Here is a 68,950-nt window from a genome sequence, read left to right on the forward strand (position 1 = left end):
TTGTTAAACGAGCAGGGTGTGGGTAGGACAAGGCATGTTTTGCTTTATTCCCATGCTGGCAGCTGCAATGCCAGGTTGGTTGGGTTGGTGAGAAACAGCCTGGGGTGCCCCAGCTCACAGGGCTCAGCATGGAGCTGTCCCCCTGCAGCCAGGAGGGGACAGGGTGGTTTGGAGGGCTGGGGTGTGACACAGCAGTGTGTGCCAGCTCCCTCTGTCCCTGCTCACTCTCCTGCTCCCACTGCCCTCCTGGGAAGTGCTGGAGGGGAGTGAGTGCATGGAAATGGGCTGTGTGCAGGGTCCAGGGAACTGAGCCCTGCTTTTGGTCCCTTTGTGACCCAGAAGGACACAGACAGGTGCACAGCAGGGCGTGGGGCCCCCTCCTGTGCCCACCATGGGAGCTCCAGCCTGGACTGGCAGCTGAGCTTCCCAAGGGCCAGGTTTGGGTGTGACATATTTGGGAAATTTTCACATGCCAGTCAATAAAGTTTCCCTGTGTCCCCTGTGTAAAGATTTTCTTTTTGCATTACATGCTCCTTGCACACACCTTGATTTACTGTTGCTTTATCCAGCTAAATTCTGGCAAGTGCTCAGCTGTGCATCCTGGATTATTTTAGAAGCTGCTCACTTGCAGAGATGCTCTGACTCTTGTTTTGCACGTTATAAATTAATGCATTATAAAAACCTCTTGTCTTAACTGCATTACTTCACTTTAAACACTTAGTGTCACCCTTAAAGCTTAGAACTTAGTGAGTTAACAGAATGAAACTAGAGAGGAATTTGGCCTTGTTCCTTCAGAAAATATGAATTGCTGCTATTAAAATTATGGTTACAGATCCCTTGGCAAAGCAATTGGTGGTTTCAAAGGCCCCCAGTACAATCAGTCTAATAAATGTATTTATTGAGACTGCTTGTAGGGCTCCAGTATGCTGTAGCCCCATGGTTAGGAAGAGTCCAATCAAAGAGCCACAACAAATGGGGATTTAGCCTGTTAATTCCCAGGCTGCTGATTAGCTGTGCTCACCAGTGCAGCAAATCATGTTTCAGCCTGCAGAAGAGAGACGAGCTTGGGAAAGCATCATGATTTGTATGTTAGCTTAACTTTAATTTCCTGTCAACCCCATCCCTGTGACACACGCCTGGGGAGTCTGGAGGTCACATGTGATGCATGGTGAAGATGGAGATTGTCAGAGCCCTGGATCCTGGTGATCTCAGCAGACTGCTGGTGTTTGTTTGGGGAACAGGTCCACATCTCCAGTGCCAAGTGCACAGAATCAGCTTTCAAGGAAAAGTTTGAAAACACAACCACAGTCATACTAGTTTTTACTACAAAAAAGAAAACATATTTTGATGATTCTTCTTGTCTTCTACACAGCTTTCCACTGCTTGGTGCTCTCTGCTGTAACCTGTGCTGCATCTGTTGGATTTAATTTTGTAAATAGCCACAGTAGCCCATATTGTTGCCTTGCCAGCACTCCTGCATATCCAAACAGTTTATCAGAACTCTGTTACTGACTGGCAGCTGCCTGCTGAGGGGAAGCCAGGTTTAATGCCTGAGCCACAGAGATCACTGATATCACTTCTGATATCAGAATATCAAATTATCATACTCACTTGGTGATAGAAGACCAGGATGGACGGGTCTTTCACCTTCTAGTGGAAGGTGTCCTGCTCATGGCAGAGGGCTTGGAACAAGATGAGCTCCATGGTCCCCTCCAACCCAACCCACTCTAGGATAGTACAAGGCCACGGTCTGGGTTTATCCCACCACAGCCCAAGGACTCAGCTCACTTGTCCTTTGTCCAGTGGGAAGAGCATGACCCCCAGGAGGTGATTCAGGCCTGAGTGGCTGCAAGGGACACGAGGGCAATGCTGGTGAATCAGGAGCCTTAATTACACAGCACAGCTCCTGGCCTAGAAACGTGCTTTTAAATGCTCTCTACGTGAGACTCCCTAGTTTAATGACTGTTTGTGCCAAGCACAAGGAAATAGGTGGCACAACTGAGCACTGTCCTTTACTCTGCCCCCAAGAAACTTATTTCTCAGCAGTAATCCTGAGTTGTAAATAAAGCTCTCAAGGGTGGATTTACCTGAAAGAGGAGGAGGAGGCAGTGAGGCGTCAGTACATCTGGTCCTGTGCTTGATGCTGAGGGTGCAGGACACAGCTGCACAGCCCTCCTTCCTCTGCATCCTCATTCAGATCTCATCTAAATCTGGCCCTGTGCCCTAAAAGCAACACTTTTGGGTGTGCAGGTTAATAAAAACACATGAGCATGAATCCAGGGTTTGCTCATTTCACCTCTTCTTGCGTATGTGCTTGTGAGAATAAACCACGTAAACTTGTTTCTAGGAAAAACACTTGAATGCTTCCCAAGAAATTGCCACATCCAGTTGAGTAAGTGCTGTCCTCCGGCCTGGGCCCACTTCCTTCTGCTGTAGAGTGCCTGGAATGGGTTTGTTTGTCCCACTTAACTCCTGATGTTGGCAGGTCCCATCCATCCTGTCCCTTGTTCTTAGAGGAGCAGCCTTGGCAGCAACTCACTCCATGCCAAATGGAAAGCAGGACGAGCACCCTGTGGGTCTGCCAGAGGGACTGAGCACCTCTGCAGAGCCACATCTGAACTGTGTCTGAGAAGCACAGGTTGCTCTGCCCTTCTCTGCTTCCCTCTGGCACAGCTCTGGTTGCCAGGGCATAGTGGAGCAATAATGAAGCACCACCAGAGTTTCTGATCTTACATGAGGTGCACAAAGATCTGGGTGGTGTAGTTGCTGAGATTCCAGAGGGTGCTCGTCTAATTCTGCATTTAGGCTGAGCCTGGATCTCTGCCCAGAGAACATTTCCACCTCACCCCGCTGTGGCTGACCAACAGCTGAAGAGCTTGTGCGTGCCCTGACCAGCTCTCGGCCTGGCATCTCAAGGGATCTTGTGCTAGGGTTAAAAAGATTGTATGCTCAACAAAAAGGCTTATGTACATAGTTAATGTGTGTTTATTTTATTGCTGATCTTGTTGCACTTTCTGAGCAAGCCTCCTAAAAGTAGATTATTTATTATATTAAAGAAGATACATTATAGGTCATGGCATTTCGTGTTCAAGTATAACATAGAAAATACTATCCTCTCTGTTCCAGACAGCTCCACTAACCATGATGTGTACAGCATATTGAGATTACTGACTAGTTCTGTCCTTCTGTCTTAAAATAGTCCAACCCTCCTGAACTGAGAGCAGACCTGCTTGTGTCCCTGTGCCACCAGGGAGCCTCCCGGCGCCCTCCTGGCACAGCTCCCCCTGCTGTGGCACTGCCCCTGCTCCCAGGCTGTGCAGAACAGCTCCCGTGTGTAATGAATGTTACTCTGCCTGTCTTTCCTCTTGCTTTGTCTGCAGGCGAGCTGATGCCGACGGCTCCTCCCGTCCGGACAGCCCTCCACTCTTGCTTGATCTATGATTTGTCCCGCCTTGCCGGCCGTTTGCTTTACTGCTGTCTCTTTACTTTTCCAGGACGGTCTAAACCATGACTTCTTTTTTGTAAGAAGCAAACGCTTAATTTCTTTCTGATTTTTTTTTTTTTTGCTCTGTATGTTAATGCCCTACTTCATGTGAGCCAAAACATCTGCCTTTGGTTTCGTAATCTGTAAATGGTTCCTGGTGTTGACCTTTGAGCACAGCGAGTGGATTCCCGAAACTGTGGTCATCACTGAGCATCACATACACCTGCTGTAAAAATGTTATGCTGCATTTCTGAACCTGAAATAAACTGTCATTCTTGATGGGCTTTTATTATTACTCTCTGGATGTGTGTGAGTGGTGTCTTCTGTCTCTTGCACCATCATCTCAGCATTCCACACTGCCTCGGTGGGGACTGCAGGGAGGATTTATTGGAGGTGCTGCTGTGCTGAGATCACTGGAGATGTCATTAAAGGGGAGGTGGAACCCGTTGGGAAGCATTCAGCCTGCTCCCCTGCAAGGGGCTTGGAGTGCTGCAGAGATATTTTGCTGGGAAATGGATGAATGTTTTACAAGCAGTACCTGGGGTTCACTTCATTGCTGGGGAAAGCACGTTCAGAGGAGTTTCAGAGCTGAGCAGAAGGCCAGACTCAGTCCTCCAAAGCAGGAGCTGGAGTTAAAATATGCCTGAAAGGGATTTCCCCCTAAAGATTGTGTACAAATGTGCAGATGTCCTGATTACTCAGTTCCTCCTGCAGATCAGGATGAGCCAAGTAGCTGCAATCAGTGCTTGGAGATGGTCTGCAGGGCACAAAGAGCACAGCAGCTTCCTGTGGGAGCCCCACAGTGGCTAAGTGGGTCCTTAGGTTCTGGGAAAAGAGGGAGCAAAGGTGGGATGAGCACAGCAGGAACATCCCTGCTGTATCCTGTAACATTTGGAGATTTCTTTATTGGTCTTTAAGGCCGTGGCTGAGGCAGTTTGTGCACTCCCCCTGAGGGGACAGCAGTGTCCCACGTGTCCCCTCTGAGTGGAGCCCGTCAGGTCCCCCTGGATGAGCCTGGTGCCAGGAATGTTGGTCAGGGGGAGCTCAGTGCTGGGTACCAGCAGGAGCAGCTGCTCTGTGCACGGGGCCCTCACTGCCTGGGGCTCTCCAGCTTCGTTCTGTCCTTTCCCAGCCATGTCCCCTCCTGACACCCCAGTCCAGCCCACGGGCCATCCTGTTTGATCATTCCTCATTTCATCACAGCCTCACAGAAGTTCTGCTCAAGAACAGTGTTTGAAGCTGATAGTGGTGAGAATTTGAAGGCTGCCTGGGGAAAAGCTCCTGCAGAGGGTATAATTTGCTGCAAGAAAATTAGAAAGCCTGTGACCAGTGACCTCCACACCTGGGCTGGGATTGTTCTGGTTCTCTGGCACTGGCAAGTCAGAAGGGAGGCGGTGAGGATGAAAGCCAGGCTGTGCTGAGAGCCAGCTGATTCTAATCTTGCTCTTGCTCTTTTCCTTAATATGCATGTTCTGTGCCTTTTGCTCTTAACCCATTTTATTAAGATAATTTTGTATATGAGTCATTTTATTGTATCTTGGCCTTTTGTTTTAAATCTCCCCCTCTCTCTGTGATTTTTGGGTTATTTTTTGGTTTTTTCCTAGGCGACCTCCACCAGCTGTTCCAGGAAGATCATCCTAACACACACATTTCTTTTGTGTTACATGCAATGTCTTTTTTTTTTTAATCCAGAATTACCTTTAATTTGCACTAGCCTATTTGTAAATTAAAGATTTTATTTTCAGATGTCAATGGTAAGCCTGGATGTAAAAAATAAAATTCTGACTACAAAAGGAGTGTGTTTTCTATTGAAGGGTCTACTCACTCTTTCTCACATGGGGACATTCTTACCCTGTGGGAGAAATTACCTGGGCTCTGTGGAGGCTCCCACCCTCCAAGGTTGTGGAGGGAGGGATGGACATTCTGCTGGAGTTCCAGCACTTGGAATGCATCCAGCACCAGGATTGCTCCATATCAATGGCTGTGGCTTAGCACTAGCAGGAAGAACAGCCAGCAGAGTTCCCAAACATGTCCAGTGCACCAGCAGCAGCACCTGGCTGAGCGGAAACTCGAAGGAGAAGATTGCAGCAGTCTCTAGACAGTCTCTAGACTGATTAATCTGCACAATTATAAATAAATTGCAGCTGTTCTGACCATTTTCTTCAAGCAAATCCTCTGAATTCCTTGCAAGCCGACCCCAGTGGAGCATCTGAGCTCAAGCAGCTGTAGGGAGCTACCTCTGGGATTCCAAATGTGTCTATCCCTGTGGGAAAGAGAAAATCTGGGATTTAGATGATGTGCTTGTTTTGGGTGCCAAAGAAGTCTATGAAGGATCAGTCTGAAAAGGGGAAACTGATGGGTTTAACTGGCTGGTGTTCCTCACAGGACAGCCAAGGGGGTATCCCAAACCACGCAGTAAGCCAGGAGGCACCGTGGGCACTGACTCCAGCTTGGTGTCCAAAGCTCCTGGGCAGTAGGGAGGTAGTGGTGAGAGGGAGCTGCAGGAGGGGATGGGATCACCTTGTGTGTGCAGAAGGGGCCAGGTGACAGCCAGCCTGAGCTTGTTTTCCAGCCTGGTCTGACACAGCTTTGCTGAATTTGGGCAGTTCCACTTGTTGCAGCTGATTTAGGTCCTCTAAAATATCCAGGGAGCTGCTGAACCACCTGCATGAGCTGGTAAATACCAGACACTGAGTTTGCTCAAAATAGAAGGGGATGTAAACCCAGAAAGCTGTAGACATTTTTCCTTCTTCTCACTTAAACTTGGTCTTTTGGTAGAGTAGAAGAGAGAAACTGCAACGGTGTGGTAAAAAGTGGGGGAAAACCCCAAACCCTGCTCAGCACCTTTGAACTGCATGTGCTAAACTGGGAATTGCTGAGAGTGGGCCAGGTGCTAAACTGGGAATTGCTGAGACTGGGCCAGGTGCTTCCCAGCACCCTGAGACAGGGAGCAAGGGAAAGCTACAGTTGCAGGAAAACAACTGGAAAACAACTGGATCTACAGTTCCAGGAGAACAACTGTCCCAAGAGTGGAGTAGCTGAGGGTGGCTGCAGCTTCCACCTGTGGAACTCAGCAGGTGCTGAGGCAGAAACCCCTGAGCAGAGTTCAGGAATTGTGCACCTTCAGGACTACTGCAGAAGCAGCAGTGTTTGTACCTGCTGAGCTCCTGAGGAGGTTCTGCCCATGCCTCAGGTAAAAGGGAAGGGGGATAGACTGAACTTTACAAGCTGCTTTTCTTCCAGGCTGTTCAAAAATCTGTTCTGCACTGGGGGCAGCTCTCCCTGCAATCCCTCTGAGCTACAGCACGGTACCAGCAGCAGATAAAAGGTGGATGATATTTTAGCTCATGGCCCGGCCACAGCACCCAGCCAGGAGCTGCCAGCTGCCTGATGGCTTCCACACACTAGGCTGGAAGGCACAAACTGGTTTCTTGGGGCATTTTCTGGTGGTAAATCCTCCACACAAATCTTTACCTTCTTATTAAATACTTGGTAAAAAATATTGTTGAAAATAGGACTCCAGATTCCATGGGTTTGTGGCAGGCATTTCTAATATCTCTTCAGCAGACAGGCACAGGAGCTGATGTGCTGGGAAACCCTGGCACATTCTTCAGCATCAGCTCACAGGGTGGCTTTCTGAAGAAGCTGTTTCACCTCGTCTGTGCTGTCTGCAGCCTGCCCTGGTGGTGTGGCCAGGGGCAGGACAAGGGTGCTGCTGCACCAGTGACATTTCAAGGCAGTGGGTGGGTTAGGACCAAAATCCTGTTTTGGTTTCCTGATCAAAGAGCCAAGCTTTGTTCTTCACAGGCTCCCCAGATCCAGGCCCCCACGTGGGGAGGGACGTGGCCCCCTGAGAGCACGGTGTGGGTGGCTGACACTGGCCTTTCCCTGCAGCAAAGCTGGAGATGGAGATTCCAGCTGCCACGTGTCAGCAGCTCCCCCAGGAGCAAGGCTGATCCCCAGCCACTTCACAGCTACTCACATTTGGCCAGCTTCAAATCAAAAGAAAAAGTCCCATGGAAGGACTGATCTCAGTGGACTGAACCTTAAGGGAAAGAAACTTGGAATGCAAAAGAACATTTAACCCCTTAGGGTTGGTTGAAGTGTTTGTTGCATCAACAGCCAAGGACCCATTTCTTGGGTCTCAGTGGGGGTTGTTCAGGGAGCAAATACCCAAAGGGCACCCAGCTTTACTGGCTAAGTGTAGAGTTATGGCCAAATCCTGCTCTGTAGAGGATATTCTGACCTCAGGCATGCAGACATACCAATAATGGCCGTTTATACAGCAGCTTAAATAGCAGCAGCACTGCAGAGCAGTGTCCTCAGGAGAAGGTCAGGGAAGTCCCAGGGAAACCCAGCCTGCCCTTTGTGTCTCCTCTCTCCTCTCCCTGGCTCTCTTCTGCATTCCTCCTTCCTTCAGGTCCCTTTGTGCATCCAGGCTGTGGATTTGGTTTTCATTTCCCAGGTTAGAGTGGGCAGGGTGTCTCTGTGGGCAGCTGAGGGGAGCTGAGCTTTCCCCAGGGGTCTCCAGGCAAGGACTGAGGCTGTTGTGATCTAATCCTAGAATTGTGTGGCTCGTTCTAAGGAGATGAAGGATGGGGCAGAGCAGAGAGGGCTGTGAGCAGCGGGCAGGGCTGGGTGGGACACAGGCTGCATCCCCTGGAGCTGGGCCATGGAGCTGCTGTGAGTCCCCAGATCTGCACAGGTCCCTGCTCGGGCTGAGGGCAAGGCGGCAGCCTGCGCCCATCTCCACCACCTGAAATGTTTGAGTGGTCAGTGCTTGCAGTTTTCCCAACCCATGGCTGCTTTTGACAGTGTGACTTTGGGAAAGGTATTTCTGTGGGGAAGTATTTCCCCCTGGAGGAGTGGGTGCAACAAAAACTCTGCTTTCCTGCAGCCTCTGCTGTGATAGCCAAGGGCCAAGCAGACGAGATTTGGTTTATTTTTGATTTACATTCCAGCCTTGCCCCTCTACCAACAGGCTCTGTGAATCTGTTTGGGATGGCAGCGTTACACTGGCATTAGTCCAGGGTCAGATGGGACACTGGGGTCACCGAGCAGCTTTCTGGGAAACCCTCCTGTGAAAAGAGAGTCTCCTTTCTGCAGAGCTAAAAAATGTCATCTTGACTCTGAGCATCTGGCTATGCTGTGCTCCCTGCGAGACCTGAGCACGGGCTCCAGACTTCTGCAGGTTTTAATTAAAAGCAAAATGAGATGTAGTTGTTGCCACGACGACAGCAGCAACATTTTACACTTGGCAGGAGCAGTAACAAAGCACTGGAGGTGTTGGGGACTCCGCCGGGGGTTGCTCATTTCCGAGAAAGCCCAAGGAGCGCGTGAAAAGCTGCCGGGATGGGAAAACGGAGCAGAACGCTGCACTCGTGCAGCTTTTCCCGAAGAGAAATTCCATAAACACCGGGGCGGTGCCGAATGCAGCCCTGGGAGATGGGGCTGGGGCAGGTGTGGGCATCCCTTCGCTCCGTGGTGCCCCTCCGGGGGGCTCCGCTCGCCGGAGCAGGGCTGGGCTCACCGAGGGACGGGGACAGGGACAGGGACAGGGCAGGTCCCGGCACCGGGGCTGCGGTCCCGCCAGGCCTCCAGCGGGACTCGTTTGCCGGGAGCGCCCTCTGTTGTGGTGGGAGCGCTGCCGGACAGGCGGACACCGGACAGACGGACACCGGACAGGCGGGCTCGGCCTCACGGCTCACGGGCCCTGGCATCCCCCACGGGGGCTGTGCCGAGCTCCATCCCTCTGCCGCGGGGTCTGGCCCTGCAGCAAGGCCAGGCCTGCCTCTGCGAGGGGGCTGGAGATGAGAGGAAGGCGTGATGCGCTCCCAGCCCCGTCTCCTAAGGGATTGAGGTGGTGGTGTCTGGCGGTGGTGGGAGGCTATTCTGGCACCCCAAGGGCACGGTGCAGGTGAGGAGGCTCTGCTTGTGCTCGGCCCTGAGCTCCACCAGCGCCCCTGCCCCAGCGAGCTGGCCGGGCCCTGCCCTCCAGCCCTCCCCGGGCAGTGCCCAGCACCCCCTGAGGGTCCGGGGCTGACGCTCCGTGGGACACATCCCCTGCTCCCGGGTCTGGGGCTGCACGGCCAGAGCCGAACCCTCCCCGCCTGCACCCTGCAGGGCTCAGCTCCTTCCTTCACCACACCCTCGCAAGTCCGGGCTGGAAGCAGATCCTGGGGGAACACAAGAGTGGTCCTTGTTGCCGTGTGAGAGACTTTATTGGCTCAGGTGTCCTCTGTCCCCAGCCAGGACCTTTCACTGCTCACAGCAGAGTCCCCCTGGGCCAGGCCTACATGAGGAACCTGGAGAGGTCCTCCTTGATTTCAGCCTCGTCCCACGGGCCGTGGATGTTGTCCTTGAGCAGCTGGAGGCGGATGAGGCAGTAGGGGCAGAGGCAGGAGATGGCGAGCAGCAGCGAGGCGAAGAGCACGGCGCCCACGCTGGACACCGTGGCCAGCCCCGCCAGCGCGGCCAGCGCAAAGAGCACCGTCACCGCCACGTAGCAGCGCGGCGTGCGCGCCTTCAGCTTCTTCTGCAGCATGGGCCACAGGGCGAAGATCTGCATGGCGAAGGTCACCATGACGAAGGCGTGCAGGGAGCGGGGCAGGCGCGAGGCCAGGCACACCGAGGCGAAGATGGCCATGTTGAGGGACAGCGTGCTGGACACAATGGCGGCGTTGGCGCCGTAGTCGAAGAAGATGAGGTGCCCCAGGAGCATGAGGGCCGACATGGCGTAGATGGTGTCCGTGCTGATGGACTCGGTCAGCGTCTTCAGCACCGGCGAGAAGCCGTAGGTGAAGGCGGCGAACACCAGCGTGCTCTTGAGGTCAGCCCAGCGCGTCCGCCCGCTCGCCCAGCGCCCGGCCCCGCCGTCCACGGCGTCGAACAGCACGTAGCCGAGCAGGGAGGACACCAGCGCCGCTCCGAAAAGGCCCTGCGGGCTCAGCACCCCGGCGTCCATGTACCACCAGGTGAGCACGAAGACGCAGACGCTGCACAGCTGCTGCACCACCGCTCCCGACTGGAACACCACGGCCTGGTACCGGTACTGCCGGGCGTGCACGTTCTTCCGCAGCTCCTCCAGGAACCGCTGGTCCACGTAGTTATCGGGGAAAGGCTGGCGCTCGTACAGCACCTTCTGCCACCGCCGCACGGGCACCGGCTCCATGGCCCGGCACGGGGGGCTCCGCGGCCCCGCCGCCGCCGCCGCCGGAGGTGGCGCAAGGGACGCCGGGGAGCTCGCGGCCGCCACCTCCCGGCCGGAGCGCCGGGACAGGGCCGGAACCGGGACAGGGCCGGAACCGGGACAAGGCCGGAACCGGGACACGGGCCGGAACCGCGGGCGAAACCGGGAGCCGGGGCCGGGTCGCAGGGCCGGGCACCGCCACGCCTCAGAGGGGTCACTCCGCCCCGGGCTGCGCTCCCCGCTCCGTGTGGGCTTCAGCAGCTTCTGGGGGAAGGTTCAGGGCACACCGCAGCTCCGTGCTGGGGTCTGCTCGTCCCCAGAGCCGCAGGTCCTTGTGCCGCTCGCAGCTGCTGCCGGAGCGTGCCGGGGCTGTCTCGCCTCTGCCGCCCCGCAGCCGCCGGGGATGCTCCTGCCCTGGTCCCAGCCCGTGCCAAGCGCTGCCTCCCTGCAGCCGCCCATGGGATTTAGCCAGGGCCTCTCTGTGCTTGGACAGCCAGGTGCGTGCCCGGCCCGGCTGCTGGGAGCGTGACCCCAGCCCATGCTGCAAGCCCCGCTCCCTGTCCTGCTTTTCTGGCCGAACCAGGCTCCAGCAGCCAGCTCGGGAATGTGGGTGTGATGCTACAGGGCGCCCTTGCCCTGCAGCCTGCTCACAGCTCAGGCCTGAGCAGCAGGAGGAGAGCAGGGCTGGAGGGGGGCAGCTCTGCAGGGACATCCATCTTCTGTGCTGCCCATCTCCACACCAAAGGGACTCAGCAAGGGGACAGGGGCATATTAAGGGAGGTTTCACAGAGGCCAGAGGTGTTTTCCCTAGGTCTGTGTTTGCTTGTGCTCAGGTCAGAGCCTTCCCAGCCCCGGAGAGGTGCTTGCTGCTGAGGAGCTGTGTAATTTGGCCTCACCCGGGGCAAAGCAGCCCGAACAGTGCCCTGTTTGTGCTGGGGGAAGGGGCCTCCATGGCCCTGCTCTCCCAGTAGCAACAGGCAAAGAGCTGTGGGTTGTTTTCACCCAGAGCCTGCCACAGGAGACTCCCCACACAGATCCCACCTCATCAGATCCGTGCAGAGCAGCAGGTAACGCCCACACTGCTGCTGTGCCTTTGGGGGCCTCAGGGTGAGCCACACCACAGTGACACCTCACAAGTGCCACCTCCCAGCCGCGTGTCACTGCACTTGCTCGGCAGGGCAGAAGCAGCTGCTCACCCTGTGCAGGTACCCCATGCCAGGATGGAGCTGGACTCAGCTTCAGCTGCCCTCCCTAAAAGCCCCCAGCCCCACGCTTTGCACAGAGCCGTGCAGTGCCTCCATGTGCACAAGGCAGTGCCCACAGGGACAGGGAGCACTGCCAGCTCCTGTGATTGCTGGCACGGCCTTGGTGCCCAGGGCCTGGGAACTTGAGATTTTGAACAAAATGTCCTTCTCCCAAAGTCATGGAGTAAAGCTGGGCATGCAAGAGGAAAGCTGGGAGGGCAGAGAGCCATTCCTGCTGCTCTGAAAAGTGCCGTGACCACCACAGAAGAGGAATGCCACCTCCCGTGGGCATGGGCAGGGCAATGCTGTGCTCTCGCTGTGGGTGGTGGCAGCAGGTTTGCTGTAACCTGGCCCTGGGCTCTCTGCTCATCTGTGATGAGAAGGGCAGGCTGGGCTGGAGCATGAGGCTGCTTCCATGTGGCCAGTTCCACGTAGCAACACCAGTGGAGAGAACAGAGGTGATGGGTACTTTGTGTGCTCTTCAAATCTCTGCTGTGGGCCAGCAAAGTGCCTTTGGAGGCCAGAGAGTGGGAGGCTGGGGCTGGTCACTCACTCACAGCTCCTGAGCCACGCTGGGTGATGCCAGCAAAGCCAAACCCCTCGGGGAGATCCAGCACAGCAGCTGGAGCCCCCCACGGGTGCCCCCCCAGACAAGGGGATCTCTCTGGCGTTGGCTCTGCACCCCTGGCAGTGCCAGCCCAGGGCCGAGACCCACAGGGCCTGGCACCCACCCACCCCCAGCAGGGTCTGGGACGAAGCAGCTGCCACTGCTGTGCTGGCGCTGTGTCCCTGGAGGGGACAGCGTGTGACTGCCACGTGTGATGGCACCGCCCACGGTGCAAAGGGCAGCTCAGCCCTGCCGGGGTGGCCCAGACTTTGCCGCAGGGCAGTGACTCTCCGGGGCAGTGACTGTGACTGTCCTGCCTGCACAGCTGTGCCCCGCCACGGGACCCGCCACGTCACTGTCACCAGCCAGCCCTGCTGCTCAGAGGGGACCTTGTGCCATGGAGTCAGCCCTCAGCCCTCCTGGGAGCTCTCCTGGCAGGGATAAGCAAGAGCTAAGGTCAAGAATACAAAAGTCCTTTTTGTGAGCATCTAAATTCCTGCCCTGGGTTCTTGCTGACCTCCCTCACCTCACAGTTTGGTGTCCCCAAGTGCCACTGGCCTCGGGAGAGGCTGTGGGGTGCCGAGTGCTCTGAGCCCCTCTGCTGAAATGCAGGGCTGAGGAGCGGGGTGCCATGGCCCTACAAACTCTGTGCATGCTGGGGCTTGCTCTGCCCTGCCTCTGCCAAGGGACCCCACTGCAGATTTGTTTAGAGTCTGCCTCCTCTCAATGTTGGAATGCACTGCTGAAGTTGTTTGGAGGGAAGGATGGAAAAGGTGACAGGCTGGGACTGAAATAGCTGGGATTGATCTGGACCTCCACTGGAGACACTTGAATATCAAAGTATGGCAGGCACTGCTCCCCACCCCTGGCTCAGGCTGCCTCCAGGTGTGTCTGATGCCCTCAGAACGGGACCAACGCTTGTGCTGCAGGAACAGCTTGAGCAGCACACTCTGCTAGGGGCCTGAGCTGGCCTGAGGCTGCAGGATGAGGATGGATCCCTGTCCCTCAGACAGAGCTCTTCCCTGCATCCCCGAGTGTCACCCCAAAGGAATGACACGGCACAGCTATGGATCCCTGGGCCTCATTTCTCTGCCAAGCCATCCCCCAGCCTTCCCCTCTGACCCTGGAGCCAAACCCTCCCTCCACAGGAATGTGTTTCAGGAGGGGGAGGTTGGCACAGCTCCAGCTGCTGCGTTTTTCCATGTGCAGAGATCGTCTCCTGCCTTAACAGGCCCCATGACACGGGCAGTGCCTGCACTCCTGCAGTCAATGTAAGGATTGTTTGGATTCAGTCCCCAGCACAGACTGGACGACAGCAGCCCAGAGCCTTGGAGCTGGGCTGAGCCCCTGGGGGGTACAGGGCACACAGGGCTGGGAGCCCTGCAGGGCCTGCCCTCGGTGCTGCTCCAGCTCCCCCAGGCTCTCCCTCTCCTGTGTGCAGGTCAGATCTCCTGAGCTGAGATGGAGGCACCAAGGCTGCTGGAGAAACCCTGCTCAGAGCTGGCAGAGCAGTCCAGGAAAATGGGATTGGGTCTGAGAAGCCCACACTGGACTGGCATCTGCCAGGGCAAGGTTTGGGGTTTGCTGAGCCTCTTGCAGGGGGAGAAAGATGGGAAGGCTGAGGATCTGGCTGAGGATCTGGGGCAGGAGAGATGAGATGTGGAAAGACACGTGCCTGCAAGGGTGTGACCTCTGGAACACATGGCACATGGGGGCTGTGAAACTGAGCTGCCTCGCTGCTGGCATTCCCTGACGGTCAGCATGGATCCCTGTGGCCAAACAGCCCCCCCAGCACCACTCTGGGCTCTGGAAAGAGGGACTAGCCAGCCCAGCCCAGGGCCTGACCAGCTCCAGGCAGCAGGGCCTGTTTTGCAGAGGAGCTCATCAGGGTCAAGCTGTCACCTAGTAAAGATGTTTTTGGTTTTAATCTGCTTTAAAAAAAGAAAACCCCTAGGAAACTACAGCTAAAAATAACATCAGCAATGTGCTCTGGCAGTTGCAGGGTGCTCCAGGGGGATGAGTCCAAACTTCAGCTGCTCAGGTCTCATCCAGGGGGATGAGTCCAAAGCTCAGCTCAACCTTCAGCTGTATGTGGCACATCTGTAACACAGAGATGCAGGGAGGAAAGCAGACCTGGGAGATAAAATAATAAAACTGCCTGTGGGACCTGAGCATGGGTTGTCATGGAAGCTGGAAGGTGAAAACTGAGATTTGGGAACAAGGAAGGTCTTATGGTGCACATGGGTGTCTCCACAACCTGGCACAGCAGGGCTGGGCTCCAAAACAAAGCTTTGTCAACTGTTTTTTCACTCTGTTCCCCCTTGTTTAGCCCTAAATGTGTAGCATAGGGATGGCATGTGAGCTGCTGACCCAGCTCTTCCACAGTTGGTGGAAAGGCATCAAGAGCTACAGGTGGCAGAACTCTGGAAAACCTAACTGCCCAGAGGGTAAAAGCAGTGTCCCCCCAGAGGTGGTGATGCCTGGAGCCCCACGGCAGCTCCCCAGCACCAACTCTGCCCACCCCGAGCCTCCTACAGCAGCCACTTCCCTCCCCCTGCCGCTCTGGGACAGTCAGAAGTGTGAAGGGACCCAGAGTTTCTAACAAGGTTTGTAGTGTCTGCCATGGAGATATTTTTGTTCAGTTAATGGGGAGGGGGATATTGGATGAAACTGTGTATGCAAACACTGTTGGTTTTTCTAGGAAGTGTAGCTGGGAAAAGTTTGGTGTGCACAGTCAAAAAAAAAGAAGTTGCAACTCCCTGTTCAGCCTGGTGTGCCATGAGAGGATCCTCCTCTATGCTCACCTTCCCATTTGCCAAGTAAAGAAGCAAAGAAGCTTTTGTTCAAACACACATGGAAACACAGGGATTTCCCAGGAGATATCCACACCAGGAGCCCTCCCTGCCCTCTTCCCTGGAGCTCCAAGCAGGAGCCCACGTGCTGGGGAAGAGCAGGGATGTGGGGCTGAGGACCTGCAGTGCTTCTCCCAGCCACACGAGCTGGTCCTGCCCCACACCACAGGGAAAGGATGCTTGGTGTGCCTGTTCTCCTGGAGCACGAGTGCCTGAGGGGTGACACTCCTGCTGCCAGCCACCCCCTAGCTCTCTCCTTGTTTTTAAACATCTGGCAGGGAGGGGATGGAGCCAGGTGGGAATTTAGTTTATTTTAGCAGTTGGCAGAAAGGGGAAGGGAGGCAGCTGAGCCTGTGGGGTTCCCTGTGTGTGCCTGGTGAGCCCTTTGGGTCCCTCATCCCCCCACTCGATCCAGCAGAGGTGCTGCTGCTCCTGTGTGGGCTGTGCCACCCTCCCATGCTCCTGGAACTGCTGCCCAGGGCTCTGCCCACCCTGCAGCCCGGGCATGTGTGGGGGTGGGTGCCAGGTTTGGGTTTGTGCTGGGGAGGCCTTGGATGTCCTGCCCTGCTGGACCAGGCGCCTGTGACATCCCCGCTGTGGCCTTGGCTTGCGCAGGGCCAGAGAGGAAACCAGCCCTGGGCTGCACCAGGTGCTTTCCCAGCCCTTCCTCCCACACCAGGGACACAGTGAGAAGAGGGAAGGGGAAGCTTCAGCCCACGCTTCCTCCCAGAAAGGAAGGCTAAGAAAAGCTTCACTCTTTCATTGTGAACTTTTGCTGTTTCTCGGTTTCTGCATGAAATTTGATTTTTCTTTTCCCAGGGGGCTCACACAGGTGTTGGGAAGCACCAGGGGCACCAAGGCACCCACCATGGTTCACCCCACTGCAAGCCCCAAGCCCACACCACATTTCCATCACGAGAGCATGAATTAATTTGGATTCTCTGTGTCCCAGCTGTCAGCAGCCTTTGGACTTTCCCCATTCCATCAGCCCCATCAGACAGCAAGCGAAGCTCCCCAGTGGCTGAGCACGTTTGTCTTCTTCAGCACCAGGGCTCTGAGCTGGTGTCACAGCATTGCCAGGGTGCTGCTCAAGTCGTGCCAGGCTAGCAGAAGGTGGATCCCTTCCCCAGGAAGCTGTTTTCCATCCATTCCCAAGCACTGGCTGTAGGGAGGAGTGCCTGCTGTCATGCAGAGGCTCTGTGGCTGTGCAGCAGGGCCAGGAGATGCTGCAGCTGAACCCTGCCTGGGCATCCCTGCTGGAGCAATCATTTCATCTCCTATTTCTAGGCAAAGTTAAAATTTAGCCACCTGAAATGAGAAACCAAAACAGAAACGTTTTCAAAAGTGACATTCCCACCTCAATCCATTTTCTTCATCTTACATGAAGTTTTGACTTGCAGGTTTTTTTTGCTAAAACCCCACCAAGCCCCCAGTACAGAGGGGGCTCAGAGGCAGGTGGAGGAGACCTGGCCCTGGCTGTGCCCTGCAGGAGCTGCCCACGGGGCTGTCTCGGGTGCTCCCGGCTCCGTGCTGCTTTGGGCTGTGCCGGAGCTCCGGGCTCCCCGGGGCAGGGCTGGGGCCGCTGGCTGCAGATCTGAGCGCTGCTGTCCCGCAGGTCAGGCAGCCCCGGCGGTGTCACCGTGTCCCTGCCCGGCGCCAGCCCGCCTTCATCAACGCTGATCACGGGAATTAACCCAGAGCGGGCTGCGCGCACAGAGCGCTCGGGGAGCCCTCCTGCGGGAATGTGCCTCTGGACGAGCCGGGAATGTGCCGCTGGATCGGGCGGGCACTGTGACCGCGGGGCGCCCGCGGCGCCTCCCGGCATTTCGGGGAGTGCGGGATCAGAGCCCGTGCAGCTCGCGGGGTGATGGAAGAGCAATCACCTGCTCAGCTGGAGCTGCTCCTGTTTGATTTTCCAAGGAAAATTATCTCAACCTTTACTTTTTGCACAGCCTTCCTTTGGGTGTGAATCACCTAAGCTGTAAAAGAAATTGAGGTTTTTTACAAGTTTTGTGCTGGGTTCTCTCCTGCAAGTGGTTAATGGTTCATCTGAAGGCAGAGGAAGGTCTCTGAAGCAATCTTGCAATTTACAGCTTTTCCTTGACCAAGTAAGAAACAGTCAGGAAATTAAACAGGAAATTGTGTCTGGAAGGAACAAAAGTTGTGTTGTCAGAACCTGCCTATGAAAGATTTAGTTTATTTTAACCAGTAACGAGCCAAGATCAATAGTCAGGAGAGGAAGGAGTTTGTGTGAATTAAATCACACGTGAAAAAAAAAAGAAAAAAAAGGGCAACACTTGGGAAAACAAGAAGCCTTTGTAAAGAGCAGATAGGGATGAATGGCAGAGAAGGCTGTGCCACTGCAGCAAACAAATGCTGCCAAGTGCTGAAAGGCCCAGGGAGCACCCCGGGATCAGGTGTCTCTCCAGCAGCCAGCCTAAAATGCCCAAATCTCGGGGGATACTCCGCAGCCAGGCCTGTTGGAATGCTGGGTGCAGAGGACAGGCACTGCCCCATCACTGTGCAGTTAAACAGCACCACCTCCTCCTGCTGCTGCTCCTCAGGGAGGCCTCCTCCAGCTCTCCCTGCCTGGGGTGCCCAGCACACAGCCCAGCTTTGATTCCTGCTCAGCACAGTGGTGTTCCCTGCCCAGGGGATGCAGGGGGAGCTCCAATTCAGCCCCAGCATGTCACAGGAACTGCAACAGCTCGCCTTCGCTCATCTTTCCGTGAGAAATTTGGCCAAGAGCAAGCAAAAAAACCCAAACCCTGGTACAAACATGCAGCACATTTTGAGAATTCCATACTAATATCTGATCCCTGGTAACCCCAGAGGCCACTGGGTTTTGGGTTAATTAGGGGCTCTACTTAGGAGATTGGGTAATCTGTCATTTTTTTGACTCTCAAATTGCTCATCAGAGGTTGGTAAACAAGCTCAGCCAGCACTGGTATGGGTAGTGGATATGGCAGAGCTGGGGACATCAAGACCCTGCCGGGCTGATCCAGGCTCTGCTCGGGCACTGACTCAGAGGGGCTTTTCCTCCAGGATCCCAGCACTGTCACACTTCCCCTGAAATGATGTCACACTTCCCCTGTGACAGCTCTGGCTGTGTTTGGTCTAAGCTGTGCTTTCTCCTGATGGGATCACAGCGTGTGGGAGCTGTGCCAGGAAGGAGCAGCCCCACGGGCTGAGCCTGTGTGGCTTCAGAGCCTTCTCCAGTGGTCGGGGAGGCTGCAGGAATTCCTGTCCCTGGAATGGAGACAGGCCCAGCCATCCCCCGTGGCAGCGCTGAGGCCAAGAGCTCTGGCTGGCAACGGGTTAATGAATGTTCACCAGCTCTTCCAGCAGCCACATCGGCAGGTGTTTGAACTTCCAGCACTTCATGGATGGATGCCGTGGCCCTGGCCATGCCCAACACGCTGTTGGAATTCCAGAGGGGCAGAGGGTTAACGAAGGCACAGAGTTACAGGGTGAAACATCAGGGAAGAACGGTCTGCCTCCAGTCACGCCACCCACAGCTCCGCAAGGGCCGGGTGCTGAGGCTGGCGCGGCTCTGGGGCAAACAGCAGCTGTGCCCTGCTGCGGCATGGCCGTGACTCAGCCCTCCCCGCGGGCCCAGCTGCCCTTCCTCGGGCAGAGTCCTGACACTGCACGTTTCCAGCGTGGCATGCCCTGACTCACCGGCCTGCACCTGCCGCGCTCCCGGGCCGGGCTGGGCCGCGCTCCCCTCAGCGAGAGCCCCGACCCTGCCGCTGCTCCTGGCAGGGAAGGTTTTCCTGCCTCACAGCACAGACCAGGGGCACGTTTGGGCCGGGTTACCCACAGAACGCCTCGTGGTTTGGTAACAACCGTGTGTTCTTCTACGGGCCCAGTGCCAGGGGAGGCTGCTCGCTTCTGTCCCACATGCCACCCGGCCTGTACCCCCTGAGCGCCTCCCAGGAGCGCTCCCTGCCCGGCCCCCGCTCGCACGGTGGATGTAAATGTGCGCTGACACGTCTCGGGCGCGCCCAGGAGCCCGGGGTGAAGCCGGGCCCCGCAGCCCCTCACGGGCCCCTCAGGGCGACGGAAAATGGCGGCCGGAGACCCGCGCCACGGCCCGATCCGGCCCGGAACTACAACTCCCGGCAGCCCCCGCGCGGCTTTCCCTTTGCGGGCCTCAGCGCTCGGCAGCCTGCAGGGAAGCCTGATCAAAATAAAAAAGAAATAATTAAGAGATGTCACGTGGGCGCGCCGGTGCTTGCAATGCCCCCGGAAGCGGAGGCGGCGGCGCGCCTCAGGCGCCTCGCGGCCGGTGGTTTGGCCGCCAGCCGTGGCTTATCACTGTGGCGATTCCCCTTTAACGGCTTGTTTGCCTCAGCCGCCTCACGGAGCGGGGTCCTTGGAGGGGCGGGGAGAGGCGAGCCCGCTGCCCAATCGGCGGGGCGGGGAGGCGGGGCCGGCCCGCGGGGCGCTCAGCCCATTGGCTGGCGGCGCGGAGCGGGTGACGCGCATCCTTCCAGCTCAGCGCGTGAGGCGGTGGGAGGGGCGGGGCCCGGCGGGCAGTAACGGCGGGGAGCGGCCGCGCGCAGGAGCGGCCGCGCCGCCCGCGGGAGCAGGAGGATGCGCCGCCCCGGCCCGGCCGCGCCAGCCGCACCATGAGGGAGCCGCCCCGCCGGCCCCTGGCGCTGGGCTCCTGCCTGCTGCTCTGCGCCCTGCTCTGGTGAGTGCCGGCCTCCCAGCCCCGCCGCCGCCGCCGGGGGGGCGTGAGGTGGGGCAGCCGCGGGGCCGGTGGGGTCGGGGGGAGTGTGGAGATGGTCCGGTCAGCCCGGCACGGGCACTGGGGCGGGTGGCACAGGAGCGCCCGGTGCGGTTTGGGGGGTTCCAGCGGGAGAAGCCCCGGGGCCTCCCTGGGCAGCCCGGGAAGGTGAGGCGCTGCCCGGGATGGATTCTGTGCGGTGACAGCCCGGGATGGTGACAGCACTCGGGATGGGGTCTGGCGGTGACAGTCCTGGGATGGTGACAGCACTCGGGCTGGGGTCCGTGCAGTGACAGTCCTGGGATGGTTCTGTGCGGTGACAGCCCGGGAAGGTGCGGCTCTGCCCGGGACGTGTCCCGTGCGGTGACAGCGCTCGGGAGGGCCATTCCCGCTGCCAGGAGCCGCGGTGGTCACCCGGCGGTGTCAGGTGAGGGCTGACCCCGCACGCCGAGGCTCAGAGTTACGTGTGTGGTGTTGTCTCTCTGCTTTTACCCGAGGCATCCTTGCGTTTTCAGTTTCAGGCTGAGCTCGTGCACGCTCCTCTGGAAGATCACGGTGCCTTATTCTTGGAACCTTTCTCAGAGTCTGTCACGATTAGTGTTAAGTTAAACCCAATGAACCCTTATTTTTGCATTGATTATGCCTTTGAGAGCGATTACCTGAACTGTACTTTCTTCCAGCATCCCCTGTTTGCTTTCTTCTCAAACTTCCTTAAGGGATGACATTTAACAGAACACAAATATTAGCAGAATGTATTTCTGTATGGTAAGTTCCAACCTTCTGAAACTTTGGCCCTCTTTGAACTTGGTGAGTCACTGTTTGAGAACTGATAGCCAGCTTGAACTGCAAACTGCAAACATTGCAAGTGGAGCAGCCACACTCTGTGTATTACTACAGCACAGTTCCTTTAGATTGTTCAGATAGTCTGCTTAAAAAAAGAAATCATCCTGAAGCTCTGGCTTGTCTCACAGTGGGGTGAAGAGTGGGAGCCCAGGCACCTCTGTTTTACACAATCAGTTGCAAATCTGCTGCTGGTGCTTGTGTTGCTGTGTTTGGGCAGTCCTGAGACAGCTTTGGTTCATGTCATCACATTTTGGGGTTTGGAAACAAAAGCACATCTAAAAAGTGCTTGAAAACTGGGTTGCTGTGTTTACACTTAGCGAAATTTAAAACAAAAAAAGCTTCCTGGCCATGTGGGTTTGATCAGGTGAGCTGTGAGCCTCATGAACTGTCTCCAGACAAATTTGCTTTGCTTTTGCTCCTTGGACAGTGCAGTTCTGGCAGCAGGTTTTAGTTGTATAGCTAACATTCCTATTAGGAAAACAGTTCTTGTTTCTTGGTTAGGGTGCCTTGAGGGCTGATCATCTGTTCCTGCCTCCAGGTAGTTTGTTAGTGGAAGGGGGTTTTAGTTTAATGATCAGTAGGTGGGCAGGTTGTTTTTTTTGTTGATGTGTTCTTAGTCTGTTTCACCAGGACTTGATTTAGTGAAAAAAGTTCATGCTTTTTTCAGATAATTCCGTATTAAAGAAGGAATGGTCAGCTGTCTGGTTGGAATAATGTATTTGTTCTGTGAATCTCTGACAACTTCTGTGTTCTTCTTTGCTGTGGTTAGGAGGAGAATGGAGCTGCTCTTTTTTTACCCTTCAGAGGGGATTGCTCTTTCAGGCAGTGTCTTAACTGATCTCAGAGCCTGCACTGCAGTGCCCCAATCTAAACTCTTTTTCAGAGCTGAGAAAAGCAGCCTGCTCACTGGCTGCTTTTGGTTAGGAGCCAGTGGATTCATTTAAATGTTGAGGGATGCAGCTCCAGTGTCCCAGTCTGCTGTGCAAACATGAATTCACATTAGAGAGTCTGAAATCCTGGCTGCAGGATGGCTTTGGGACCTGCTTTAATTTCAGTAGCCATGTCAGAGTTGTAATGAGAAAGTCCTGGAGTCTGTTGGTTCATGCGTTGTTGGTGGACTGTAGAAGCTGGGAAGTTGTGATTTATTTTACTTTTTACTGTAAAGAAAATCAGTTTTGTTCTTAACTTCAGCAGTTAAGAAACTTCAAATAGCAAATAGGAGGATTTGTGTTATAAATGTTGGCTTTTTTAATGTAGTTGTTTTGAGATGTAATTTTCAAAGGACTTTGTGCTAGTAGGAGAGAAATTTTTCCTTATAGGTATAACTGGTGGTCAACAGATGATCAAATGGAACCCCCAAAAGTCAGGGAAAAACCCATGAGACAAAACAACTGCTCAGAGAGCACTCGGGGCTGTTTGGACTTCTAGCCCTTTTTTTTTTTTTTTAACCTAGCTTTGTTTTCTTTCTCAGTAGCTGTTTCTTCTTTCCTTGAAACTAAGCTTAAAATAGGAATTTTCAGAATCTCTCATGATGCGTTTTCAAGCTCACCTAAGAAAGTTGGTTCAGGTGGGGGAAAAATAATTGATTTGAACTTGAACTGTAAAGGTATTAGAACTGTAAAGGTATTTGAACTGAAAGGTGTTTTAGGACAGTGTTCTGCACAAAAAATCAGAAAAGTGAGCAGGGGTTTGTTAGCCTTTTCATTCATTAAAGGGGATGTGGTGCTCTTTGGGTCAGTTATCAGTACCTGAGGCTTTCTGAAGCTGGGCCAGCCACAGCTCTGACAGCCCTGAGCCAGGAGGATTGTTCTGAGTTTCAAAAGAGCAGGATGGCTTTGGGGAAATGCTTCTGCTGGAGGTATGGCTCAGGAATGTAGTGCTCCAAAAATAATGGGCATCTGTGCAGTTTGGGGCCTCCACTGTGCGTGACAAATGTCTGCTGTTGTCCTGAATTCAGAGACCTCCTCAATGCTCCAATTAATCCCTTTGTGTGCATGATCATAAGGTAAAAAATACATTTAAAACTTGCAGTGCTTTGTAGTTTGCCACTCTCCAGAGCTGAGTGAGTGGAGTAGGTTTAGAAGCCTGTAGGATGCCAGGACTATCTGAAGGGAGACCAGCTGTGATGGCTGTTTGAAGAGTGACCTGTATAAATTATTCTGACATCAGCTTTTGCCTGCCTTGAGCTGCACTTCCAAAGTGTTGATTGGGAGTTTAATAAAGAAATCAGAGTAATTTGTCTTTCTATCCCAGAAAGTTCACTGCCATATCCTGACCTACTTAGCTTTTATTAACTCTGCTGCTTGGGTTTACAGCTGTGAGTAAAAGGAGGATGGGGGTCAGTGCATGCACACTCCAGGATCCTTCAGCTGTTACTCTGTGAGTATTCTGCATCAGGAAATGCCTTGTGTCTAAGTGATTTAGCAGCAAGATGGGCTGGTTTTGATGGCAAACCCCTGGCCTAGGAGCTCTTGACTGAAATCCACCATGAGAGTGTACCCTGAGAATGTAAAGGTCAGATTGGGTCAGTGGCACAGCCAGGAGTGAAGCCTGGGCTACCAAGTACAGTAGAAAGGGATACTGGTTTTTATTCACACCTATTGATGTGTGGGTTCCTGTGGATTTTAATGAGAAGATATTTCCAGTTTGGGTTTGCATTTTCAGTCGTGTCTGGTTTGGCAGGTGTGCTTGTTGAAAGCTGGAACCCAGGAGGAGCTCTGAAAAGGCCAGTGCTGGACTGGCACTGTGCTGACACCCCCGGGTGAGAGCTGTGCAAATCACACAGGGATCTCACCGTGCAGCTTTTGCTGATTGAACCTTTATTTGCCTCATTATTGACTTGTGGCTCACACCTAGAGCTCACCTCTGTTAATTGCACAAAGGTGTGAGTGGTAGAGCTGGGGAGTGAGAGGTTTGTGTTCCAGTGTGCCTCATTAATGTGCCCCTTACCACTGAATCCTCTTTTTTTTTTTTTTTCCCCCGTGAGTGCCCTCGTGAACTGGATAGAACTACAAGAGTAACTGGCCTGTAGTGGGGCTCAGAATTTATCTGCTGATTCTCCTCTGGAGTACTTAAATCTCTTCAGAAGGCTGATACTAAAATAAACACCGTGTATGTGCATTTTATAGCAGAAAGAAGTGAAATTATTTGAGCACTAATATAATCAGAACTGTTGTTCCAAGCATCTGATTTCAGAATGGAAAATTATGTTCCTAGGTATGGAGTGTCCCCTTTGGAAGGGTCTTTGTTCTGAGGTTGGGACAAAAGCTGCACTGGCACTCTTGGACTCCTACAAATGAAAATCGAATCTGCTCACATCGAAGGTGATATGTGCAAGCAGGGGCCCTGGTGTCTTATGCAAAACAAGTGCTTGGCTCAATCAATTATTGAATAATTTACCTCCTAAAATGATTTGAAAATCAGTAAACTGCTTTTATGCAGTATCTTCTAAAAGATTTGTCCTAGAAACTTCAAGTTAGTTTGTTTGTTATGCAAATGGTGTACTGAAGCGGCCTCTACCCCATCACGAGGTGTCTGTTGGTGTAGGAGCCTTGCCTGTTGCAGTGAAATGTGCCTCCCTTGAGGACTTCATTTGAACTCTTTCTGAATTATCTTTCTCTAGCCTGCTCTTAGTTCTTTTTCACTTTGATGTTCTTACTGTGAGTCTTGTACAGTCGTTTTCTTCTTGTCTTTAGTTTTCATTACTGATGCAGCTTTTGAGAAGTTCTGTGCCCCTTTCAAGGGGAGGACATGCAGTGTCTTTTAAAGTTCACTCTGGAGGTGCTGCAGCCTGGAGAGGATGTGCATGAAAAACAGGTTAACCTAGAACTGTAACTCTGAAAACTTTCTTAATTCTTGCTGGAAATACTGAGCTGGTATAACAGACAGGCTGGTCCCACAGCTTGGGTGAGTGAAAACGTTGATGTGGATGACAAACTGCATTGGAATATTAGTACAAGGTTCCAACGGTTCAAAAAGCAGCTCAGGTGCACAAAGGAATGGCAGTGACTTGGCTTGGCTGGGTTTTGACATGGCAGTCGAGATAATGCTGAAATCCCTTACAGATAAGAAGCCTATTAAAAATACATCGTACATGTCTGGGAGTCAGGTGACAGCAGCTTTGCAATGATCTGGGCTGAAATTCACATTGCCACACGTGCAGTAACATCCCCCTCCCTGCACTGCTGGGCTGTGTCATGCTGGGGGTGGGCTTTTAGCAGGAGTGGGGCACAGCAGCTGCCACTGGACACTGCTGTTGCTGTGCCTCATGAATTTGAGCAATGAGGGAGGTCCTGAAAAGTGTGGAAGTCAGACATTTCTACATATTCTAAAAGCCTTAAAGCTTACTCACAGTGCATGGCTGTACTGTTGTCCTGTAGTCTTTGTGGTTCCTATCAGGTTTTTGGGTGTGGTTTGGTTGTTGTTGTTGTTTTTTTGTTCGTTTGTTTGTTTTTGGGGTTTTTTTTGTTGGTTTTTTGGGTTGGTTTTTTTTTTTTTTTTTCCTGGAGTGGGTGCTCTTCCCCAGACTCTTGCATCAGAGAAAATAATTAGAGTTTGAGAATGCAGGGAGCTTCTGACACGCTGCAATCCTCCTTCAGTATTGCAGAAGTCTGTTTCCAAGAAACACCAGGAACTGCCTGTTCCTTTGGGTGCTTCCAGAGGGGGTTGTGACTTCTGCCCTGCTTTTATTGCCTGAAGTAGGGCACCTGGATACTCCTTTGGACAAAGAAGAGGTTTGTGTTTGTTTCAGTGTTACATTGGAACCTGCATTTAATGTAGGCTGTTGTCTGCTGTGGTCACAGAGTCCTGTGAAGGTGCTGTTATCTCAGCAGCCTTTTCCAGGAGAGAATGGGAATAACCCTGGGAGCACTGCAAACAAGGAATGAAGTTGGTTTCTGTTGTTTAACTTGGGACAACAGTGGACAGTCAAGAGCAAATATTGTGTTCCCCTGTGTCTTCTTGGGTTGGGTATCTGAGCATTCCTTGGCTCAGAGCTTTCTCCCCCCCTCAGGACTTACTGGAATGTCTCCACAATCTCCAGATCAGAGCAGAGGGTGCAGATTCCTGTGTGGCTGAAGGGGGGATGCAGTAAATCAGTTCAGGCTGATAAAGTATCTGGTGCTCCTGAAACCTCCCCTTGCAAGCTTTGCCTGCTGATGGTATTTAAAATGCTGAAAGCCCTATTTTAAACCAGAGGTTGGAATCTCATTGTATGCAGCTATGAAATTCAGTATGGTCAGAAGTATCTTTGTTTGGCTCCTCTGAATAAGTGAAATAACTGTTTGGAGAGCACATTCTTTGCAAAGTGTGGGCAAACTATTAAAAACTTAATTGCAAAATACCACAGATTGGTAAAGGATTTGCAAAAAAAGCTCCAATTTCAGCTGTTTTGGGCTTGGGTTTTTCTGAGCATGTGAATCAAGTTAGTGGTAGGAAATGAGGTGATAGCAGTGATGCTTAGTCTAGACCTGTAGATTTAGTTTTCAGCCTTTTCCTCCCTTAAAGGTCCATTATAACTTTCAAAATTGTCTTAGTTACACATGCTGCTCTTCTGTGGTAGTGGCTTCTAAATGAATGGTGGTTTTTTCTTTGTTTTGTTGGGTTTTCTTACTTGTATTGAAGAAGATTAATGATTCTTTTTATTTATCAAGACATATTTCCACTTCATGTGCAGAAATGAGTGTTGTGTCTGGGGAGTTGTGCTGCAGCACTTCAGTGTCTTGCAAGTGGCTTTTCCCCTGTCATTGATTGAAATAATGTCCTGGTCTTCATTTTCCATGACATTTACTTTATTCTGCAGGCTCTCAAATACAAGTCCCCCTGGCTGGACTGTTGGGAGAGAAAGATGGATTCCCTGAAGTTGCTGGGGAGGGAGGAGGGTTCCCTGCCTTTTCTGTTTTTCTGTGTTGCCAGTGGCTGCGAGGCAGGTTGCTGCTGACTGCAGAGTTTGGTTGTGGATCTGCTGAGCTCCTCATTCCTGCAGAGCCTTTTTTCTCTTTGTCAGTTAGCTGGTGAAAGCTGTCACAGACCTGTAGGACTTGTTCATAGCAAAAGGCATTTTGCTGCCTTCCTTGCCTTTTCACAGCTTTTATCCTTTCAGGCTCGTTAATCTGAAGTCAATTATTCTGAAATGAAGAAGGTGATCTTCAGCAAACAGGTGCCTCTCCCCACTCACAGGCCTGCTCTGCTGCAGGCCTGTCTGAGGTGATCTCTGAATGTTTTGAGAAGGGAATTGTCACCTGGCAGGGACAGAGGCATCTTCTCTCCCCTCTTAGCTGTGTGCACTGGCACATCTGCAGTGCTGGTAACACAGCCCGCAGGGATCTGTCAGTGGTTGCCCTGGAGGGAGGGCTTGGAATTGGTGCACTGGTGGTAAATTCCTTTTATTTTCCCTTTGCTTCAAATTCCTCTGTCTTGCAGGTGCCAAATGTAAACTGTTCTGAACTGCTTCACTCTCCAGTGTTCAGAAATAGGTCTTGTTTTGGGAGAATTTATGAAATTAATCATTTTGAGGACAGATGTGTTTGAACTGAAGCTGTGTGTCAGTGTTGTAGGAAGCCTTTGGAAAGGAAAGCCCAAGCTGTTTCTCTCTGATCAAATTGTGGAAAAACTCCTTTTACCTTCATGTTTTGGATTTTTTTTAGCTGTAACTTGTATGATTAATTTTTCTTACCAGTTATTTGTTTTCTACTTGATTTTTATGCCTGTCAGAACAGTTATCCATAGCTTCACTATCTCTGTTAGTTTTCTGCAGCCTTTGTCACAATTACTTGAAGAGTTTCAGCCAGATCAGAAGTGGATGATCTTTCACATGAAACCTACACTGCAATTTCAAAACCACCTGCATTTCTGAATTTCAGTATGTTCCTTTTCAAAAGCAGAACGTTCGTCAGCAGAGCATGGCCAATTTGTGTAGCAGTGAGTGTAGTGAACCATCTAAATAGAGCTGGGCAACTTTTCTGCTTCAGTGGGCAACCACTGTATGAGCCTGCCCTGAGAAGAGTAAAGATTCCCCCACCCACCCCTGCTGCTCTGTCTGAGCTTGTAGCCTTTGCTTTTGGGTTTGTGCACATTAAGCTGGAAAGTTCGTGATGTTATTAGAGAAAATAGCTTTTTAACTGCATTAATGATAGGACAAAGAGTCATGCTTAAGTTTCTTTGTTCTTGATGAGATTTAATAGCAGGTGGTGTTTTGAGTCATGCTTACAAAAATGGAACTATTGAAAACTTCAGTATCCATGTAAGTCAGCAGCTGTGGGTTATGTGTTTGCAACCATCTCTTCATTTGAAGATCTGCCTCATACCTGAGACTGTGTCTCTGGGGCCTGATCTCATTTGGGCATTAGGTCTGCTCAGTTCTGAGTCAGCATTCAAATCCCACTCCTGGGTCACAAGGCAGGCAGAGATAGATTTCAATGTGTAGAAACTGCTGTACTTGCACTGGGTGTACACTGCAAGTCAATTAAGGGGAATTTTGCTCTCTGTAAATTAACACTTGGTTTCTTTGTTGGTTTTTCTTTAATGGTTAACAGAGGTGCTGTGCCATTTGGAATTTATCTTTATTGTGAGCTCTATCCTTTCAGCTAGAGAAGCCTGTTGAATTAATATGCAAAATATTAGAAGCCAGAAGAAAAAAATCTACTGCTAGTGGTGTTGATAAGGTTATTAATTTGATTTCTCCCAGACTGGCTGGTCTGTCACGGGTTTGTGTTGTGAGTGCTCTGTCAGAGTTTGCTGGCAGTAGTTGAGTGATGCATCCTGTCTCACAGGACGTGCTCTGCTGCAGGAGGGATCAGGTTTTCCTGTGGGTGCATGCACACACACACACAATGAGTTCTCAGTCCCCTCCCTAGCTTGGAGGGCTTTTGGGAGACTTGAGGCATCTTGTTGGAGTTGGGGAGTAGACCAAGAAGAATTTTGGAAAATAAGTAAGTAAGACATTGGATGCAGATAGTGTCAGAGTAACTTAAATCTGAGCTGCCAATCTGCATTCTTTTAAAAGCTGTGTTTGTGACCTGATAAAGCCTGATTTCTTGCATGAAATCTCTCAATAGATTAAGGCAAGAAATACATGCTTTCTGTACTTTTTGTGCTAAAGCAGTTATTCATGCATTTGTGAGGGTAGACCTTTGTGTTTTAGAATTCACAGGCATTGAAATCTTTCCTGTTCTGCCCCCAAGGAGTTACTGCTGTTCTGTGCAGCTCCCCCGAGGTGCCCCCCAGAGTGGAAGTGAAATGGGAAACAAATGCCTGTGTAATGAAGGAGTGGGATGATGCTCTATAATATTTGATGTTTCTGATGTATTTTTATGAAGTACCAGGGAGTCCTTATATCTCTAAAGAGAGGTACTGGAGTTAAGAGCATGAGAATTTCACCATGAAATTATTGAAACCCCTTTTCAGAAATATAAATGACTCAAAGTATTTGCATAATTAATTTTTCCAAGAGAGAGCTAGGTAATAAGGCCAAAGAAATCTGGTAACATTTCATTCATGCTCTGAAATGAGCCTCCTGTGCATAGAGTAGGACAGAGGTTTGATGAAAAACTCAATACAAACAGGTAACTACACGATGGGATGGGAATTTAAGATGTGTGAGAAGCTTATGCCTAATTCTCATCTGAGATGTGAGACTTTGCCCCTGCTGCAATGTGTGGTTATTACTATTTTCATGCCTTACATTCAGTTGTTTTCCACTAAGTGCAGCTGCTTCTGCCTGACTTGAAGGCTTTCATTTAGTGTAGAGGAAAGATGTTACCTCAGAAAGAAGAGAAATTACTGAGGTGCTTTGGGGCTGAGACAGAGGTGGAGCACCTTACTTGCTCATCTCCTTAATACTGTGTCAGATCCCACAAGTTCCTTGTGCCCTGTCTCTTCAGTGAAGAGAGACACTGAAAAAAAAAATATATACTTATAGATGTTTTTATATATGTATATGCTTGAAACTTAAAATGTTAGTACTTGTCTGTGGTCTGTTGTTTCATGGATTCCTTCTTAGTGGAGGAGTCTACACTGCATAGACTTCCCAATAAAGTTGATCTTCAAGTTTGAAGAAAACTGATAATTCAAATTCCAAGCAGTAGTGATCCCAGTTGTGTAAGTGAATAATGACCTCACAATAATCTTACTGGTATCATTAATGTTAAGGCTGTTTCATTTGTCAGAAGGTTGCTGCATGTAGATTTTTCTGTGCTATAGCCCCATTTCTCCTCTGAGGAGAAGGTGGCTCTTGTTTTCGTGGTGCAGGGTGATGTTTGTGTTTGCTTCACAGGAGGTCATTCCAATCACCTGATTGTTATGTAAACAGCATTTCCTGAATGGAAAATGTTTGTGTTTAAAGTCGAAGCTTTGTTGAAGACTCCATAAAAACCCAGTTTGCTTCATGTTCTGCTGGCCTTGGTTGAAATCAGCATGAGAACCTTTGGGCCTCCAAGCCTGATAGTTCACTGGGCAGATGCTCTCTAGGATGTGAAAGGACCATGTATGATAAGAAAGAAAAGATGCCTTCTAGTACAAGTGTTTGTAGAGAGGATGGCTGCTCTTCTGCAGAAATAAATCCATTTCTGCAGACAACTAAAGCTGTTGGAAAAAAGTACAAAACAAATCTCATGGGAGGTTTTGCCCGGGGCTTTTTTTTTATTGTACTTATTTTCTCTAATTTTCTTAAATGTACTTGGTGATGTTGACTGTATGAAACCTTCTCAGGTAGGCTCTGTGATTAAGGAGATTTTGCTTTTTGGTCTGTGACTTAAGTTTTTGCTTAGCAATAATGATTGCTAAAAGTATCTCATTGCTTTGTGACAAAGGATGTTGATTCAAGTTGTTCCTAACTTGCTGTAACTTAGCTAATTTGTGTCAGCTTTCACTTTTTGGTGTGGTAACACTCCAGGATCTGGTTTGGTGATACTTTTTTCTTTTGGAAGTAGTATATTTGTGGTGATTTCTGTTGCTAACTTCTTCTAGTGAATCCTCAAATGGATTTTATGAATGAGTATCCATGAGCTGTATGTGTATCTATTAGGTGCCTCATGGGAACAGCTGAAGAAGACTGAGGAAGACAATGCTGAGGGAATTCTAAAATTCCATATTAAATAAAGCTGTTTTTCTTTTTAATAGGCTTCCTGTTTGGCATGTCTTTTGTAAAGACACTCTGTCGTCGGCGGTGCAGTATGCTTCAGGTGATGCTTGTGCCCTGGCCAGCGAGGATGACAATGTCCAGGAAAAGGTATGCTGGGCACATCATGCTAATTACTCACTCTGACTAAATATTAAATTGTAAAGTAAAATTCTTCATAGAGTCCTGGCCAGAATGTTTAATGTATTCAGTTGTTCTTTGAGCCGTGATATCTTCCCAAGTTTTTATTCTCCTTTACTTAATTTGTGCAGTCATGCAACAATTCAGGTGGATAGTTTGGGGCAAGAGAAGGAACAAATAGTAAATTACTGTTAGTTTTGTTTTGTTGTTTTTTTGTTTTTTTTTAATTTGGGGGCCAGATGTTAGAAGTGGGCATCAAGGGAAATGTGGGACTCTGTAGAGCCACAGTAGGAGGTGATGGGCTGGGTAAGTCTAGGCCACACGATTCCACTTCTGTCTGTGTACAAATGATTGCTATCCTAAAGAGGAGATTTAAGATTAATTGGTTCAAGTCAGTATTTATCACTTTGCATTCCTTCTGTTCAATAAAAATTAAGAAGGCTAAAATGTGTTTCTGAAAGGTATAATAAATTAGCTGTGGTCCCTTTCATTTTTGCTTTACTCAGCACTTTGGGTTAATTGAGTGTAATTGTCCCACCCTGACTAACTCATGGCAAGTTTCTGCATCCTGCATTGCATAGTGAATTCCCAAGCTGTTGAGTCATAAAATCATGGTAATTTCATTCATTTATTTATTTACTCAGGTACAGAATCAGTCCTATTCTAAACATGGGTAGTGTTGATATGTTGGTTTTCCTATTTCCTCCAGCAATCTATAGTAGTGTTAATCACAATCCTCGTTCCAAAAAAGCTTTTATATGCCACAATAAACTTAGAAGATGTGTGTGGAGCATTCTAGCTGGCTCAAGTGGAGAGCTGCCTGACCATAAAAAATCCCTTTAAATATTGTAGGTTTCTTAAGCATTGCACCAACTAGGGTAGCTCTATTTTTTTGCCAGCCTGTGCAGCCAAATAGCATTCCTGTTCTTCTGGTTGCCTCAGAAGAAGTTCTGCTTGAATTTAATGTCTGATGCAATAATACTGGAAAGATTAAGTAAGCTTTGAGACTGGGAAGCCACTGGTAAATGATTTCCTACTCTGCAACATTCTTCCTTTCATTCTGTTAATGTGGATGCATAGGTAAGCAGATTTCTGAACTTAAACCCAAAGATGTGAAAACTAATGTTAGAACTCTGGTTTTCACTCATTAAAGAAAATCTCTTGGGTGGATGAGAAATTCAAGCAAGTGTCTGTTTCTCCTAATTGGACTGCTGGAGCTGTCCTGCTCCAGAGGAGCAGCTCTGCAGCCCTTGATCAGCCTGCCTTAGATCAGTTGTCTCTTCAGCCATTGATGCTATTTCATCTTAGGGACTGGGATGTGAGTTAATAGTATTTGGGGGAAATGTTGCTCATTTGTCTCTAAGGTTTGTCAGCTCAGATTTGTAGCTCCTGCACTTCAGTGGATGCCTTAATTCTCTCAAATTAATATCATGTAGTGTTGTGTAGCACAGCAGCCCATTTTGGGTCTGAACACTGACACCTGCAGTATTCAGCCACAGGATTTTAGATAGCCCTTAGAAAACAAAATGGGTATAAATTTGTACCACATTTCTTGCTGTATTTTAAAGTATTGCTCAAAACCAGCTTGCATATTTTGTAGTCATGACTTAAAGTTTGAAGGGCAAGTATAAATTTTTGCTAGTTTTAGTCTGGTGCATTTAAAACTTTTTTCCCCTCCAGTGATGATACTTTTTATTTTGTAAATTCACTGCACTTGATGGTGAATTTTTGGCTGTAGAAAAAAAGGTTGCTTTACAAGGTTCTGGCAGATTTGTGTAATTACTGCAGTTCTGCTGATAAGACTGCTACAACTGAAATGTGCCACGTGTTATTTTCTAACGGTTGTCTGATGCAAGTCAGCTTAGAATTTTCTTTTTCTCCTCTTTTGGGCAGCAGGCAGATAGGGAAGGGTTTGTCAACATGGGAAGTCACAGTAGAATGAGGAACTCTCCTTAGCAAACAAAGGGAATTATTTAAGGCAGTGCTGCTAATGGTCTTTTCAGGGAAGATTTAACTGAATCATTTTAATTTGCTGTAGTCTTTGTGCAGGTGAGATTTGACACACGGGTGGGCAGTGGCTCTGAAGATGAATGTAGCTTAGTTTCTTGATGCTTTGCTGGTGAAAGAAGTGCTGTTGCTCAGTGTGTCCCAGAGGTAGCTGCTCTGGCTGAGCATGGAGCCTGTGCCTGCAGACTGGCTGATGTTTTCCCTTCAATCTCCCAGGGGGAAGAGGCTGCTCCCAGCCTGGAGCCTGAGGACTCCAGCACACGCAGTTACTCTGTGGAAGAGCTGCTCAATGACTTGACAAAATCTGACCAGGCAAGGCTTTTGTTTCATTCACTGTCTTCATACAGTCTTCAAATGCCTCTTGGATTTCAGTCTTTCATTTTGGTTATCTAAAGTTCATAGTAACCATTTCTCACGTTTCACCTGTACACAGGGTTGCTGTCAGACTCATGTTTCCAGTAAAAGAGAGAATGTGTGGGCTAACAGACCTTGCATTTCCCATGTGCATTAATAATGAGTAATTTAGTATTTGGAGGTACTGACTAAAAACTTTCCAAGATAAATTAAAATTGGATGTTGTAGGTATGGATGTCTATTTATAAATAAAACATAAAAAGTCTTTTCTTGAGGTCTTTTATGTAGATCAGGCTGGTGATTATAGCAGTCCATTTTAGCTTTGATCCTTCATGGCTTCTGTCACTTCCATTTCCTTTGTTAAAATGGGAAAAGGGTTGTATTTCAGCTCTGTGCCATTGATACTGTAAAGTCAGTGCTTGGTGTTAAATGTTACAAACCAACTGTTAAAGATTATTTATTTGATTACATATTTTTGTTTTGTAGATTACAAGACATCATACATAGAACATACTTAAGAATATTTATTTCATGGTTTGGGTGTTTAAATATGTTAAAACTTCCTAACCCCTTCATGTTTAGTGAGATGACTTAGAGTAATGTAACTATTGACAAAAGATTTTTGTACAATAACATTTCCTTTTGCTTTAGGAGTTAATCTGACCCGTTTCAGTGGTTATATGCTCTTTCAGATTTACAAAGCCTTATTTTGAGTGTGCTTATGACAACTGAAGACCTAGAATAAATAAGACTCAAGACTATTGAGTCTTAACACTCAAAAGTGAAAAGTGATTTGTGTCTTTGTTCACTTACGGCATGGAATATGCTTTAAATAATTTTGGATCTCCATTGGAGTGATGAAATGAAAAGCCTTCTCTAAAATTTAGTTTAGGATGAAAACAGTAAATTTTATTGTAATGGAACATACAAATAGAGCTGTTTCTTTTGGTTGCTGCTTTTCTCATGGCAGTCTCTATAGGAATGCATGATTGAGGAAGGTGTTGCACAGGCCTGCTGCAGTTGATATTTTTACATGATTATTGCAGACTACAGCAGAGTATTGCAGCTATCCCAGAATAGCACAGAATGCCATCTAGGTCTAGGAAGAAATAAAATGAATTTTTGACAGAAATGCAAACTGTTAGAACTATATAGTAGATCTTATTGTGTGAATGCTTTTCTTACTCAAGTGTTGAAAAATGTATATTCACCTGGAATGTTTTTACAGACAATAGAAATAAGTGAAGCAAGCCAGCCTGAAGTTGTGAGTCCACCTCCAGTAGATGTAAATGAAGCTTCCTCCAGCATAGTCCCAAGCACTGAAAACACTTCCAGTTCACCTACCTCAGAGATACCTCCAGTCTCACAGCCTGAGTAAGCTCTTGAAAATTTGTTCTTTTGGTCTTTGAGGAAATATCACTTACTCTGCTCCTGTTAAGATGTAGTAGGGATAAGATGGGCTTGCTCCCCACAGTTGTTTTGCTGATTTATGGTGTCAGTGCCACCATTTCCTCAGTGTGTGGATGAACAGTTGTGCATTTGCATGAGGTGTAATACTATTGCCATGATGAATTTCTAAGCCTCTGATTTAAAAAAAAGCCAACATGCTTAGATAATCTGTACTACAAAAGCCCTCAGGGCTTTACCATTAGGATTTCTGCCCTTCACAAATGTGCTTTCACATCTGTGTCAACAAGCATGGAGGCTGCTTTAGCAATGGCCTCTGCCTTCAGTTGAGGAGGAACTCTGCAGAATTTTATCTTGGACTTCAAAACAGAGAGTCTCGAGTTCTGCTAATAAGAGACTTCTGACAAAATAGCAAATTCTCATATAAATGCAGTCAAGTTTAGTTCTGGTGCTTAGTAGTGTATTGCAGAGCTGCCTCTGCTGCAGGCACTTTCTGGAGTCCACAGACTTCATTTTGTTTCCCTTTTCTTGTGGGATGATGTGCTGTCAAATGTGAGCTGTAGTGTGGAAATAAGTGTGTGCACTTTCCAAGGATTTTCCCAAAGTCCAGTTGGGCTTTTTGATGTGTGCTAAGGGAAGTAATCTTGTTCTGACTGCTGATAAAGGTGAAGTATTTTGTTGGATAAAAATTGAACACATTGAAAATGAAGTAGACTTCTCTTTGGCGTTTTGGGTTTTTTAAGATTTCAATTTTTCTGCTTTACCAAATTTTGTTTCTTTACCATAGAAAAGATATGGAAATTTTGTTTGCTGGTTGATCTTGCCTAGTTTGCCAGGGCTAAAACTTAAACACATTTTGGTATTTCACCAGAGTCTTTAATTGGAAGCCTTCCAAAATTTGCAGTTTTTATAAGGCAAAACTGGAATGTAGCTTCAGCCTGTTCTTTTTATAGCTTTTTTTGACTGCTCCACTGATTTATTTGTGTAATGTGTTGTAAGCTCTGCTCTTGTCAGGTCCTAGAAGGAGACAGGATGTTATTTTCTTTGAAACATTCAGCTTGGTGTCTGGTAATTGTTGGAAATTGTCTGGCTGCCACAGCTGGGGAATACTGGAGTGCTGAACTCCAAAGACTTGAGCTGTGAAATGAATGAAAATAGAAACTTGGTTTGGAGCTCCTGGTGGATGAGTTCATGCTGGGCAGTGGTGTTGTGACACCAGTGCCATTTACAGGAAGAAAGGGCAGACCTGGGGTAGCAGAGAAGCTAAGAAAATAATGTTTATCCATGATTTCAAACTGCACTTCAGCTCTCAGTAGTCACAGGTGGGCTCTTACTGACCAGATTAATGTCCAAACCAGCTGTGGTCCAGCTCTGTACTTCAGCAAGGTCTTTAAAAAGACACAGTTGCATTTGTTATCTTCAGACATTTTTTACCTTTTTGCTGGTTTAGATGCTGATTCCTGACAGTGTAACAAAGTCCAGCTCTCTCAGGTGTTACTGGTCTAATATTTCAGCAGAACTTCTTAGTCAAAATATTTTGAAAGGACTTTTATCCCACCAAGTTTTACTTTGTAGTCAATCATTTTTAGAACAGCACTGAGCGTAACTTTTCTACCTCAGTCTAATCTGAGGAAACATTACTGAAAAATAATCTGAGCTCTTTCTGTCTGGAAGTAAGGAACATGCTGTGCAAAGTGAGCTTGATAATTAATTTTAAAAATTTAGGCAAATCAAGGTACTGAAAGGAGAGGGAGCACTACAGCTTTTAGACTCACCTTCTGCAAAAATTAGTTACTTGAGGCCAGTCAGGTACACCCTGAGAGCAAGGAGCTTTTAAGTTCATTCTTGTCCCATATTTTATTCTGTTGATAATTATTCATACTGTCACCTACCCCCTGAAATGGAGAACATGTGCAGCGTTTCAGTTTTGTGGGGTGGTCAGCCTTATTTAGTCAGTAAAGAGTTGCAGGCAGAGCCAAACACTGTGCAGCTCAGATGGAGGCATTTTGGGGCACACGGGGTAAATACTCTCTGTTTATAGCTAATAAATTCTTTTATTCATGATGTTTGTTAGATTTTGCTACATAGCAAAAAGCCTTGGAATACCTAGGAGTTTTTTGTTTTATACCACAGGAAATTTATCATATGAAAGGTACTAAAATTGTCTCCCTGGGTTGGTTGCAGCTGCTTCTGTTGATAATTGTAGCAGTCAGGGAACCAAAAAGATCCCCTTTGAAGTTGCTGACGTGCTGTTTGTGTTTTGGCAGCTCTGTCATGATACAGGATTAACCTAGTTTGCTGCTTCCATTTAAGAAAGCTTATGTGGACATTTAGAAGGCAGAGTAAAGCCTTTCTTTAGACCTGGCTGTAGGCTGGATCAGCATGGAAGTCATCCCTGTGCTGGAGAGGAGAGGACAGTCAGAAGTTGTCACCTGAGTGTCCATCTTCTCCTTGCCTGTTCCATCATCCTTGAAGAGCAGAGGGGATGCTTTCTGTTGGGTTTGTGCCTCAGCATTTGTCTGATGAGGTGTGCTCAGCCTTTCTGGGAGACAGGAGGTGAAGCAGCATCTGGGCAGATGAGCAGGTTTGGGCTGCTGGGCTACCTGATTTTTATTACACCAGAAAAAACAAAAAACCCCCAAAAAACAACAAAAAAAACCAAAACAAAAAAAACCCCAAAACAAACAAAAAAAACCCCCAACAAACACACCAAAAAACAACCCCCCAGACATTAGGAGAAAGGAAGTCTGGCTCGCTCTGTTTTTCTCCCCCCTGTTTTCCTCTAGTTTTAGCCAAGTTCTGTTCTCACTGCAGCCTCTTGACTTGGGAACATGAGAAGCTTTAGTGAGGGAACTCGGTCTCGTGTTTGCTTCTTTTGTTGAAAGAGAAAAGAAAATTGCTGGTAGCCAGGTAACTATGAAGATGTTAGTGTGTAGTGATGCTGGGAGGAATTGTGCGTTGCAGTGTTTGGTAAGATGTTAGATGTGAGTTCTGGGAGATGAGAAGCCTGTTTTGAGTTCCTTTCTGGGACAAACAGGCTGGAAAAGGAAATTCTCTTCTTTCATGGGTATGGCTAAGAATGCATTTCCACAAGTACAGCATTCTTCATTCTTCTTTTCTTAATTATTTCTGTGAGACTCTTGCTTTATTAAAACTTTCAGTTATCTTTGTGGTTGACTGTCAGGGTTCCTTGTATTACCAGAAGGCTAAAAAAGCATGTTGTTTGTTTCCCTTCAGTGCAATAGAGAATTCCCGTGCTGATATCCCTGTAGTCAGCTCTAGTGAAGCTGAGCAGTCAGAACCTGACTGTGATATTGGTGGGACACTTGAGGCTGACCCTCAGAGTGAGCCTTCCTCTTTTGTCAGTCCACCAGAGAGGTGAGTATCCGAGCAGGTTGTGTGTGACTCTGAGTACTTCCAAGGGAGTTGTTCTCTTCTGTGCTGGCTTTGCAACAAACATTTGCATGTGCTTGCTTCTCTGTGTACTTGTGTGTGTGTAATAGTGCATGTGGCTGACCTTGTTAACAGATCCTGATACTCTTTAAACTTCCAGCCTTGCAGGCCAGCATATAGAGAACATATCATCTTCACATGGCAAGGGAAAGAAGACAAAATCCGAGTTTGAGTCCAAAGTTTCAGCAGCTGAAAAGGGGGCAGATGAGCAAAAATCTGCTCTTAATGCTTCAGAGAACCTAAAAAGGGAGGTAAGTTGGTATCTCCTCAGTACACAAAGGAGTAATGCCCTCTGTTTTTATTACTGCTGGTAAAATATGTGGTGTGCTTTTATTCTGTCCCAGAAGTATCACTTGGCCCTTGTTACAGTGGGATATGTAGCTGACCAGGCTTTCTTTGCTTAACTGTATGACTTTTTTTCCTGCTCTGGTTGTGAGGTACTTCCTAAAGCTTGTGGTTTTTAATAAGAGTCTTTTTAAAATCAGAATGACCACAGCAATACCATTTTTTGCTGCTTTAGGTTCATATTTAAACTGTCACTTGGCAATTGCCTCTAAAATATTGTCTACAAAATGACCTCTACACTTGAAATGTCTACCAAAAAATGTTCACTCATTTGGTGGTATGCTGAGTATGTTTGTACAAAGGAGAAGTGAAGACTTGAAATGGAATAATGCACAGTTTAGTTGACAGGGTTTTTGCTTTGTCAGGAAAGTCCAAAATATTATTTCTGAGATACTTAAAAGTGGTTCCTTTAGTGTTTAATAATTTTGCTGTTTTTAACATGTTCAGAAATTCCAGAGAACCTCTGGAATTGTTTCATGACAAGCACTAATGTTTAAAGATTTTTGCTACAGGGAAAGCTTTCTTCGTGAGGAAGAGGAAAAGCAAAAATTGGGAAGAAAATGCAGGTGTTGGAGAAGAAGGCTTACATTTTATTTGGAATGTATTAGCTTAGCCACAAAAATTGCCAGTATTTCAGTGAAATAATCTGTATTTCTGAGAGAAAATCATCACATGTTTTTTCTGGCTTATAATCTTGCTTACATTGGCTCTAAGTTGTTAACATGGGTGTAAATTATGTGTCTGCCCTTGACTTGATCAGAGCATGCTTTGTTTTTTCAAGTTCATCTTTGTTTTCATTGTTGGTCCTGAAAAATATTCACAATCAGTGGTTCTTTCTTTTGCAGAAAGACTTTAAGAAGACAGGAGAAATTGACCCTACATCAGTGATAACTCCAAAGGACCCTGGAGACATTCCAACATTTGATGAATGGAAGAAGAAAGTCATGGAAGTGGAGAAAGAAAAGAGTAAGTTCAGGATTCATTAGTTTGGTCTAAATACAGAGCACTGTCATCTCATAGTAGAGCTGAATAGCAGGACTGTCTCCATTTGGAATGCAGCCTGGAACTTCATTTTTCTGCTAGAACTACGTAATTAATAGCCTTCATTATAAAAAAGCAGTGAGCAGAAGTTCCCTGACAGTGCAAATACTGCTTGTTTGTGTGGTTGGTTATAGTAGCAATATTTTCTTGTTCCTAGGTCAGTCAATGCACCCTTCTGCTGTTGGTGGGCAGCATTCCACTAAAAAGGTCCAGAAAAACAGGAATAACTATGCCTCTGTAGAGTGTGGTGCCAAAATTTTGGCAGCAAATCCAGAGGCAAAGGTAAGCATTTATTAATTATTAGTGTTCAGTTTTAGTGTACTGTTATGCAACAAAGTACACTTGAAACTGAGCATTGGTTTGTGAAGTTATTTTGTGTTTGGATTTATTGGGATTTTGATTAATAAAAATAGGATGTAAACAGTGATCAGTGCTTTTTTTAAAGAGGATTGCTATAGAACTTGATGTCTTTTGAAGTGAATTCAGACAATGGGAGCAGAATCTACTTCCTACAGAAACTGAACAGAGTTATATTAAAGAGCTCACCACAGTAAATAATCCATGATTGCCCCAAAGTATGGCATACTGTGTCCTGGATAATTGTCTTGCTCACAGTGTTGTTGATACTAGTCTACAAACCTAATTTCAATCTTAGTGTTGGAAAGAGGGGAAAAATCCTTGATGCTGTTGGTTAAATTGCATCTACCATGCAATTTAAAATACAAATTTTTTTCTTTCTACAGAGCACTTCAGCTATTTTGATGGAAAACATGGACCTTTATATGCTCAATCCTTGCAGTACTAAAATCTGGTAGGTTCCTGAGGCTCACATTTGTGGCAGGAGTGATTATAGTTTTCCATTGCTGTGGGACTGCCTTGACCTTGATGTGTTGCTCCTTGGAATGGGTGTGTGAGGAGCTCTGACAGAATTAGCACAAGATGATTTATAATGTCTTCCATAGAAATCTAGCTCTGGTATTGAGAAGTAATATGAAGGTGCTATTTTTATTTATCTTAATATGTGCAGGTTTTGCATGATTATCTTATGGCAGATAAAGCACTTGAGCATTCAAATAAAGATTCTTGGTTTCTTTCCCTGACTGTCAAATAATGGTAGGACAGGTGAACAGAATTTGCCATGCATTAATTGGTACTCCAGGTGTGATTTAAATTGTTTGCTGTCCTTAGTTTTTAGTTCTGTGACTTGATCCCTTTGAGTACAAGATGAATGAAGCTCTTGTAGCGGGAGGTGCTACCTGGAGTTATTAAAGTAGGTGTTCAGAAAAACACCACCAGTGATTCTTATGGTGCAGCATTTTTGTGGTGTCCTCCTTACACCCACTGGAGGATCTGATAATGAGGAGAAGGGCTGAAGATTGTAACTGCAGGAGGAAAAGTCTTTTCTTAAAAAAATATTTACTTTTTGTCTTTAAGGTTTGTTGTTGAGCTCTGTGAACCAGTGCAAGTAAAGCAGTTTGACATTGCAAATCATGAATTATTCTCTTCCACTCCTAAAGACTTTCTGGTGTCAATTAGTGACAGGTATGTTACCTAAACTCATCCTTCTGAATGAAAAAAATGAAATAATTATTAGATGCAAGGCTTTATGAAGCATGATCCTGTGTATGCTTGTTATTGTGCAAAGTGCAATGCTATGTGAAGTCACGTGGTTTTTCTTCATGTATATTGTCAGTTGCTAGCAGTGTTTTTTCCTTTGCCACCTTAAAAATTAAAAGGAAAAATTTGTTGAGGAGCAGAATTTATACAGTAGCTGGATAGTGGGAGGCAGATTATAAAATTCCTTAATAAAATGCTACTGGGGGTTGTGGGCTCTTCCCTCCCTTGTCATTCAGACCATTTTCACATGATTTGAGCTGTCTTCAATGCTGAACTAGGTCCAAAACCCCACAGATTATTCAAAAAGAAAGGAGGAGTAGTACACCATCGAGAAATGGGAAGGGGTGAGAGTGCTGCAGGTTGGCTAGGTGGCTGCTTGGAGGGTGGCTTTAGCATGATTTGGGCAGTGCTGTGCCCCCACTGCTTTCTGGAGTGAGCAGGTAAGTCTGGTCTGGGTGAGCAGGCATTCAAAGGGCATCAGGCAACTCCTTTTCTTCTTGGATGCCTGAAGCAGGGAGGGTTAGACTTTGAACACTCGTTCTGCTGTGCAGTTCTAGCTCTGCTCAGTTTTCTGCTGCCTGCTTGCAGTAATGCAGCCTGCCAGGTGTGGTGTTCTTCACTGTTCATCTGGGGGGCCTCACTCTAGACTGGCTCAGTTTCAGTGACTGGATAGGTCTGGGGTTTTGTGCTTCAAGGGCTTCCACATTGCTGTCATTGTGTGAGGGTGCTGCTGAGGTTTTGGGTTGGGAACATTGCTGCTACCTTGCAGCTGGAAAGAACAAAATGTATTTCTGCTCTGGAAAGGCATTAGGAGAAACTTATGTAAATACCTCTAAACAGTGAGTACCTGCATTTCATTACCTGACTCCATTGTTTCCTTTCTAGGTATCCAACAAACAAATGGATTAAATTAGGTACTTTCCATGCCAGAGATGAGAGGAATGTCCAGAGCTTTCCTCTGGATGAACAGATGTATGCAAAATATGTTAAGGTAACTCAATACTGCAGAAGCACCCATGCTCCTCAGAGAAGGAAGGGTTTGCTGGGTTTCCTCTGTATAACAGCATCCCAAGAAATGTGTTATCAAAGCCTGCCTTTCCATTAATTGCCCTTGGTTGATTAGTGGCCCCAGCTGGGGTTGTCTGGGTGCTAAAATCTTGTCACGGTTGTGACCTTATTACCTTGCTCACTTTGGTAATTGAGAGGATCTTGGGAAGCCCCTTGGGTCCACGTACATACTTAGCTGAATTAAGAAAAATCTAGACAAAGTTCTGTTCTATTTGACTTACCCAACTGTCCCCTGAAAGTAAGAGCTCAAGAATCTTGACCTATTTTGTTTCTTGGCTATGCCTGCTTTACACATCTGTACATACATCTGTATCTACCTGTTTAGATTTATTTGTGTATATACACACACTGCCCACTCAGTCCCTGGAGCACAGGTCAGAATATGCCTATTTTTTGATATTTCTGTACCATGTTGGGCTGTACAGTTTAGAGAATCTGAAAGTGTATGGGATTGCATCTTGGCTCTCATTAAGAGACTCCCAAGTGCAGTTTTCCAGTTACTCAACCATAACTCTGACTCAGGCAAATTATTTATGCTCACTGCTACTGGAGCATTACCATGATACCTCCACCTTCAAAATAGTTTGCATTAAGCTATCTTTACTCAGGAGACTCAAAGGGAATAGAACTCCATAAATAATTAATGTGATACTTGAACTTGGATAAAAGCTTCTGTGAAAATATTGAGTTGTAGTGAAGGCTTAAATTCTAATAAAATACAGACCTTTTAGGTCCTCTTCAGTGATGTGTTATCTTCCAATTATGGTATGGCCAAAAAAAAATACTAGTTTGTGCTCCTTAATTATGCTTTGTGCTTTTATGGAAAAGTAGCTATGAATGATAATTGTCTAACTTCTTTACCTAGAAATTCTGCATGAGTCACAGAACAGAGATTTCATTTATTTTTAATTCTGTTTTCTGGCTGAATTAATTAATGCCTTAAGGTAGCTGCCATTGTCACTGAAGCTGCAGAATTCTTGTAGATGCTACAGCACTTAATCCCTTGGTGGATACAGTGCTCTGCCTTGAATAATACAGCATGGTAAAATTCTCAGAATGTTTTCACTTCACAGTGCAAAAAGTAAGCAAGTTCTAAGTATGTCTGGTCTACAGAATGAGTTCAAAATATTTTCAAAAGTTAAATTTTTTGAAGTGGCTTACTGAACTTGTATCAAAAACAATGGGATTTTTGTGGGATTGTCTTGGTCTCACTTGCAGATTATTCCAGTCCTTCAGTGATAGTGTCTGCATAGTGGTTTAATAAATGCTGGCAAATTAATTCAGATTAAATAAAACCAGTGTGTAGTCAAGGCTGCACTAGAAATACACAGATGTCTGAAGCTCCCAAGTCTGTCATCAGCTGCTCTATTTGTTGCAGTTGTGCTTCTGTAAATGGAAGTGTTTTACAGAGAGTTGAAGCAGCAGCAGTACATAATAGAGTGCATGCTCCGTGGGTCTGTTTTTCCTTTTGACTCACTTTCTGTAGTCTGTGTTCTTTAAGGGGCAAAAATACACTTAGTACATTTAACACACTTCAGTATTCTATCTGCAGTCATGCTGCCCTGAAAAATTGAATAACTTCAGTTGCTTAATAAAACACTTGTTGCATGTTACCTTCAATCTGCAACGTACAAGAGCTAAATGAAATCTTGCTACCCAAGGCAGATGAAGTTGTGTTACAACTTAATCCTTCCCAGCTTGTCCTCTTAGGCATTTGTAGTACTGAATTAAACCCAGCAGAACTCTGTAGTTGCCTGTGGCATGTGTCCAGCCTTTGTACTGACATCTACTTTTTTTTTTGTTTTCTCTCCTTTCCTCTCTCTCGCTTCAGATGTTCATCAAGTACATAAAGGTTAGCACCTCTTCTTGTGGAGTGATGGATGCATGGGGCTGGGGGTGTTCTCTGCTGCGGCTCAGCTCTTTAATGCATGGCAAGAATAAATCTGGGCTTTTCTGCTGTGGGCAATCTGCAACTCCCTGGAGTGAACAAAACTTGCAATTTCAATATCCAGTGTTTATGTTTAAGTGAACTTTTTGGCTTTGTGGGTCTTTGGAGTTTTATTTTAAGTACCTTTTATTCTTTAGGTGGAGTTGATATCACACTTTGGATCAGAACATTTTTGTCCTTTAAGTCTTATAAGGTAATACTTTGTGTTTTGCTTAGTCTTTCTCCCTCCTTGCAGTGAGGATTAGTCTGCTTTTAGAATAGTTGAGCAACAATTCCAGTTTTCAATTGCAGTTACTTGTAGGTATTGTGGATTGAAGTAGTTGCCTGACCTGCCTGCTGTGTAGTGTCTTTCGTGACTGTTTAAAGAAGCTTTGAATCTCTTTATTTGCTTCTCCAGTATGTCAGGAATAGTTTATATTTGCAGGGGGAGGGGAGGAGGAAACGGGAGCCTTGAGCAGCTTTGGAGCAGGACATGAACATTTCAAGGCTGACCAAGCAAAACAGGGAACAAGTGGTGAACTAAAAAGAGCAGGTGTGGTGAGTGCTTTTTGGAAGCTGCTGGGTTGTTTGGCACCACAGGTGAATGCAGTCAGTAATGTTTGCAATAGCTGAGTAGAAACACCTGTGAAGTTTTAATTCAGAGAACCATCAGCCTCTGTACTGCTCCTAAAAAACCAGGTTTTGTATCTGGGAGGTCTCTAGCGTTAGAAGTCAAACCATATTTTTAGTCCACAAGGCTGCTTTACATTAGATTGATTTGATTTTGGCAGAAGAGGTCAAAGAATGTGGCATGCAAAGGGAGGTAGTTCTCAAGAGATACTCCTAGAGCAAGTCAGAGGTGTAAGAGCTCATGGACAGCCAAAGACAAAAGTCTAGGTGCGAGTTTAAAAGAAAGAAAAGACTCTTTGGAGCTAAAATGAGAAACAGGATCTTGTTTAGGTTCCTTGTAGATACAACTCAGAAAATGAACATCCCTGCTGCTTGATCTTGCTTAAGTGACTGCAACTACTGTATCTCATTTACTTGTTACATAAAGGCAATACTGCTTATCAGTTATGTCACATGATTCCTAATACTAGGCTTTTATTTTAAAACTTTGATCACAGAGTATTTGGTACTAGCATGGTTGAAGAGTATGAAGAAATAGCTGATTCTCAGTATCAGTCTGAACGACAGGAGCTGTTTGATGAAGATTATGGTAAGCAAATATTTTGTGCATTTTTAGCCATTCAGACAGCCCTTGTGCTGGTGTTGGTGGCTCATCACTTCCTGCATATGATGAAAGATCTGACTGTTAAATTTACTTGTTGACAGTGTTTCAGCATTTCTGTGGTTTTCCAACAATCATTTGAAGTTTAAAACAATGTGTTTAAATGTAGTTATGTAGAGAGTTGCTTTAAAAATACAGTATTAAGTCTCTGTTTCACTTGGCAGAATAGACAATTTCTCAATGTGCTGATAGTAGGAAAGGATTACTAAAATAAAGCAGCTCACATGGAGCAGTTCTGTTCTTAGTGTCCATTTCAGTTCATAATATCTGACAAGCTTTCTGTAGTTTTATTTCCACACTGTCAAGTTCACATCATTGAATGACATGTTAAATCTTGGGGTTTGTGTTTTTTGCCCACGACAGATAAAATTATAATAGTCATGGGTTGTTCTTCTTTATACATAGATTATCTATTGGATTATAACACAGGGGAAGAAAAATCTTCAAAAAATCTTCTTGGTTCTGCTACAAGTGAGTATGATTTATTAGAAAAAGTTATTCCTGTGCTTAAAACAAGATGTGCTAATTGAACGTGAAATGACATTTTGTGGTGCAACATCTACAACTTTTGTACTCTGCTGAAGCAATGTGTGATTCTTTTGTAGTTTCACAGAAATAATTAAAAATTTGGAGTTGGGGGAATAGTTCTTAGCGTTCTAAAAATGAATTTTCAGTTTGTAAGGATATCTGTTTTGTGGAAACTTTTCTGTACTTAAGGATTCTGAATACTGAAGATCATGTGAAAGTTGCATAGGGCTGTAAATGGCCAGTACTAAAGTACTGTAGAACTGTAATTATGTGGAAGTTGGAAATGTGTGTTTAGTTAAAATGCTTAACCTGCAGGAGGCAATATAAAGACTTGCTTTGTACAACTTTAGGGGGAGAGAAGGATGGAGAATACTATTTTTGAGACAACTTTATGCCAATACTGTAATTTATGTTCTTCATGAGGGCTGTGTATTTTTTTGAGAGAACTAAAGGTTCTTGACTGTCTCCTCTCACTTTTCCCATTGGAAAACCTCCATGTGTAGGGTTAGTTTGGCTGAGAATCCTGGAATACTCAGTTTTAATGGTGGTCTTCACTGCTGAATTGTTCAGGATGGTATCACCTCCACACACCATTTCCTAAGGAGCTCTTGCACTGTACCACTTCTGTCCCAGCTGATGAAGATTTGTTATTCTAGTGAAGATCTGCACTCAGTCAATGCTGTTTGAAGTCAGGCTTTGCTTTCATCCTGTAGTGGATCAGAGCTACAGAAATCTTTCATACTTTTTCCTAGAACATTGTTGTCTCCTGAGAATAAGGTCATGGTTGGGAATATTCACAGCTTAGAACAGTTTTCAGAAGGGAAATAGATAGTGGAAAAGGCAGTTTATTTCTACATGTGTGCCTCTCACAGATGAGATAAAGCAGTAAATTCTTCCCTGACACTGCTTATCTCCTCTTTGTGACTTCTAAACTTTGTCTTCAAGCATATTCACGTGATCTGTCTGCTAGGGCAGTATTAGAAGTTTATATTCACTGTCTGAAAAAGGCAGTGACTTTCCATTTATTTTTTTAGTCTACTGAAGCTAAGATGAAAAGATTTGAAGCACCTGTTGCTGATGGTGCTCAGCTGTCTCCAATGCACTGAAACGTTGCAGTGACCAGTATTTAGTTCTGGCTGGTGGGTTTTGTTACTGAGAGCTTTCCCCTCTGTCAGGGTGGTCAGTGCTCCTCTTTTGGAAGGTGTAGAGTTTATGGGAATTGTTTTTTGGTGAGTTTTTTTATGTGTATGTAGACAAATGTGACAGGTTTCCATTTTGCATCTTAAATGTAGAGTGAGAGAGAGAGTCCTCTGAGGAGGTGGAGGGTTCTCAGGCATTTAATCTCATAAGAAGCATTCTGCAGTCTTACAGAAGTCTGAACCTGCTATTCTCCCACACTGTAAAGCTTCTATACAAACTCTATATTCTCCCTCATTTTCTCATCTTTTGTAAGAAACCATCCACAGCTCAAGTTCAGCATCTTTTGACTGTTGTGACTTTTGTCATTATACAAACCCAGATAGATTAACATAAATCAGGAATGCAGCTTCTGACATACTCTGGAGGAAAGGCAGAACCAAAGTTTTGAACACAACTTCCTGGAGCCCAAGGAATTTGTCATTGCTACTAAAATGCCTCTCTAACATGAGGACCTTGGCCCTGTGACATACACTGCCATATGTTGGTGGGTGGGGGAGAAATGGTCAAAATCAAGCCAGCTTCTGTGTGTTTACAATATAGTGCTCTTTACCTGCTACTCAGCTTCTAATTAAGCCTGGCAATTATGTTTGTTGTCAATATCAAGACCAAAGAGTAGCTGTATTTAATTGCTGTGCTGATGTAGAGCAGGACCTCTTGGAATTTACTTCTGTGAATTCAGAGGGGAGAGCAACTGTCCTACTTAACAGCTCCTTAAAATAAATATATGTGTAAGCCCGATCTGTGGGTGTTATGGTACAGGTTTTCAAAGACACATTTCTAGCTTATACATTTACCTTTAAAAGAAACAGCTGCCTCCAGTGTAATGAATAACCAGATAGTATGTCCTTACATTGTGATAAATTTCAAGCAAATGTTGTAAAGTAGCAAATTTCTTGGTTCTGCTGATCTCTGGGCCCTCTGAGAGTGCCCTTGTTGAGTAGTTGTTGTCTCTTTTAGATGCTATCCTGAGCATGGTGAACATCGCTGCCAATATGCTTGGAGCCAAAACTGAAGAGTCACCTGAAGCTGAAGGTACTGTAGTTTTTTTAGATCAAAAGCATTGTGGAACGTTTGCATTTCTTTGTTAAGTTTTGTTGTGGGTTTTTTTTTTTTTTGGTGAGGCGTTGGATTGTCTGTGATGGTTTAAATGACTTTTTTCACCTTTTGTGGCACACCTTTTTGTTTGTTTGTTTGGGGGGTTTTTTTAGATTTTTTGTTTGCTTGTTTTTGGTGAGGTGTTGGATGGTCTGTGACGGTTTAAATTACTTTTTTCACCTTTTGTGGCACACGTGATTAGTGTCATAGAACCTAGTGGCTGTGAAAAGTAGAACAAAGATGCTGAATGTGCTGAGAAGAAAACCCATACAAAGGTGACACATGTGCTTGTTCAGCTTTATTTGGAGATCTTTTCTCTCTCTGTTACCCAGCTGAAGTTGTAAAGTCCTAACTTGCTGCTTCTTTCTCTGAAGTATTTTCAGACTGTTCACAAGATCATACTCAAAAACTGTCAGTAGCATTTCATTCACATAACTTTGGATGCCATCTGCAGTAAATTTGGTAGCACAGTTAATCATTAAAAAAACCCCACCAATAATAAACCCAGACCTCAGAATTTGTTGAAAACAAAGATGGTTCTTGAGTTTCCATGTTCACATTTTCCTCTTTCTTGCAGCTGGGAACAAAAGTGTGTCTGAAAATGTCACTGCCTCCCCTGCAACTTCAACAGCTGCCCCAAGACTGCCTGAACCAACCCCTGTTCCTTCACCAGAGTAAGTGATTGCTCTTGGGGTGTTTGTAATGTGCTCCAAGCAGAGACAAACACGGGCCAGTCTGCAATCCTTGATAGTAGCATGCTCAGGTATGGCATGCAGACTTAAACAACGGAAAAAACAAGTATTTGGTAGATCTGTAGTATGGTAATGGCACTAACCAGACACACTTAGTGATTTTGTTACTGACTTATAGCTATTTCCATTATGGTGTATTTTGTTTTGACTTAGAAAGTGGTTTAATATTGGTCCAGGTTTTGTGGTCTCCTGCAAGGGAGGCTAATTAGGAATATAAAATGTGTTGCTATAAATTTCTGGTTTGGAACCTTATACTTTGGTAGACTTCCCTTAATAAAAACATGTATGCAAATGTACAGAGTGAGCTTGAGAAGAGATACAGAGTGAGCTTGAGAAGAGATGTTCTGTACAGATTCTCTTGTTTTTCAGCAATTACAATTGCTGATAATTAGGCTGCTAAGGCCAAGACCCTGCCTCTTAAATGTTATGACATGACTTGTGCTCTATTTAGTGGCTTTACAGTTTCCTTGTTGTGAGACTGAGGAAGGTCAGTGGGAATGTTGTGATTCTTGCATTTGAGGATTGCATTAGCAGAGTAAGATGCTTACTGTGTAAAAAAGAGGATTTGAACTGGTAACTGTTTTTAGGGATGAGAGAAGGAGCAATATCTAATTGAGAAGCCTTGCTGTTTAAGAGGTAGGGTTTGAAATCATTTGTTTGCCTCTTGGGACTGAAAATCACCAGAGAAAATATTACCTTGCAGAATTTCTGTCTCAAAACTGGCCTTTGGTCACTGGACTAAGCTTTGCTAATTTCTGAGAGACTGTTCAGCGTCTTCTGGAGCAGGGATGTAAAACTGTTGAATTAACACCTTGTCTTTTTAACTCTGTTGTAGACTTGTTACTACAGATATTCCACAGATAGAGAAGGAGCAATTAATGGTGGATTTGACTAAAGAGAGCCCAATAGTTCAGCTGGTGCAGGAGTATGAAGAAGATGCCAGCCAGTCCACAGTAACTTTGCTGTCTGGTGATGAGCAGGAGGAGGAGGCAGCAGCGTGGTTTGAGCTGGAGACAGAGAAGTACTGCTGTGACATGGCAGCAGTGTGCTGCATTTCCACCTTCTCAGAGTACGTGCTGAGGTGGTGCTCTGTTGCAGCAGCCATGCACCGGAAGCACAGTAAAACTGGAGCTGAGGAGAGGCCCCCTCACCCTGTGGATGTGCAGCAGCCACAGCCAGCTCTGACTGAGGCTGCCCCCACGGCAGCAGAGGAGCCTCTGCCTGAGCAGGTGGACAGCAAAGCTGAGAAACCCCCTGGGTCTGCTATTGCAGTTGACTTCAGTGCAGTCCATGAGGAGGTCAGTAATGAGACCACGGAGTCCATTGAGCTGGAGCCAAGCCATCCTCAAACTGTGTCTCAGTCCCTCCTGCTAGAAGTGACTTCTGAAGTGAAGCCATCCCCCACAACAGACGTGGTGCTGGAGCCTCCAAAAGAAGACTCAGGCCAGGTAGCACCAAGGGTGACTCCCCAGGTGGATGTCCCAGAGCTCAGCACTGAAGTGGAAAAGGCTGAGAGCTCAGTTGTGGAAGACAGCCCCGAGCCCAGTGTGGCCACTGAGGTAAAGGAGGTGAGCACAAGAGAGCCTGTTGCTACCCCAGTGATTCCAAAGCCTACAGAGACTGCTCTGCAGCCTGAAAGCACAGTGGATGTGGTAGCCAGTGATGCTGTGGAAGGGAAGGAGAGCACTCCAGACGTGCAGAAACCTGCTGAGCCTCCTGTGCCTGCCGAGACTAAAGAGGATGAGCAGGTGGCAGAAGAAGCTCTGCTGGCAATCCCGGTCTCGGGGGGGCCACAGAGAACAGCCACAGATTTCTATGCTGAGCTGCAGAACTCCACAGAGCTGGGCTATGCCAACGGGAACCTCGTCCATGGATCCAACCAGAAGGAATCTGTCTTCATGCGCCTCAACAACCGCATCAAGGCCCTGGAGGTCAACATGTCCCTCAGCAGCCGCTACCTGGAAGAGCTCAGTCAGAGGTGAGCTGAGCAGGGCTGGGAGGAGCCCAGGCTCCCCTGAGAACAGGGAGGGCTGGGAGCAGCCCAGGCTCCCCTGAGAACAGGGGAGGCTGGGCAGAGGGTGAATTGTGAGGGCTGATCTCTCGGGGCCATTCGGGAATGATCCAGGTAGCTTTGGACCCTCAGCCCCTCGCGGCCTTGCAAGGACAAAAGTGAAAGACTCGAGGAGCTCTTTCCTCTCTGGACCAGAGTCCCATTTATTCCTGGATAGAAGACACCTGGGCAGGCTGAATCCCTGGGGGGAAAGAGACTGAGGCTCTCCTCCCAGGAGACTTTAAACCCGGGGGAAACAGGGTGGAGGAGAGGGGCCACAGCTGATGGGATAGAGGTGATGAGAGGGACTGGCCCAGGACAAGACCACCTGCACTGGGGCTTAGGGGAGAGGGGCTGTGTGTGGGACAAACCATGGGAACTATTCAGTGCAAAATAACAAGACCACCCAGTGCAAAACAATAACTAAAGAAACCACTTAGTGCAATACAACAGTAAATCACAGCTTAAAGCTGTATGGAAAGCTGAGGAAAGGACCCAAGCCTAGGTGGCTGTTGGAGTTACCCTGTATGAATTAGAACTTCTTCCCTCTTTGTATTTCAGATAAAATCTTGTTTGTTTTATTTTAAGGAATATTGCTGTGAGATTTTTAAAAGGATAAAGTGTTGTTGGGATATAGGCAATAATCCTGTCCATAAGTCTTTCTACAAAAGGGCACATCCTTCTGTTACTGTTGAACTGAATGTCACACACCTACAATGCCTTTTTAATTAAATTGTTTCCACTTAAAGTACCCTGTTATCTGTAGTAACTCTGGCTGAATAAGTCACTGTGGAGAGGGAACCAAGAGTTTCCTGTGAAGGATGTCTCTGTGTATTGGTGTTTATCTGTGGTGTTCCTTAGCTACAGGAGAGTGGGGAGATAGACCCATTTCAGAATTGGTTCCAAGAAAGGGGCTCACAGTTTATTGGGCAGAGTGAATTGGCGCCAAGTTTGAAGGTGTTGAAATAGATTGGACCATAACCTTGGGGAAAAACCAAAACAAAAGACACATCTGTTTTATTTGTGAAACTTAAAACAGGTACAACTTGATATTTAAATAAAGCTCTTTGGGCAAAGAGAAGGTTTTTGCTGGCAGTCATGTTTTCTGAAGACAAGTCTAAGCTGAGGAGTTTTGTGCACTAATATCTCAGCCTTAACCACCTTTTGTTTTAGGTACCGAAAACAAATGGAAGAAATGCAGAAGGCTTTCAATAAAACAATAATAAAACTTCAGAACACCTCAAGAATAGCAGAAGAGCAGGTATGATTTGTTTGGAGTATTGAGGTGTTTTCCTAGTTGGAAGGGCTTGCTTTTAATGAAGCCCTGAGAAATCCCTGGGTCTGTTGTTGCAGTTGACTGCAGTGAAATCTCTGCCACAGAGGTGCAGAAATCCTCTATCAACTGAGCTGTATATCTGCCTTTTAAGAGCATCCATTCCATGCTACCCTATTTTTCTCCATTATAAGATTTTTAGACATGTTCTCAGTTGTTTCAGAATAAAGCCATTTTCAGCTCTGTTTTCTGATTTTGTACTTGAAGAAAAGATCAGTTGTCAGCTGGTAATGGCTACAACTCTTCAATGTCTTTGTCAATGAAAAGGTTACCCAGGTCAGTTCCAACTCTTGTTTCTTGGGTGTAACTGCACTCAAAACAATTTCAAATGTGGTTCATTTTCCTTATCTGATTTAAAGTATGGATAGACAGTTTCTCTGCTGCTGAAGAGACTGAGCCTATAGAAAGGAAGAAGGTTACAGTAATGACTTAGGCCAAATCTGCATTTAAAAATGCAGTGCATGTAACAAAAACTTTTCTTCATTCTTTAAAATGTGGCTTTTCCCTGCTCTGCCATCTTGGCTTTCCTGAGCAGCTGTGACATAGAGCAGTAACTGCTGTGCTAAACATTCACTAAAGCAGCTGTGCATGTGGCATAGCAGACTTGATCCCAGCCTGTCTGAAAGTTTGTGCAGTCCCAGGCCTGGAGTTCATTCATCCATGAACAGTGATGAGCAGCTGTGACATAGAGCAGTAACTGCTGTGCTAAACATTCACTAAAGCAGCTGTGCATGTGGCATAGCAGACTTGATCCCAGCCTGTCTGAAAGTTTGTGAAGTGCAGTCCCAGGCCTGGAGTTTATTCATCCATGAACAGTGACGAAAATGGCAGCTTCCATGTGTTGCCTTTTCTGGGTTGGCTTTGGGGTTTTTTTGGAAGAGTATCAGTGCTGGTCAGTCTGAAGTTAGCCCCTCTGGTGTTCTGCTCACCTTCCTTTCTCATAGGGATTGAGTCCTGTTAGGGCTCTTCCAGGCAGCAGCTGTTAGCTGGGAAGGAGCCATTCCTGGCTGGTCTGGGCTCCTGTCCTGGGCATCAGCTTTGGAGTGGAGCTGTGCCTGGCAGCTGTGTGTGTGTTCTGTGGCCTCCTGACAGTGACTGTGTGGAGCTGCCTGCTCACTCTGCCTGTGGTGAGGACAGCAGAAGTGTCTCTAATGAAATGCACTTGGCATCATGATAGGAAATGTTAGTTGGCACATGAAGATGGTACGTGAGCACTGTGTTGTAAGCAGTGCTGGGTAGGCTGTGTGGCTGCTGAGTGCCGTGCTGTGTCACACAGAACACTCATTCTGTAGCCATGGGGACATGTGACAGTGGGGACCTGGCCACTGACAGCGTGCCCGTGACTGCTCTCCACAGGATCAGCGTCAGACAGAGGCAATCCAGCTGCTACAAGCACAGCTCACCAACATGACCCAGCTGGCTTCCAATCTGTCAGCGACCGTGGCGGAGCTGAAACGTGAGGTAATCACAGTCCAGAGGAAATGGATGCATAAACACATCTGTTTGAAGAGACCAGAGTCCTCAAATGAAGTTTTAAATTGTCTGCTGTGTTGTTTTCAGCCTCCTTTATCTGAAACTTCTAGCTGCAAATCTGAGTAACATGAGCTGTCTTGTGCACAGCAAAATTGGTCATAATTACTGCAGCCCCCCTAGCCCCATGATTCCAGTCTGAGCCAAGGCACCCTTCTCCTTTCCCTACTGGCTGTTGTCATCTTTAGAGATTAGGGAAATCTCAGCAACAATATTAGGAACGTTTTCTCTCCAGTGTTTATGTTCTGCCTGGCTGACATTTGAAGCAGTACCATAAACATGATTTTTTATATTTTGTGGGTATGGCCAAAGACCTCCCTAGAGCTAACACTTGATGAGGCTCCTCCTTTGATGCCTGGCTGGATGGGCTCCTGTTTGAGTGCTGGGGTCAGTGAAACCACATTGAATCAAGTGATTATTAATGGTATTTTGTGAAGTACTGCAGTGTCAGCTGATTAAAAGTACAGTTTAGATTTGCCATAGTGTTGCATCCATGTCAGCTGTGAACCAGAGCAGTTACTTTCTGAGCCTGGTTTCTTATGGGAGGTGTATTGCTTTCAGGGCAGTTGGGATGCCCTTTGCAGGGGGTGGCAGCTTCTGTAGTTGTGCTGGTATTGGAGGCAGGGGGATCTTGTCCTGATAGCAGCTAGTGGGATTCAGCCTTCACTCCTGAATGCTGCACAGCCAATAGACTGCATCAAACCTCTGAAAAGTTACTGAAATATGAACAGGTGTTTAGTGAAACTAAAGAAAAGTCGGTTGAGAGCATTGCATTTGCCTTTCAGAGCTTAGAGCATAGAATGGCAGTATCATGGAATTGTTGTCTTCAGCAGTTGTCTCCAATCCCTGCAGGTTTCTGATCGCCAGACTTACCTGGTGATTTCTCTGGTTCTCTGCCTCATCCTGGGCTTGGTGCTTTTTGTGCAGCGGTGCAGGAGCCCTTCTCAGTTCTGTGAAGATTACCTCTCAAAAATTCCCAAAAGCAATCACTACCCTAGCCCCAAAAGGTAATGTATTTATATTTGAAACTTATTTCTTCTTGCAGTTTTTATTAATATTTCCTAAGTCTGCTGGTACTGACACATGTGCTTTAATTCGGAGTTTTCTTTCTGCACACTCAGAATTGATATCAAAGGGCTCTCAATCATAACACTCTCCTAGGAGCATTCTGGGGCTAGTGCACTTGAAAAACATGCCTTGATAACTTGTAGCAAACACAGTACAGTGTCTGTTAGCCAAGCTTTATTTGGCACCTCAGCAGACAGTTCTGTCTTTCTGCCAGGAATGATTTTTAATGAGAAAATGTACATGACAAAGTCTTGAAAAATGTGTTAAAAAAACTTTCTGGAATTTCCTAGGTGTTTCTCTTCCTATGATGATATGAATTTGAAAAGAAGAACTTCCCTTCCACTGGTCAGATCCCAGTCTTTTCAGCTAGCTGGTAAAGAAGGTATTATTCATATCATACATCTGGTCTGTGCTGTTGCTCTTAGTGCTGCACATTGTGTGTGTGTTCATGTATGTGTTCTGTAAGATGAGGTGGTTTGTGAACAAGTTACCAGATACTCACAGAACTGTGCTGAATTATGCTGAAACCTTACATGCAGTTTTTGCTACAGATCTGTTCTGCTCTGCAGATGGCTTTTTAGGGTTAGGAGCAATCAGTGCAGGCACTCAGGTCTGCAAAGCTGTGAAGCTTGCAGAAAGTAGGTTTTTTTTCTCTTGGAAATGCCAGACGTGGGAAGTCTGAGTGTCCTACTTTTCTGAAGTCCTGATAGTCCTATGTTTGAAACTTGGCAGGTATTTAGGATTCAAATTTAGCAACTTCAGTAAGAAAACCTAGACCATTTATCTTGGCTTGGGTATGAGGAATGATCTGATCTTTGCAGTATTCACGGTAGATTTGGGATAACTAATTTTGATTTCTTAGGCCATGAGTGCCATGCAAAAGCAAGTGTTGCAGATCATAGTAACTAGCAAGTGTGCTGCTGACACAGCTCTTCTGGGTGCAGCAAACTTGCCTCACAGGTTTGTTCTGTGAATAAAATTCCATTAAAACTCTGGAGCTGGCAGTGTGATGCCATGAACACTAGCTAAGGCCTATTTTTTTTTCAAAATGACACTTTTCCCAAATTCTCCCCACTGGTCTCAGGTCAGTGTGAACATCTGCCTCGTTGGTAGGTGCACAGCTGTGCTGTCAGGGGCAGGCTGCACATGAAACACTCCTACACTGGGGGCAGTTTGTTTGCCTGGACTGCAACACTCACTGGCTCCTCCTTTCCCCCAAAGGATGTTCTCTGCACCTCTCCCATGGCCACAACTATGAGAAGGCCAGGGCTTTTCAGGTGTGTGTCACTGACAGCTGCCATGACAGCACAGGGGAATTTCTCTGTGTGCTGACCTGACTTACAGTGTTTGTGTTGTGACCCCTTTGACTTACAGAGGGGGAGAGGGAGAAATGTGCCTGCTCAGGGGAATGTTTTGTCATGCTGCTGTTTGGTTGGGACCGTGTTGCTCTAGAGCTGGCAGTGTCAGCACTGTTAAGTGTCTGTTCTCTCTTGCAGTGGATCCAGAGGATCTGTACATTGTGGAGCCCCTGAAGTTTTCCCCAGAGAAGAAGGTATGGTCTCACCCTGTGGGGAGGGAGCTGGTGGGGCTGAGGTGTTTGTGCTGGCATGTGATGCACGTCTCAGCTGCTCTCCCTGCTGGTTCCTAGGCTTGGCTTGCATGCTCTGCTTGCCTTCCAGAGCCTCACCATTTCTTTATTTTCACTTGTGGTTTCAGAAAAAGCGTTGCAAGTACAAAAGTGAAAAACCAGAGACTATTAAGCCAACAACAGAGCCCGTGCACCCCATAGCCAACGGGGACATCAAAGGAAGGAAGCCCTTCACGAACCAGAGGGACTTCTCTAACATTGGGGAGGTTTATCACTCCTCCTACAAGGGCCCTCCCTCGGAAGGGAGCTCCGAGACGTCGTCGCAGTCGGACGAGTCCTATTTCTGTGGCATTTCAGCATGCACCAGCCTGTGCAACGGGCAGGCCCAGAAGGCAAAGACTGAGAAGAGGGCTGTGAAGCGAAGGCGGTCGAAAGTTTCAGACCAAGGGAAGCTCATAAAAACTCTAATACAGACTAAGTCGGGGTCGATGCCAAGTCTGCATGACATAATCAAAGGCAACAAAGATATAACAGTGGGAACACTCGGTGTCACGACAGTCTCTGGACACATCTAAACCTAGCTGAACTTCTCAAACAGGAGAGTGTTTGTTCGTTTGAGAACAGTCTGTGGTATTCTGTGGGAGCATAGTGGGAGACGAAGAGCTCAACTCATTGGAAAGTATTCAGAAATTTGGTTTCTGCCTTTTTAAATAGATGGGATTGTGTCAATCTTGGCTATAAGCTGCAGCTTTACAAGGCTGATAATTTCCTATGAGAACAGTGTCGGGGGGAGGGAGGGCAGGGTTCATTTTATAAAGGTTTTTTTTCACAGTTCCTGGGGCAGAAATTTTTTGAAACCCAGTTTGTTGGGTGGAATAGGGATAAAAGCCTAATCCTCTTCCTTTAGCTTTGTTCCTATTTCTTGCACCTTCCCATATTTATGTGCCTTTTGTCTATTTATAATGCCACTGGAAGAGGGGAGATACAGTTGTTTGTCATTTGATTTATTTTGTAATTTCTCTAGCTTTTTTTGAAGATGCAACACTACAGTGCTGTAAAGGGACATGTTGGCCTTCAGCTGGACTCAGTAATGTGGACTGGATACTGTAAAAATACCAAGAGATGGACTTGCCTGACTAGATTCTTGTTTTGCAAACTCTGTTGAGGAAAATCTCTCACCAGGGGTGGCAATTGTGTTTACTTGCACCTTCAGTCACAATCGGAGCTTACTCTGATGTGCAAAATCAGTGACGTGGCTCTTGAGGATTTCCTGTTGGTGATGGAGGCTGAGGAATGCATTTGTCACCTGAATGGCCTGCTGCAGCTCTCTGGAGGAAGTGGATGAGGAGTGCTCACTGCTGTTGTGCTGAAGAATGAGAGGGTGCATTCTCAGAGCCTGCTCTGGGCGTGTTGAGGTTGCCAAGCCTGGAGTCTGAGCTTCGGGCTGGTTCACAGCAGGTGTCTCCATAACGTTTGCTTTTGTATTGGCTAACAAATGTGCAGTGTTGGTATGGCTGGTGTTTCATACTCAAGTGTTTTTTATTTTGACTGTGACTGTGTACTTGGATACTATAGGATGTGTGGTTGCTGAACTGTTGAGTGTGGTTCTGAGTGAGTGGAACAAAAGGTTATTCCTTTTGACAGGTGTTACAGGTTCACGTTGTACAAAATAAGTTAATTTATTGAGCACTTTTAGTGGTACCCTTTTTAACAGATCTGATGCCTTTCCTAGGTATTGTATGTAATGTGAGTTATTTAAAGCCTTTGTTTTTTTGCTGCTTTCTTGTTAGTTTATGAGTACTTTAAAGTGATGTACTTTCTGAGTTGATCTGCACAATTAGCCAGTCAGAGCACATGAACCAGACGTGTTGAACATGAATTCAGGAGGATGTCAAACCTGGATGAAGAAAATTCATACCACCAGAGTGCAGCATCCAATGTTGTGGAGCAAGAGTATGTAACTACAGAGCTGTAGTGCCATTAGAAACTGTGAATTTCCAAATAAATCTGAACACTTTGTCTTTCATTTACTGACATTTTTTCCTTTGAGAATGAAACTTGTGGCTTACGTTCTTAGAGAAGGACTGGTCTTAAAATTTCAGCCCTTGGGATCCTTTGGGCTCTGGTAAGGAGTTCTTAAACTTGTCAGCCTAGATATGTTTTTCTGTTTAAATAAAGAAAAGTGTGGGGGAGTGGATTCTGAGGGCTGAGTGGTGCTTTGTCTGCAAGGTCAGGAATTGTGGCCCTGTGAAACTGCTGGAGAGGTTTCCAGCAGGTCAGCTCACACCTTGCCCTGGGGATCCCTGCATGTGGTGGCTTTCTGTCAGAACTGCATGAAATGACCTCTTGCTACTCAGAGCTAAGGCTTGGGAAGGGTACAAAGGCCCTGAAAGGAAAGTCAGAGAGTCATTATCTCAAACTAGAGGTTTTGGCTGGAAGTTTGCCCCTTGCTGGTCGCTCCCCCTCTGACTTATCTCTGTCAAGCCCAGCAGGACTTGGGCAGCCAAATGCCAAATTCACTGCCCAGCATCTGCCTGTCAGAGGAGGCCTCCCCAGCACTGCAGTGCCTCAGGACTCTGCTTCATCACAGAACTGTGATTTAAAAGTATAACTGAATGTGCAGTTTGCTGAGGGAGGAGACTGCTTGCTGTTTTGGGGGGGGAAGTGTGGGTTTCTTTTATTTACTCCTTCCTCTTGTTAGGTCACTTGTTAGAAGCACGTGTACCTTTATTGCCCAGGCACCCCATGGCTTTTCAGTAAGAATCACCTGAAGCTGGCCATGGCTGAATTCTTAAACAGCCCCTCTTGACAGTGGCTGTGAACTAAAGGACTCCCAGCTCCATCCTGTGCTGATCAGTGAGGCTGCATGCTGAAATCCCAGTCACACATTCAGGTTTCCAAGTTGACAATTGCAGATGTAAAACCAAATATGTTCTAATCTGGTCCCTTAATACCCTGCTCCCTCTATACTGGGCCTGTCTTAGAATCCCAGTCACACATTCAGGTTTCCAAGTTGACAATTGCAGATGTAAAGCCAAATGTGTTCTATCTGGTCCCTTGATACCCTGCTCCCTCTATACTGGGCCTGACTTAGGTCTGAGGAGCTGATGCATTTGTGGAAAATACCAGTGATAAATCCTGTCCTGTAATGAACATGTGGGAGGTGTGCCATGGGAATAAAGCATCTGAAGGAACCTACAGGGCCAATTATGGTTTTGCAGACTTGAGAGTGTGTGTTCTGGTAAGAGACTGGAGATTGAACCACAGCTTCCAGCTTCTACCCTGCTTTTAGCTAACTGTAACCACTGCTAAAAAAAAAAAAATCTCTTGCCATCAGGTTATTATTGCCTAATGTTTTCCTTTCATGTGGGCTCTTGAGTCATTTTTTACTTTCAGTTTTATTAATGTCATGCAATCTAGCTTTCAAAACTTGGTTCTTTGGAATCAAGTCTCTTAAATTGGTTCTAGACTTTATCTAGGGTTCATAGTTTCTAATGAAGAGAGTTTATACATCTCAAATTCCTGTGTGACAGTGTCATGATGCTGCAAGCCAGGGTTGGACAGCTGTTGGTGTGAAACACCCACACCCAGAAACCAGAGTGTGTGCTGGAGTGAGGATGGTGTCCCTCAGTGCTTGGGCAGGTCCTGAGCCCGAGGTAAAAAAATCTTTAATGTGAAGGTTTCCATGTGAGGGTGGATGGGTGCAGACACACCTGGTGGGAGTGCCTGCTGTGTTTGCCAAAGGAAGGTGTTTAGGTTCTGTACATTAACTATCAGTGGAAATCCAGGCTTTTTTCAAGATGCACACTCTACCAGCTGTGTGGTGATCTAAGCAGATAACTCCAAACTAAGGTGCTGTGTGGCTTCTGCTTTTGCTAAGTTACAGCACGAGGTGGAACAGCTTAGCAGGTTTTGTTTAATGAGGCACAAACATGTTCCACTTCATTTGGAACAGAGAAGTGGAGAGCCCTGCCCACGGAGTGCTGCAGGTGTCTCATTGCTGGAAACCCTGAGTGTCCAACTGCAGCTGCTGGGCTTTGTGGCAGCTCCACAGGAGCCTCTTCCCACAGGTAAAACTTAGTGCTGAAACCCACTCGCCTTGCTGGCTTAGCCCTTCTCTAATTTAAGCAGGATGGCTTTGGAAGAAGCTTCCAGGGAGGCTCCTGCTGTCTGGTCCTGGCAGGGGCTGGGGGCTGCGGCTGGCCCTGGCTCTGCTGCTTTCCACTGAGTCACCAGGAGCTCCCACGCAGCAGGGAGGTTTTGGGAGGCAATGCAGAGGAGCTGAGCTCTGCCCCTCGTGGACCCAGAGATGCAAAGGAAACGTTTGCCACCTTGGGGCCTGTTTTTCTCCCCTGTCAGATGTGGTTGCAGCCTCCATCCAGCTGTGTGCCCTCTGTGAGCTCACAGCAAACAACAGTCCCTGTCTGCTGTTTCTCTTTTCCCAGAGAAATAACTGAAAGCAGCAGCTACTGAAGCTTCTGTGAGTTGCAATGACACAGTTACAGTTGGTTTGTCTTGAATGGGCTGAGACTGGCTGCTCCCAAGAAGGAATTAAACTGCCAGGCACTGCCCAGGGCCCCTGGCCAGCAGAGCCAGCTGGTGTTTGCCAGGGCTGGGGCAGGGCACAGACCCTGCAGGAGGGCTTGGGAACGAGACCCTTGGGAATGTCCTGTTCTCCCTTCAGCTGAGAGGGTCAGGAACTCAACACCTGCATGTTCTCCTGGTCTTCCTCACAAGTGGCCACAGCACCTCATTCTGTTTTGCCCTGTGGCACCACAGGATGACCCTGCTGCTCTGGTTCTCAATTAGATTCCCCTTACCTCAGAGCCACTCTACCTCATTTCCCTGCGCTTACCACAGGCACAAAAGAAATGAAAGCAGCAGAGTAATATTTTAATTTCTCTTTCTCAGCTGCTTTGGCCCCTTGGGTTCTCTCTCACCTCAGGACAGAGCCCTGTTTGGCTGAATCCAGAGCTGCTGGTTGGAATCAGGGTGAAGGAGAGGACAGAGCACCTTGCTCCCTGGAAGAGGGACGTGGTAAGCACTGTAACACCAGGCCAGGGCTGTTAGCAGTGGACTTGGAAACCTGTTCTTGTGTGTGAACATCTGAATGTCCTTGCCATGGCTTTACATGTGCAACAAATGCTCCTGGCAAGGAGAGCAGTTGTTGAGGAAATAAAAACCAGCACCTTTATTTGAGAAACCAAACTGTTAATAAACATATAATAAATAAAACAACGTGAAGATGCTGGTGCTATCTGCAAAGGCTGGGTGAGTTCTGGGGCCTTCCACACCCTGCTGAGGCTGCAGCAATGGAGGCCCGCTCCTTTGGAGGCAGCTCTCACAAGCATCCATAGCAGTGTTCAGTCAAAAATCCATCTTTTTGTTCAAACTCCTTCAGATTTGGCTCACAACTAGTGGTTCCTTGAGAGGCTTTTTATTCTGTGAGATTTAGGAGCTCTCTGCTGCTGGAAATCATCCCTCTCTTCACAGGTTTTCCACATGCTGTCCATCCCTCCCTGCCAATCTGCTCTTGAAAAGACAGATTTGAACCTCCTTTCTGTCCAACAGTTCCTGCAACTTCTTCCAGAGCCTCTCTGGAGTTGCACAAAGCCTTGTGGAGTGAGTTCCAGGAGTGTGTGCAGCTGCCCAGAGCTGTGTGAGCTCTCATGGAGCCTGTGGGCTTTGCCTGCTGGAAGCTCATGTCCAGCTGAGGAGCCTCTCAGCTTCAGACTTTTCTTTCTAGCACATTGTTTTCTACCCCAAGAACTTGATCTGCAGTCTTTGTTTCTTGCCTTCTTTCTGATTCAATTCTCTGTCCTCATGATGAGTCCTGTGTTTTTGAATGCAATTCTCAACTTTCTCAGTTGCTCTTTGGTGTAATTCCTGCAGCCCTGTTGGCATTCAAGAGCTGCTTTTTAACATTTCCACTAGTCATTAGTGTAATAGGAAATATTTGTTAATTGCTTCCAGAGAGATTCTGTCCAAAACATGGTGAGAGCCTCTCCTACACGGAGGTTCACACTTCAGTTTTTTGTTTTGAGTTTCAGGGTTTATTTTCTGTCAAGTATTACATCTGGATCATTGTTCAAGTCCTGCTTGCTTTGGGCTGCTTCAGGCAGGTCCCTAAATCCTGCTGACACAAACTCTTGGCTGCTGGCTGATTCTCTGCCATCAACTTCAGCGTAATTGTGTGTCTTGTTAATTAAGAGCTCTCACCTCGCCTCTGGGGGTGAACTGGGGAAGGAGTGTGCTCTTCTGAGCAAATCCTCTTTTGCAGCCTGTGTAATGTTTTCTGCTGGTTTGGTAAAGGGGAACAATTCTCTGATGAGGGCGATGGAAGGAGTTTCCATTGGAAAATATTCCTTCCTGTTCAAATGACATAACAGGGCTGCTGGAAACAGGGTGTGCAGACTGCCTCAAGAGGGGGAGAGGGTGGTGGAGGCAAACCCGACACCCCTTTGTCCTTCTCACGCCCTGTTTTCCTGCCCAGCTGTCCTTGTTAGGAGGCCTCAGCCTGGTCTAAATTCTGGCTCTAGGCCTTCTAGCAAAATTCCCCTGACTGAAGTGCCTACCTGCAGCAAACTGTACTGCCATTATTTCAGCAGTCCTGTGTCGTTTGAGCACAGGAACCAGCAGAACACAGAGCCTGCAGGCACCCCAACCTGCTTTTTTTTGGACTAGAGATCTCCAGGGGTCCCTTCCACGCCCAGGCATGCTGTGACTCTGTGATCCTGATGTGCTGTGCAGGCACAGCCCTGCCTGGCACCGTCTCCCAGTCAGTGTCTGTCATCTTGTGGTGTCTGAAGGGGGTGCCAGGAAAACAGAGAGTGACAGCAGCAGGAGCAGCACAGGGAGAGGTCCCCTAAAGCATGCTGTGCACTAAACATTTTTGATGGTAAAATAGCCCCCAGCTTTGGTTTGCCACCACATGGGCTATTAGCAGGCTCTTGATCTGGGCACCCAAAAAAGGTGCAGCTGAAAGAGCTTCAGTTGGTTTCCTTTAAAAAAGCATCTTTGTGAAAGTGGGAAGCAGTGGGTGTGGAGTAAGAACACTTGTGACATTTAAGGGAAACTGCTACTCTCTCCTCAGTCCCACCTCAACAAGCTGTTGGCATTAACACAGTGTCAGAAAAATGTGGAAGTGGATCCTCTCCAGGCAAAGCCATTGTCGTGACCCTCTCTTGTAATGGCTGTGGCAGGGGATGGGGACCTGTCCTTGGGTGCTGTTCTGGGACAGAGACACTGAGCCAGGCTAGGTGTGACCAAGCTTGACCTTGTTAGAGTTGGATTTTTGTTGCCTTTGTGTCTCTTAAACCCTAAAGTGTGAGGAAGAGCCAGATGGGGTTGTTGAAACCTGTGCTGTGGATTGCAGCTGAAGCAAAGGGCTGGTGAGTATCTTCAAAGAGCAGTGGGGTGTCTGGTGGTGCAAGACTTTGTCAGCATGTCTGACTTATTGGTGCAGGCACAGCTGAGCCCTTGCTTCGGAGAAACAAGTGTACAAAGCTTCAAACGTGTCCTTTTCAGATCCCAGTTTTGATGTTCAAGATCAAAGCCTATGTATTGTGATTGCTTCCTTTAGCCACAGAGGCTAATCTCTGGTTTGCTCTTGTGTTAAGCATTTCCTTTTTTTAACACTACCTAATAGAAATACACACTTCAACACGGGGCTGTAAAGTGAAAGGAAAAGTATTCCTAATCCCTTGTGTGCACCTGTAAATCTGGGGGGAAATCTCACTGTCCCCACCTAGAAATCTGCAGTACACGAGGAATGGAAATGGAGAAATGGAAATGCCCCTGTCTCTCCTCATTAGGATGTTGTAATGAGCTCCCAAAGCGCTGGCCCTTGCAGCATGGTGTGGACTCTGCGTTTGTCCTTGGGAGGCGGGAGGGCAGCCCCGGAGCTGGCCCTGCCCGGGCTGTTCCCGCTGGGGCAGCTCTGCTCGGGCTGCCTTGTGCTCTCGGAGGCTTCCACCAGGCAGGAGAGCGCCTGTGCGCTGTGCCGGGCCGTGCCCCGCGGAGCGCCGGGGAAGGGAACGGAGGGATGCTCGGGATGCTCGGGATGCTCGGGATGCTCGGCGGGCAGGAACGGAGCGACCCCGGCATCCCACGGGCTCGGCTCCGCATCCCCTGCCGGGGAGGGCTCCTGGGCTCCGTCCCTCCCGCGGTGCCGGAGGGTTTGTGGCTCCTGCAGCCCGACAGCCCTGCCCGCGGTCGGGCGCTGCGGAGGCAGCAGGTTTTGGGGCCCGGGAGCCCCGGGCGGCAGCGCAGCCCCCGAGCGGGGCTGTGGGAGGAGGGTGGGTCCCGGCCGGGCCGGAAGGGGCTCTGCTGCTGCTGCTTGGAGGCTCTCGGAGTCGCAGCATCCCCGGCACCGCACGGATGCAGGCGCAGCGGGGCAGAGCCGCGGCCGAGCCCGGCAGGCAGGGCCGGCCCGTGCCGCTGCCGCAGAGCCTGAACTATGGCCCGCAGATCTTCTGGCTGGACGGCTGTGCCGAGGCAGGGGCTCCCTGTGCCCCCGCGGCGCCTTTCCCCCCGCCCGTGCCCCAGCGGAGCAGAAAGCCGCGGGACAGGGACAGGGAGAGGAGCAGCGCCGGCTTCCTCGTGATGTTCTTGCTGATCCTGGTGGCCTTCACCGGAGTGGGGCTGAGCATATTCAAGATTTTTCACCTGGAGAAGGAAGTGGAAGAGCTCAGAGAGGTGAGGTCCGCCTGGCTGGGCGCAGGTCCCTGGGGAAAGGGGAAAAGGAGCCCTTGGGATGAAGGGTGCCTGAGATGCCCGCAGGGGGCACGGCGGTGGCGTTTCGGTGCCTGCTGGCACAGAGGAAGGGGGTGCCTGTTCCCCTGACTGTATCGGGATATCTCTGTGTATTTCTCAGCATTCGCAGCCCCCCATGGGGCTAAATCCCCGGCTTTAACCACTGTCAAAGGCTGCTCAGCTCTAAGCCAATGTTCCTTTTCTCTCTTGCCAGTCTGCCAGCGCTGAGCACATCCCTCCAGCCTCTCAGAAACTCACAGGTGAGTCCATGCCTGCAGCAGGAGCCCAGTGAAATTGGAACTTTCCACAAGAACCTGCCAATTTTTCCAGATTAAAAAAAAAAAAAGTTTCAATTTTGGTGGAATAATTTAAAACTTTGGTTTGAACTTCCAAACTATTGCTTTTCTTTTGCATTCCATGCTAATGTCATAAGTGAGGATATCCTTCTCAAAAATGGCCAAGTCAGAAAGAAATTTTCAGTCCTCTTGACAGGTTTTTTTCCTAGCTCTGAAAAGTTTTATTTCCCCCCCCCCAAGAATTTTATTAATTAGAAAATTTATTTTTCAAATTTGTTCTGATACTGAATTTAAAAAAAAAAAAAAGCAAAATTCTTGGGAAAGGGAAGTCCTGGTTCTCCTATATCCTATATATCCTATATATCCTATATCAGTAAATTTTCTCCTTTAGGGGAAGGGCAGCTCTCATTTGAACTGGATGCTCAGTGCTCTGACCACAGGCTTCTTTAGCAGAGGTTGAACATAAATAACAAACCTGAATTTCTTGAGGGGGCTGCATAAAGATATAGAAGCAAGGAATCAGTGTAAAGGAGAAAGGGGAGCTGAGAGAAAAATTTAATTTGCTTGAGAAAAGAAAAGGCTGCTTCTGAAATTAAAGATGAAATAGATGTTGAGGAAAAGCGAAGGGATGGAGTGGGATGGGCTCCAAACACCGAGTCACTGGAATGGGCCCACCTCTCCAGAGGGAACTCAGCCCTGCAGGGCAGGCAGAGCTTTCCCAGCTGTGCTCTCCCTTCCTGAGGACAGTCCAGTTCCTGCCTGCCCCGTGGGATGGAGGTCTGCAGGGTCTCAGGCCCCCCCTGCTCTCTGGGCTGACTTCTCCATGGAGCTCCAATGTTTTCCCTCTCCTTGTGCAGGGCAGAGGAAGGAGGTGAGGAGGGCAGCCCATGTGACAGGTACGTGTGGGGGAGCAGGGCTGGCACCCGGGGTGGGGTCAGAGGGGAACATGGACCTGGGATGGGGTCAGAGGGTGCCATGGCATCTGGGATGGGGTCAGAGGGTGCCATGGACCTGGGATGAGATCAGAAGGTAACATGGACCTGGGATGGGGTCAGAGGGTGCCATGGCTGGAGTTTTGAGCAGCCCACCCCACACAGGCTTTGCTGCTCTGCTCAGGTGACACGTCTGCTCTGACAGTGGAAATTTGCTCCGCAGACAAAGCCCTCCCCCTCACTTATGCTTCTCAGTGAGGCCTGCCTTTGCCTTGGTTTTTGGGTGTGCAGGGCAGGAGTGGCACTGGGGCTGGCACTGGTGAGGGGTGAGGCCCAGGAGGACTTTCCACACTGCACACAAGGCTGGGAGAAGGGCTGCCTTGGGATGTGGGGCGTGACCTGAGCAAAGAACACCCAACCAAACATACTTCCCACCCTTCTCTTTGGTCTTGTTTGGGCTTCCAGGCAACCCAGCGCAGCAGGACCTGCCTCTGGAGTGGGAGCCCACCTCTGGCCATGCCTACACCAGTGGCATCCAGTACCACAACCGGGGGCTGCTGGTCAGCGAGCCGGGGCTGTACTTCGTGTACTCCAAGGTGCTGTTCCGCGGCAGCGCCTGTGACAGCCAGCTCCTGTCCCACGTGGTGTACAAGAGGAACCCGGCCTCCCCGGGCAGCCTCGTGCTCATGGAGGACAAAGCCACCAACTTCTGCACGGGCCAGAGGATGTGGGCCCGCAGCAGCTACCTGGGGGCTCTCTTCAGGCTCAGGAAGATGGACAGCTTGCACGTCAACGTCTCCAAAATCGCCTTGGTAAACTTTGAGGAATCCAAGACTTTCTTTGGTTTGTTTAAGCTTTGAAATGGAGCGTGGCTGGCAGCCCCTTCACACGCACACCCACACGGATGTATGAGGGCTGAGTGCTGCCTGGGCACCACAAAACCCACCCAGAAACCGTGCTTGGGCTTCAGCATGAGGGGATCCAAGCAGCTGGGAAAGGCTTGAAAGCACCAGGACTGTGCTGCACCAGCCTGAACAGAATTGCACATGTTCTCCTTACAAAGACCCCAACAAACTCAGAAAGTGGTGTGCTGAAAACCCTGCTGGAACTCACTACTTGCTGCCTGAGAAGATGGTGGGACCTGCTGCTCCCCGTGGTGTCACAGCCCTGGGGGTGTTAAGGAGGTGTCTGGGTCATGCCACGACACCGCAGTGGTGTGGGGACGAGCAGTGTGGACAGCTGCTCCCCCCGGCCATGGCTGGCACTGCCCAGCACTGGGACTGCTGTACCACAGGCACCTCCTGCTAGCTGGGCTGGGAGAGGTGCTGTGTTCATTTTCTGTTAAGCTATGGACTGTTCCCATCCCAGGAAATGCTCCCCAACCTCTTTATTTAACTCATCCCAAGTGCCTTGCCAGGAAGATGCCAGGAGCAGCAGTGTCCTGAGGGATGTCCCAGAAGTGGCAGCGTGACCACACCATGGTGGTGGGGATGGTGGGGTGGCCATGGGCTCTCTAAGCAGCACAGCAGTGCAGGGCAGTGGGGCTTGAGGTGAAAGCAGCACCCTGAGCCCCCTCCTGCCCCTCCAGCACATGAGGGCTCCCCATGGGGGCCTGGTCTGCCACCCCTTCCTGATGCAGCTGGTGACACGCTGGCACCTGTCAACTGCATGACTTTGCTGGGCCCCTTGCCATGAGATGTTCTCTCCTGAGAAAAACACAGATGGTAAATATATATTTTTCTAGTGAGTGATGCTGTCCTCTCCTCATTTGGTGCCACGGGCTGGACCATGGCCTCTGTGATCAGGGCTCAGTGCCTCAGTCCTTCTCCAGCAGCATGGCAGAAATCTCATCCCTCTTTGCTGCCTGCTTGGCACTGCACAGTGCCCTTTCCACGAGGCTTTGGAGCTCCAGCATTGAAACATGGGGATCTGGGGCCCGGGAAGGTGTGGTGTGGGCAGCACAGAGCAGGCAGCCCAAGCCCATCAGGAAGGGGCTGACTCAAACCACAGGTTAGAACTGGAGAGGAGCCAGGCACTGGTGGCTGAGCACAGGTGCTGCTGTCTGTCCCCAAAGGCTCATCTGAGTGACCTCTGCCCCCAGAAGC

At 47.8% G+C, this 68,950-nt stretch overlaps 4 protein-coding genes across 12 annotated transcripts in view; 3 read left to right on the forward strand and 1 right to left on the reverse strand.

The window, feature by feature from the left end:
• The window catches only part of DNM3 (dynamin 3), a 174,049-nt gene extending 168,772 nt beyond the window's left edge, over positions 1-5,277 (forward strand). For 5 of the 6 annotated variants that reach the window (XM_039730221.1, XM_039730223.1, XM_039730224.1 and 2 more), the window contains one exon: positions 1-5,277. This exon is cut by the window's left edge and continues 612 nt beyond it. Coding sequence is in view for 1 of the 6 variants with exons in the window: in XM_039730222.1 (XP_039586156.1) it covers positions 3,381-3,441 (61 nt within the window). In the remaining 5 variants the exon portion in view is untranslated. The other variant, XM_039730222.1, reaches the window with a different exon arrangement.
• A 4,406-nt stretch (positions 5,278-9,683) lies between these two features.
• PIGC (phosphatidylinositol glycan anchor biosynthesis class C) lies at positions 9,684-10,724 on the reverse strand. The gene has a single exon (XM_039730347.1). The coding sequence runs from the start codon at positions 10,653-10,655 to the stop codon at positions 9,777-9,779; it is 879 nt and encodes a 292-aa protein (XP_039586281.1). The 5' UTR covers positions 10,656-10,724; the 3' UTR covers positions 9,684-9,776.
• Positions 10,725-19,933: 9,209 nt separating this feature from the next.
• Positions 19,934-58,890, forward strand: SUCO (SUN domain containing ossification factor). 3 transcript variants are annotated; one of them, XM_039730242.1, is made up of 24 exons: positions 19,934-20,075; positions 31,071-31,179; positions 33,433-33,528; positions 34,799-34,944; positions 38,215-38,355; positions 38,531-38,681; positions 39,621-39,741; positions 39,974-40,098; positions 40,560-40,627; positions 41,251-41,358; positions 42,319-42,424; positions 44,333-44,353; positions 44,587-44,642; positions 45,556-45,647; positions 46,125-46,190; positions 48,405-48,479; positions 49,120-49,216; positions 50,130-51,272; positions 52,518-52,605; positions 54,034-54,138; positions 55,060-55,214; positions 55,566-55,657; positions 56,772-56,827; positions 56,992-58,890. In XM_039730242.1, exons 1-24 carry the CDS (start codon positions 20,011-20,013, stop codon positions 57,436-57,438), a joined length of 3,729 nt encoding a protein of 1,242 aa, XP_039586176.1. In that variant the 5' UTR covers positions 19,934-20,010; the 3' UTR covers positions 57,439-58,890. The 3 variants fall into 3 exon arrangements, with proteins under 3 accessions (XP_039586176.1, XP_039586177.1, XP_039586178.1); XM_039730243.1 differs by lacking the exon at positions 44,333-44,353; XM_039730244.1 differs by lacking the exon at positions 38,215-38,355.
• Positions 58,891-64,968: 6,078 nt separating this feature from the next.
• The window catches only part of FASLG (Fas ligand), a 10,167-nt gene continuing 6,185 nt past the window's right edge, over positions 64,969-68,950 (forward strand). Inside the window, exons 1-4 of one of the 2 annotated variants that reach the window (XR_005629970.1) lie at positions 64,969-65,560; positions 65,832-65,877; positions 66,771-66,809; positions 67,311-68,569. Coding sequence is in view for 1 of the 2 variants with exons in the window: in XM_039730299.1 (XP_039586233.1) it covers positions 65,243-65,560; positions 65,832-65,877; positions 66,771-66,809; positions 67,311-67,705 (798 nt within the window). In the remaining variant the exon portion in view is untranslated. Of the gene's footprint in view, positions 65,561-65,831; positions 65,878-66,770; positions 66,810-67,310; positions 68,638-68,950 lie in introns of those variants that run through there. The other variant, XM_039730299.1, reaches the window with a different exon arrangement.

This window comes from Passer montanus, unplaced genomic scaffold (assembly GCF_014805655.1).
Source record: "Passer montanus isolate IOZ18808 unplaced genomic scaffold, ASM1480565v1 scaffold71, whole genome shotgun sequence".
In the NCBI taxonomy this organism is placed as follows: Eukaryota; Metazoa; Chordata; class Aves; order Passeriformes; family Passeridae; genus Passer; species Passer montanus.

Coding starts and splice junctions, on each gene's coding strand:
- PIGC (XM_039730347.1), bottom strand. CDS start 10,655: ATGGAGCCGGTGCCCGTGCGGCGGTGGCAGAAGGTGCTGTACGAGCGC.
- SUCO (XM_039730242.1), top strand. CDS start 20,011: ATGAGGGAGCCGCCCCGCCGGCCCCTGGCGCTGGGCTCCTGCCTGCTG. Junction 48,480..49,119: donor AGAGTCACCTGAAGCTGAAG/GTACTGTAGTTT, acceptor TCTTTCTTGCAG/CTGGGAACAAAAGTGTGTCT. Junction 56,828..56,991: donor AGTTTTCCCCAGAGAAGAAG/GTATGGTCTCAC, acceptor TTGTGGTTTCAG/AAAAAGCGTTGCAAGTACAA.